The sequence below is a fragment of the Triticum urartu genome, chromosome 6, assembly GCF_003073215.2.
Source record: "Triticum urartu cultivar G1812 chromosome 6, Tu2.1, whole genome shotgun sequence".
Lineage (NCBI taxonomy): Eukaryota > Viridiplantae > Streptophyta > Magnoliopsida > Poales > Poaceae > Triticum > Triticum urartu.
Genome location: NC_053027.1, coordinates 491,137,854 through 491,209,942, shown reverse-complemented (window position 1 = coordinate 491,209,942; position 72,089 = coordinate 491,137,854). Strand labels below are relative to the sequence as shown.

Sequence of the window (72,089 nt, the reverse complement as noted above, 5' to 3'; positions counted from 1 at the left end):
CGGTCTAGCACTTGTGTCAACCAACTCCTACGACATATTTGACTCACCAAATGAAGGAATTGGAAGATGCTTCATGGCCAAAGGTCCTAAGGTAACACACCCCGAGTATGTTGATTTCAATAGTGATGAAGATGACTTGTTAGGTGATGATTTGCTTGTTGACAACTCTAGTGATGAATACTATGATGAAACGTCAATTAATCATGCTAATCAAGATAAAACGAATGACAATGATAAGGAGAAGATTGAGGCTCTAACTAAAGAACTAAACACTCTTAAGTTAGCTCATGAAACTATCCTCGAAGATCATTCAGAACTTTTAAGAGCTCATGAGAAATTACGCTTTGAAAAGCTCAATCTTGAGCAAGAGCATGAGTTCTTAAAAGCAATCAATGATGATCTCCGCAAGAAAAGTTCTTCTTACATTGCCAAGCGTTTACTCTTATCCACTTACATGCCTCAAGTCAAGTCTAGTAACAAGAACAAGAAAGATTCTTCCTCTAGCAGTAGCAATGATCATGCTAAATCCAATATTGTTGCTTCTAGTAGTTCTCTTGATTCCACTAATGATTCTCTTAGCCAAGTTACACTTGAGCAAGAAAATAGCTTATTGAAGGGAATTATAGAGAAAGGAGTGTACAAAAGCCTTGCCGGGAGTAAGCAATTCGAGGAAATTGTGCGCAAGCAAGGAATGCACCGGAAGAATCAAGGTGTTGGTTTTGAACGAAAGTTCAATGCCAATGGAGTTGAGTGGGAAGAAGGTCAATACCCCAAGGCAAAGTTTGTTCCTCAACAAGAGAAGTATGATACTTCTTTCAAGGGGACACAAGCTCAAGATGATCTTCCACCACAAGACTACAAGCAAAAAGGCAAGGACAAGCTTCAAGAGGAAATTGATGCATTTGAAGAAGCTCCTAAGACCTTAGTCAAGTGGATTCCCAAGACTACTTCAAGTTCCACTTCATCAAGTACGACTACAACTCCAAGGATTCCCATCAAGATGGTGTGGATCCAAAAGAAGAAGAACTAGAGAGTTCTTGAGGGTGACTCCGCCAACATACTTCACTCTTATCATTTTGGCAAGAACAAGTGCAATCAACTTCCACATCTTGCACTAGTTCAAGGAGTCACAAACCCTCTTGTTGGTAAGACAAGGGACAAGGTAACCTAAAAAAAATTCATGGACATCATCTTGTGTGTGCATCACTCTATGTCTATGGATATCCTTGTTTGTTCCTTGTGGGACTAACCCATGTAGGTATTGAAAGTGCAATTCACTCAAATGGATAGCTCCAAGTGATCTACATCAACATTGAGCATCCACATCTTCAACATCTACATGAAGTCATCATCGACAAAACCCGAGGTTAGTTCATCCCTCTAAGGGGGATATCACATCTAGGGGGAGCTTTACTCTAAGACTTGAGCTAAAGCAACTCTAAAGATGTGAACACAACAATGCTTTATGTAAAAGTGGTAACCCCACTTGAGCTTAAACGATGAGTATGACCTATGATCAAGTGTTCTCACTTGACTCCTAAGTCAATATACTCATATATAGATGACCTTGTCATCGCAAATTGCTTGATAGATGCTAGAATTGGTTGTGCATGCCTTGTCAGATATTTCATTTGCCATCTTATTGTGTGAGCATGCTGGTTGCATATTTTACTCATTCGAGGACATCCACTTGTTGTTTCGATTGTTTGGTTTTATTTCCTTTTGCCAAGTGGATGGACAAGAATGCCTAAGAACCTCCTCTAGCTATCTATGCTTTTCTCGTCTCAAACTCTATTCATGCTACGTCACAAAATTTGATCAAGTCAGATTCGAACCACTCTGTGTGAGGAGCGCTCGGAGTCCCCGATTCGTCATAGACTTAAACTTCCAAAACCTCTTTATGATTCTCGGTCTGACCGATATCCTACTTTCGGTCCTACCGAGATCATTAACTTGATCTAGGTTTTCGATCTCGGTGCAACCGATTTGAACCATTCGGTCACATCGAGTTGCAACAACTGTATACAGTTTTGCATCTCGGTGCCACCGAGTTGTTCCATTCGGTCACACCGACAGGGTCGGGCTATATATAGTCACGGGCAAAAATTTGGAAATTTCTCCGAACCCCTTCGCCCGCGCGATAGCCTGCTCTGCCAACTTGGTCTCCGGATCGTCTCCTTGCCGCCAGCCGCCTCCAGTCGCTGGTCTCCGTCACCGTCAACGGAAATTCAACCCCGCCGTTGCCGCCGTAGCGAGTCTCCGCCGAACTAGGGTATGGACTCGATCTTTGTGCTATTCCCCAATCCGATTCTTAGCACATTGTGATCATCATGATTCTTGCCGCGTTTGTTAAACTTCTATCTAGTCAATGAACTCGTAGATTAGGTTTAATTCGAAAATTTTAGGGTTAGGTTTCCGTCGAAACCATCTCGGACCCACCGAGTTAAAAAACTCGGTCCCACCGATTTGGCTTATGCCATTGCACAAGTGAGACTCGGTCTGACCGAGAATTACTTATCGGTGTGACCGATTTTGGAACTCTGTGAAACCCTAGCAGTCTCGGTGCCACCGAACTGTGACTCGGTCTGACCGAGTTCACTAGTTTAGGTGCCAAAACTGCTTCGGTATCACCGAGTTTAGAAATCGGTAGATCCGAGATGCTTTCAGTGGGAAACTAAAACTAAGTTTTTGAATTATTCTTTTGCAAAAATCTCTGCATTTTGTGATGCTCATCCACTCTATCTCATCTATAACCTATTCACAGGGTCAGCAGTCAGAGTTTGCATCATGTCAGACCAAAGTGATAGCCAGAACATGTCAGAAGAGCAAGTGCAGATGAGTGAGGGCACTAGTCCCTCAAGTTCTTCAGATGATGGCAGCAGAAGTACTCCTAGCAATCTGCCTAAAGCTGCCACCAAACAGAGGAAGAAGAGAACCTCAGAATCAGAGGATGAGGATTATCTGGCAAAAGAGGAAGCAACTTCAAAGAGAGTAGTGCTTGAGAAGGAACATGGCTCAGCTCAAGGCACAAAGCCAGGGATGAAAGTCAAAAGGCCAGCAGGCAGGCAGCCTATGTCAAAGGCCAGAGCTTCAACTGAGAAACCCACTCCCATAGAGCCAGTTGCTGCTGAGGGAAAGAAAAGGAAGGAAAGGGTCAAGAAGACCGTAGCCAGAGTGCTTGGAAAGGCTTCCATCATGGAAGAAGAGGAAGAAGAAGAGGTTGCTGCACCAGCACCTAAGGCACCCAAGCTAATGGGTGATGCTATCAAATCAGGGGCTACTGCATCTAAGCCAAAGGAAGCACCCAAGGCTGCATCAAAGGTCAAGACAGCTCCAAAGAGAAATACGAGGAGCATACCTGCAACTGAAAAGAACAAGGCCCGGTGCCTGAAGCTGCTGAAGAAGATGATGAAGAGCATGTTCTGAGAAAGCTCAAGCCCAAGATCCCAGACCACAATGATGCTCATCCTGTGGCTGAGGACATGAAGCTCAGAAGAGACTCAGGGCTGAGGAAGTGGAGAGAAGCAGATCCGTATGCTTCAAGGAGAAGAACTGTTGTTGATTACAGGTTTCACACTAAGGAACAGCAGGACTTCTATGAGACAGTTTTGTTGGACAAGAAGCCCATAGTTTGTGACATGAGATGGGTTGATTGGGAGTACATCAAGGACAATGAAGAGCACTATCCTGGAGTGCAAGACAGCTTCAATGCTTGTGGAGTAGCAGACTTTGTTGGGCAAAAGCTCACAAAGTGGAACGAGGAACTTATTATGCAGTTCTACTCCACAGCCCATTTCTATCTAGATGGCAGGATTGTATGGATGTCAGAGGGTACGAGATACCAGTCTACAGTTGCTGAATGGGCTCAGCTAATTAATGCCCCAGAAGAGCATGACGATGACTTGGACATTTATGCCAAGAAGAAGATGGACCACAACTCAATGTCAAACATGTACAAGGAGATTCCAAATGAAGCACTTGATACGTTCAAGTTTGGCTCAGTACACTATCTTCTGCCAGGGCTGCCAACCATCAACTGGATTCTTAGGCACACCCTATTGCCCAAGTCCGGAGATCACAAGATGATCAGGGGCCACGCGATCAACTTGCTTCATATCTTTGACGTGCCACAGAAATTCAAAGTCATGAGCCTTATGATTGAAACAATCAAGAGGACAGCAGCAGACCAGAAGAGGAGCTGTGGATATGCCCCACAGATTCAGGAGCTCATCAACCCTAATATGGGCACGAGCATATACTTATTGGACAAGGAACACCTGCCCATCCGTCCAGATTTTGAAGATAATCAAGTGGTCATGACTGAGAATGAGCCATCATCTACCCAAGCACAAGCCAAGAAGGAGAAGGTGAGGAAGGAGAAAGCTGCCAAGATGCCTACTCAAGAGGAGGCATCTGAATATTTCCTGAAAACCAAACAAGAGCAGCTTGGTTACTTGATTGCATCCACCCTGCAGATTGAGCAAGGACTAGCCACCCTAACTCAGAACCAGGCAAGCTTAGAGAGGATCATGGAACAAAAGTTCTATGACTTGGATGTCAAAGTGACAGAGATTCAGACTGCAGTGGAGCAGCTCCAGGATGACATGCAGGAGAGGAGAGGCAAGACTACAACTGATGCCTTTGCCAGAGTGCCACGAGGTCCGAGGTCGTCTGCAGTGCCAGTTGCTGACCCCAGAGCCACCACTTCTGCACCAGCTACAGCCTCAATTCCACCAGCTCCAGCGTCCACTTCAGCCTCAACTCCGACCACGTCTACAGAAGGCTTCGTCCTTGGAGTGCTCCGGACTCCACCACCACCAGAAGATCAAGCCTGAGCGTCGATCTAGCACTATGCATTCTCTAGGAACTTTTTGGTAACTTGTTGCCAAAGGGGGGAAAAATGTATAGATCATAGGCTTCGAGAGAGAGAGTGTTGCTTTTTTCTCTCTTGCTTTATTTGGTGGTTTTTCGAACTTTGTTTGCTTTTGAGTGCTTGAGATACTATGTCTTTGCTCGTGAGACATTGATGATCATGTGTTTGATCATAAGCTACACTTAATGCTTGGTGAATGCTATTATCTTATCTATCTTATGTGATCATTCACTATTCTTGGTGATGAGTGCATGTATTTCATTCTTATCATTTTAAGCGCTCCACCAAGATGTATGTGACATGGAAGAGTAACCCATGACTCTAACTCTTTGTGCATTTGCAGTCCAAAGCAAATTTTAAATATGCACAAATTTAGGGGGAGCTCTTACTTGTCACATACTTCTCAAAGCGACGATATATTTCATGCTTATTATCATTTGTCGAAGCTTTGATCTATATGTTGTCATCAATTACCAAAAAGGGGGAGATTGAAAGTGCAACTATCCCTAGGTGGTTTTGGTAATTCATAACAACATATAGCTCATTGAGCTAATTCTATTCCAAGATGACTATTTCAGGAAAGCTCAATGATTGGCATGGCATGGATGTGAAAGTGGAACCCTCAAAATGCTAAGGACAAAGGATTGGCTCAAGCTCAAAAGCTCAAGACTCTTCATTTTATATTTTAGTGATCCAAGATCACATTGAGTCTTTAGGAAAAGCCAATACTATCAAGGAGGGATGAGGTGTTGCTTAATGAGCCTCTTGCTTCATGTGCTTAGTGATATGCTCCAAAACCCTCAACTACTTTCCCATATCCACATATGACCTAAACCCTAAGCCAAACTCGGTCCTACCGATTCTTTCTATCCAGCGCCATCGAGTTTCACTTGTCATAAGCCACTGCCAAACCCTAGCAATTCGGTTCTACCGATAGGGATCTCGGTCTCACCGAGATGGGATTACAAACTCTCTGTTTCCCTTTCGTAACTTTTCGGTCTCACCGAAAGAGCGAATCGGTCCCACCGAGATTGCAATGTAAATTAAGTGTTTCCTTTTTGTAACTTTTCGGTCTCACCGAAAGAGCAAATCGGTCCCACCGAGTTTTCCTGACCAACTCTCTGGTTAGCTTATTACCAAACTCAGTCTCACCGAGTTTGTGTAATAGGTCTCACCGAGATTACGTTATGCCCAAACCCTAACCATATCGGTCCTACCGAGTTGCATGTCAGTCCCACCGAAAATCTCTAACGGTCACTAGGTTTACCTTTTCGGTCCGACCGAGTTTGTTGATTCGGTCCCACCGAGATTGGAAAACTTTGTGTAACGGTTGGATTTTGTGTGGAGGCTATATATACCCCTCCACCTCCTCTTCATTCGTGTAGAGAGCCATCAGAACACATACACAATTCCAACTCATATGTTCTGAGAGAGAACCACCTACTCATGTGTTGAGACCAAGATATTCCATTCCTACCATATGAATCTTGATCTCTAGCCTTCCCCAAGTTGCTTTCCACTCAAATCTTCTTTCCACAAAATCCAAATCCTATGAGAGAGAGTTGAGTGTTGGGGAGACTATCATTTGAAGCACAAGAGCAAGGAGTTCATTACCTACACACCATTCGTTACTTCTTGGAGAGTGGTGTCTCCTAGATTGGCTAGGTGTTACTTGGGAACCTCCGACAAGATTGTGGAGTTGAACAAAGGAGTTTGTAAGGGCAAGGAGATCGCCTACTTCGTGAAGATCTACCGCTAGTGAGGCAAGTCCTTCGTGGGTGATGGCCATGGTGGGATAGACAAGGTTGCTTCTTCGTGGACCCTTCGTGGGTGGTTGCTTCTTCGTGGACCCTTCGTGGGTGGAGCCCTCCGTGGACTCACGCAACCATTACCCTTCGTGGGTGGAGCCCTCCGTGGACTCGCGCAACCGTTACCCTTCGTGGGTTGAAGTCTCCATCAACGTGGATGTAGGATAGCACCACCTATTCGAATCATGGGAAAAACATCCGTGTCTCCAATTGCGTTTAAATTCTCCAAACCCTTCCCTTTACATTCTTGCAAGTTGCATGCTTTACTTTCCGCCGCCAATATACTCTTTGCATGCTTTCTTGAATTGTGTGATGATTGCTTGACTTGTCCTATAATAGCTAAAATCTGCCAAGAACTAAAATTGGGAAAAGGTTAAGTTTTTATTTGGTCAAGTAGTCTAATCACCCCCCCCCTCTAGACATACTTTCGATCCTACAATATGCTTGCAGACTGTGCTACTCCCTCCATCCAGGTGAATAAGTCATATTTGGTTGTGCACTGTGACCAAGAACGAGGGAAGACTTATACACCTAGGCGGAGGGAGTACTACTTTTACTTATGTACGTGCAAATGCATGTTTTAACATTACGATGCGGTTTGTAACAGTAGAAAAACAGCACTAGTCAAGCTTTTCAAACGATTCAATGCAAAACAAATGCAAAAATTCTTGTTTGATTGTTTACTTTTAGCTTCCTTCTCTGTGGTTATTTCTCTGCCATACTTTGTACGAAGTATCTCACTGGTCAGAACGGCATGCAAATTCCCAAACCTCTTCCTACACCCTGTATTGAATTTTTTGCCTAACAAGTTGTGACGTGCAATTGGAATTCCAACTTGAGTACTACTACTAGTAGGAGTACCAGGGGCCAGTTCTTTTAGGCTTCTAGATTAGTAATCCCATAACTACTACCTCCGTCCTGGTTTATTGGTCCCCATTGTAATCTGTGTCAATTTTTGATCATAAATTTAACTAATGAAATGTTAGTGCATGTCACATGCACTAACATTTTATCAGTTAAATCTTTGGTCAAAATTTAGCACAAATTACAATGGTGACGAATAAACCAGGACAGAGGTACTAGCAGTACTTCAGAGGCCCAAATAAATGAGTGAGGCGCCTTAATGTTACTCTCCACTGTGACTAGTTTTATGGGAAAAGCTGGGGAAGAGACGGCTTAATTTTTAAGCCGCCAGTAGTACTGACCCTAGGAGTAGTAGCTCGGGATACTAGGAGTAGTAGCTAGGGATCGAGTGTGCAAGATGAACCGGAGAAAGTAAATGCAGAGAGATGAAATGCAAAAAAGATGAAGGGATGTGATGGTTGCTTGTCTGTTTATTTTACTAGGCCACTTATTACTAGGAGTGGTTGGGTTTTTTGATATGACGGCTTTACTGCCACGCCATGAGCGGGGTGAGACTCGCGTGCAGTGCCCCCTCTACACTAGTACTACATCGGTCGTGGTTTATTAGTCCCCCATTGAATTTGACTGAAGATTTAACTGACAAAATGTTAGTGCATGTCAACAAAACTATATCGTTGGATTCGTATTTGAACATAGTTTTCAATGATATAATTTTAGGTGACATGCATCAGCATTTATCGTACTATATATAATGTTAGTTCAATTTTTGGTCGTACTAATCTATAGTAAGGTGCCCGTGCGTTGCACGGAACAGTGAAATGCATTGATCGGGGAGTTGTTTATTTTGACAAAGGATGTGGAGGTCATCTTATGTGTAACAGGTATCAATAGGTTTCTTCGGATATTATTTCATCTCTAGAGCTCACAAACATCTGGGTGAAATAGATAAAAAAAAGTATCTTTTGCAAACAAAATCGTTCAGCTGTTCAACCTGCATCCAAAACTTGTGAAGAAATAACACTTATTGTGCTTTGAAAGAAATGATCTTTAAGAATTAGTTTTTGAGTATCGATTGTTATATATGTTGGCTACAGATGACATGGCACTTTATTATAGTCAACAGTTGGCTATACTATTAAGTATTAACCATGCCCTTATACACCTAGACGGAGGGATTAAATAAGGATGACTTGGAAGGGGGCAGAGGAGATGTAAGAAATGGTTCATCATAAGTCTTTCACCAGTATTGTAGTAAAAATTTCATACATGGAAGATTCTAGACTAAACCATAAATGGATACACTTTTATTCATGCGCGATACTCCAATAGAGCAAGATCATGCATGGAAGTCTCCACATGCTTAGACAACGGATTACATTGAGCGAAGACTAATGATCAACATTTAACTTGGTAATGCATATGTCCATGTGAACCTCCTTGGAGGCCCTGCGCACATTGTTGGGGGTCAAATCATGCCATGCGTCTTCCATGTCCACATCGGCGAGAAGGTCCCAGCTCGGCACAGTCCTAGTCAGCTTGATGTAGCCAGTGTCACCGCCCACGTACCTCCGAGGGGTAGTAATAGTGAGCACACACCCGTACATCGGCCTCATGTCAGTGTCAGCGTTAGCGGCGCCACCCCTGACACACACTACAGAGACGGGGTGGCGGCCTGCGCGGGCCTCGCCGGTGCCCATGATCAAGAGGAAGACGCTGTCGTCCTTGTCGGTGTCAAAACCGGCGGATCTCGGGTAGGGGGTCCCGAACTGTGCGTCTAAGGCGGATGGTAACAGGAGGCAGGGGACATGATGTTTTACCCAGGTTCGGTCCCTCTTGATGGAGGTAAAACCCTACGTCATGCTTGATTTATTCTTGATGATATGAGTATTACAAGAGTTGATCTACCACGAGATCGGAGAGGCTAAACCCTAGAAGGTAGCCTATGGTATGATTGTATGTTGTCCTACGGACTAAAACCCTCTGGTTTATATAGACACCAGAGGGGGCTAGGGTTACACAAGGTCGGTTACAAAGGAGGAGATATACATATCCGTATTGTCTAGCTTGCCTTCCACGCCAAGTAGAGTCCCATCCGGACACGAGACGAAGTCTTCAATCTTGTATCTTCATAGTCCAACAGTCCGGCCAAAGGATATAGTCCGGCTGTCCGGAGACCCCCTAATCCAGGACTCCCTCAGTAGCCCCTGAACCAGGCTTCAATGACGATGAGTCTGGTGCGCAGTATTGTCTTCGGCATTGCAAGGAGGGTTCCTCCTCCGAATACACCACGGAAGAATTTGAATACAAGGATAGTGTCCGACCCTGCAAAATAAGTTCCACATACCACCGTAGAGAGAATAATATTTCCAAAAATCTAATCTGCTGACACGTTTTGGCAACATGACATTATGCCATGGCCCGGTGATTATTCGAACCGTTTCCTTTAACTAGCACCGCACATAACGCGAGGCAGTTTCTTGACACGTCTTGTCAAAGCAGAGATCGTGTCCCCCTTATTACGGGATTCTCATCAATACGGGCATGGGTAACCCAACCGTGCTTAGGACTCCTAGATTTTAGGCAAGTCCCAAATGGCCACGAGGAGGACGCTTGATATTCACCCTCTTTATAAAGGGACAAGGCTTTTACTTTTTTTCCTCCCGTGCTCAATCAAATCCTTCCCCCGCCTCGAGTTCTAACACCCAAAGCCTAGGTCAGGTGCTTCGGACCTTCAATCATGTCCGGATCCAGCCTCCAGGGCCGGTGGATGCCCTCCTCCGTCTCGGAAGAGGATATCAAGAAGTTGAGGGAGGCAAGATACCTGACCGCCGAAGTTTCGCATCGGCTGCCTGCCCGAGGGCAGGTCGTCCCTACTCCTGAACCCAATGAAGACGTCGTGTTCATCTCCCACTTCCTTTGAGGACTAGGCCTCACTCTGGATCCCTTCATTAGGGGTTTGATGTTCTATTACAGGCTTGATTTCCATGACCTAGCCCCGGATTCCTTTCTCCACATCTCGGCATTTATTGTCGTATGTGAGGCCTTCCTCCGCATTACCCCTCACTTCGGCCTGTGGCTCAAGACCTTTGACGTGAAGCCGAAGACGGTCGAGGGGCAGTATGCAGCGTGCGGGGGTGCATTAATAAGCAAGATTGCCGGAGCTCCGTGGCCAAAAGGTTCCTTTCCAGAGGTGTTCGGATTATGGCAACGGGAGTGGTTCTACATCACCGCTCCCAAAAGTGCCAAGTGGGTAGCTTCCCCCGCCTTTCGCTCGGGCCCTCCACCACAACTGATGTCATGGATCAGCAGGGGGCTGAGCTGGGGTCCAGCCAAGGATGTGCCCATACTACAGAGCCGCATCCGGATCTCTTTGAGGGAGATTTTAGTTTAGTTATGGTAGTGCAAGTCATGTTGGTTCATCAAGTCCAGCCTTGCAAACGTCGGCCCCTCCGCCTGTGGGAATTCAACCCAGAAGGACCGCGCGCTATTCAGAATTTCCTCGGCCTGACACACAAGGAGATGTACAAGTCATTCTTCGGACCCCAAATAGAGTGTCCGGACACCTCCGAGGACGTGGGCCTAAGCAGCAACCGCACCGCGGCCCAAGTAAGTAATCCTCTAGCCGAACACACTATCTTTCATTTATCATGACGTCATTCTGAAGAATCGCTTTTTGACCAGGACTGGATAACAAAGGCGAAGATGATCCGGTGTTTGGCCCCCCTTCCTGAAGACTTGGACAATCCGGTGCTGGAAAAGATGCTCGAGCCAGCACCTTGCCTGGTGCCCTCAAAGGAAGATGAAGGGGGGAATAAAGAGGGCGAAAGCGGGCCCCCACCGCTACCTATTCCAACCGAGGGAACGAGCGCCTCCGTGAGGGAGGATAACCAAGGGAAGGAATCTGACATTCCCTCGCCCCGGGGGAGGAAGAGGACTACCTCTGATGACCCAGAAACCAAGGTTTCCAAACGGGAGAAGAAAACTCCACCAGAGGGTCCCGCCTCGGAGGATGCTCTTGCCGCACAAAGTTCGTGTGGGGATCAGCCCTCTAACGAGCTGTAAGTAATCAAAAAGTACTTAATAGTGAAGATATACTACCTTACTTCTGAGGAAGATAACCGAAGCATCTATCTTGCAGTTCGGATCTGAGCCCTTCTCAGCAGAGCTCGTCTTCAGGGGATCTTCTTCCGGAGATGATGGAGAGCGAAACGCCTCCTCTGGACTCCCTGGCTCAAGAAGCGGGCGACCTTGAAGTGTCGTCATGTGGAGTTTCTCCGGATCCGGCAAGGCCAGAAGGTAATCCCATGGTCACCCGAAGCCCTCAGTATCCGGCTCTTGAAGAGAGCAATCAAAAGAGTCCGGCACCACTTGGTATGCGGTCGGACGTACTAAAGGGTCTGCTAGAGCGAGTGACTATCTCAGAAGAGCACCGTACATTAATGTGTATGGTGATTGAAAGGATTTCGTCCACCGAAAACGGGTTGCGTGAAGCCTTTATGAGTCTACTGACGGGCTTTGAGGTACGTGGGATGATATGCGTTTGTGGTAGTACCGCACATTTTTAGGTGCCCCTGTGTAGATAATAGCCCCTAAGACTCTGGTTGTCGTCGAGAACGGCGGCGAATAGAGGATCATAGTCCCAGGTAATGACCAGACTGCCATTAAGTGCAGGTGTCTGAAGCTCCGGTGGCTAGCCGGACAGACGGGGTTGCCGAACTAAAACGGCGACTGGATGCGGCGGATGCCGACATCGAGCTTGTTAACAAGCGGCTTGACGAGGCACAAGGTAGGTGATATTTATAGTGAATGTCACATAGTAAGAGTAGCGTGATGCCAGTATCTTTAATATGTTGTGACTGCAGATGGAGCTGCCACCGTGGAGGCCCTGCGGGCGGAGCTTGCCCGAGCCAAGGAGCAAGCAAGGAGTAGTAATGCGGCCGCTTTGAAGGCGGCCAAAGAGTTGAATGCCGAGAAGGCCGCTCATAGAGAGAGCAAAGAGAAAATGGCCGAAATGGCCGTAAAGTTAAAAGACACTGCCGACCGCTGCCAGTTTCTTGAGGAAGAAAGCCTGGCGAAGGCTACGGACCTTGAAAAGGCCACAATGGCGACCAAAGACACCCGCTCTACAATGAGAGCGAAGAAGGAGGAACTGCGTGAAGCTGGGGACATTGTGGCTGGGAAGCCCTTTATGCTGCGGAGGAAGTTCGGCAATCCGCGATATGCCCCTCTGGATCGACTGTGGAGTTCAGCCGACGCATATTTGGACTTAGCGGCGAGCGCTGTCGATGCGACCGAATACTTCCGAGATCAGACAGATCATGAAGTGGACAAGCTGTTCTGGTCGCAATTTAACGTTCCAGAGCGTCTGCTTCCATTGACTGATCAGCTTGCCGAATGGGCTGAACTCAATAGATTGTCTGGACTCGCCATGAGGTCTGTCGTGGATCATCTGTGGCCGGAAAGGCCAAAGCCGAACAACTATTTTAGCTTGGTGCAGCAGTTCCTTGGTGCGGTGTCGTGCATTAATGCGATGAAGAGGTCGGCGTGCATAGAAGGCTCGCAGATGGCCCTTGCCCGTGTCAAAACATACTGGGCGGAGATGGATTCCACCACTGTCGCGGTGCAGGGTTCGGCCATAGGCCGAGTGGCTGCCGAGCACTATTTTGAAGAAGTTCTTGAGGGCGCTCGTAGGATAGAGGCCCGGTGCTCGAAGAATGTTATGTTTGAGTGACATGTATTCCCATTGTAAAAACAACGTTTTATTGAATTTATCAAGGCTGTATTTATACTTTTGCCCGAAAGTATTGTGATGCCTCATGTGCGGCCGTTTATGTATACATGTATATAACCTGAAAGATTGCAGTCGTCGGCTTCAGCCCCCACGCATATAATGCGGGGGTGTTCGCAGAAGACGCATATTCACACTTAATCCAACGTCTTGGTCCTAATAAGGAGGTGATAGCGCAACGAACTAGGCAACCGGACTATAATGCTTTAACACTTTCACTTAGCCATAGGAGTTTGACAGTGGGGCTACTATATAGCCCCTGGTGGCTCCGCACTCGTCCGGATTCGGGGTCCGTACATGCCTGGCCGGGAAACGGCCCTTCGTTAATGCAGAGGAATCCCAAAGATTCCAATAGGTCATTGAGTGGTTGACCAGTCTCACGCTATATCATGACAGTCAGTTTTCGGCTTTCTCTACTGAGGTGCTCGTCCGGATGAACCAGGGCACAATCGCAGTAGTTCTCCTAGTGCCGCCTTAGCCGATAGAGCGGAACGTAAGGCAGCAAAACACAGGAGCCGGGCAAACCCAACATTTGACCAAAGACATGATTCGGAGCTGATGCATATAAGGCCAAACTCGCGACGCCGAACACTCCCTAAGGTATTCGGTCTTTATGGTGTAAACCGGGTCTAAATAGTACCCTTTGTAATAAGCCCCTGGTGTCCAGGTACGTGCATTATTCTGGCGTGGCCACATGCCAAGACGTCAGCATCCTTCTCGGTTGTACTGAGAATCCGAGGGATGTAAATCAACAAGAGACAGTAAAAAAGGTTTACGCAGGGTCTTAATCTACAAAGAATCCTTGGAACGGGTCCCTGTTGCACGTCTGCACCTGTGTCTCCGTTGTGCCGTATCCTGGACGGGTGTAGCACGATGGTCATCTGAAAAAGAGAGGAACTTAATTGAAATGTTGCCGTGCAAAAGTCAAGTTATACTAAATAAACAATATATAGTTGAAATGAGTAAAGGTGAGCCTTATTGCCACTTTTGCACGCGCGTTGAGCCCCTTGTATTGTAATAGGGGTATAGCCATCAAACCTGTAGTAATTACATATAGCTGAGCCGGACTCATCTAGCCGTGTCCGTGGTCTTAACGACCTATCAAATGCTTGAGTTGGTGAGGCCGTTTAGTGTGCGGCGGCCAAGGCGGCCGCACCGTCTTCGGTGCGCAAGGAGCGCTCAATATTTCCATTTACTGTAATGATGCCGCGTGGACTGGGCATCTTGAGCTTGAGGGAAGTGTAATGCGGTATTGCGTTAAAGCGAGAGAAAGCTTCGCGTCCGAGTAGTGCTTGATAGCCACTTTGGAACGGAGCGACGTGGAAAGTTAAATTTTCGCTGCGGAAGTTATCGGGGAAGCCGAATATAACCTCTAGTAGCAGGGAGCCCCTGCAGTGGGCCTCCGGGCCTGGCGTTACTCCTTTAAAGGTAGCATTGCTGCGGCAAATTTTTGTTGGGTCTATCCCCATTTTGCGGATTGTGTCCTGGTATATCAGATTCAAACTGCTACCGCCGTCCATCAGGACTCGGGTGAAGTGGTATCCATCAACTATTGGATCTAATACCAAGGCAGCACATCCTGCACGCCGGATACTTGCCAAGTAATCCCGATGGTCGAAGGTGATCGGTTGGGACGACCAGTGGCGGAGCTCCGCGGTGATAGGCCCTGGGGCATGTTCCTCTAAAGGTGCCGCTTTGTCTCTCCCTTTTATCACGTGTAACACGTTGACTATTTTGACTTCTGGTGGGAATTTCTTCTGTTCCCTTGTGCTTTGCTTGCGAGGCTCGTCCTCATCTTCACTTGGTGTATCCTGCCCCTTGTGTTCGGCGTTGAGCTTGCCGGACTGTTTGAAGACCCAACATTCTCTGTGGGTATGATTTGCAGGTTTATCAGGGGTGTTATGGATCTGACATATTTGGTCCAGAATCTTGTTTAGGCTGGACAATTCGTCTCTGATGCCTTTGGAGGGCGGCTTCTGCTGCCCTGGCCGAGAGCTTCTAAATCCGGCATTTACCGCCGTGCTCTTCGGGCTGTCTTCTTTATTCCGGCGTTTATTCTTGCTACGTCATGATTTCCCGTTTCCATCCCTGACTTCGGATGTACTTGGGTCGCTGGTGCTGCATAGGGCTAACCAGCTGTCCTCGCCCGCGCAAAAACGGGTCATGAGGCTTGTTAATGCTGCCATTGTTCTTGGCTTTTCTTGACCGAGGTGTCTGGCAAGCCATTTGTCCCGAACGCTATGCTTGAAGGCTGCTAAGGCTTCGGCGTCCGAACAGTCAACTATTTGGTTCTTTTTAGTGAGGAACATGTTCCAAAGTTTTCGGGCTGACTCATCGGGCTGTTGAGTTATATGACTTAAATCGTCTACATCCGGTGGTCGGACATATGTCCCTTGAAAATTTGCCCGAAAGGCGTCTTCGAGCTCTTTCCAGCTTCCGATGGAGTTTTCGGGGAGGCTTTTAAGCCAGTGCCGAGCTGGCCCTTTGAGCTTGAGGGGTAAGTACTTGATAGCGTGGAGATCATCTCCTCGAGCCATATGGATATGGAGGATGTAGTCCTCAATCTAGACCCCAGGGTCTGTTGTTCCGTCGTACGCCTCTATGTTTACGGGTTTGAATCCCTCTGGAAATTCATGATCCAGTACCTCGTCAGTGAAACATAGAGGGTGTGCGGCACCCCTGTATTTGGGTGTACCGTGGTGTTCGGATGTTTGTTGTGTTGCATTGTATGTTGGAGCGCGCCTGCGTGGTCCATAGATGGATCTGGTTGCGCCGTCCTTTTGATGTGAGCCCTTACGCGGATCGCGTACTGGTTTATGTGTGGCGTCGTTTGCCGCTTTATGTTGGCTATGAGGTCATCTATCCGACCGGATGGCCGTTTTATTTTTTAATTGTGGAAGATCTAAGGCCTCCTCATCAAATTCAGGTAGCAACTTTCGCTTCGGATGGCTCTTGGTGTGGCGATTACTGTCATACTTCATTGCAGTGTTGAGTACTTCACTCCATTTGATTTTGAGTGTGTCTTGTGCAGCCTTGAGCCTTTGCTTCTGTTTTTTCAGGCTCCTTGCCGTGGCAACAAGCCTTTGGTGGGCGTTATGTTGCTCCTGGCATCTGTCCGGTGTGATGTCGCCCGGACTGTTATCTTCGACAGGGTTGGGTTGTTCGGCTTGATTTTCCGTGTTGCCGTGGTCGGGCAATGGTTCACCCTGCTCTACCGTTGGGTCTATATGATCGTTATTTCTGCCGAGGCGGGATTTGGAGCGGCGTTTACGCCGCCGCTTTGACTGCTTCTCGAGGGAACCACCCTTCGCTGCGTCCTTCTGTTCCTCGTCATTATTTTCTTTGGGTGTGTCCACCATGTATACGTCATGTGATGAAGTGGGCGTCCAGTGCCCTATGGGAAGTGGTCCCTGCTCGTCTCCTGCATTGTCATCCATATCGTCGATGTCTTCGGAGTCGAAGTCGAGCATGTCAGTTAAGTCCTCGACAGTGGCTACTAAGTGGGTGGTGGGTGGGCGGCGAATTTCTTCATCATCCGCATCCCAATCCTTCCGGACGTAGTTCGGTCAGGACTCTCCTGACAAGGAGAGAGACCCTAATGAGTTCAGTATGTCGCCAAAGGGTGGGTGATGAAAAATATCCGCGGAGGTAAACTCCATGATCGGCGCCCAATCGGATTCGACAGGAACGGGCGCAAGCGGTTCAGAGTCCGTGGCCGGAGAAGGATCCGGCAGTTTGGCAACACGGCTCTTGTGAAGGGTAAAGTCGATATTCGGCTCGATCGCCGCAGAGGATACGGCCTCCATGGCGGGGTCTGTCCACCCGTCCACGGATGGCGCAACTGGCTCCGAATTGAGGCTCGGAGCGGCTGCCGGTGCGATCTCCTGAACACGGTCCGATGGTAGAGCTAAATCGTACTCATCGTGACCGCATGGCGCACAAGGCAGGGGCTCGAATCCGTCGAAGATCAAGTCTCTGCGGATATCGGCCGTGTAGTTTAAGCTTCCAAACCTGACCTGGTGGCCAGGGGCGTAACTTTCGATCTGCTACAGATGGCCAAGCGAGTTGGCCCGCAGTGCGAAGCCGCCGAACTCAAAGATCTGTCCGGGGAGAAAAGTCTCACCCTGGACTGCATCGCTATCTATGATCGTAGGAGCCATCAAGCCTAATGGCAACGACACAGAGGAACTCTCAATGAAAGCACCAATGTCGGTGTCAAAACCGGCGGATCTCGGGTAGGGGGTCTCGAACTGTGCGTCTAAGGCGGATGGTAACAGGAGGCAGGGGACACGATGTTTTACCCAGGTTCGGGCCCTCTTGATGGAGGTAAAACCCTACGTCATGCTTGATTTATTCTTGATGATATGAGTATTACAAGAGTTGATCTACCACGAGATCAGAGAGGCTAAACCCTAGAAGCTAGCCTATGGTATGATTGTATGTTGTCCTACGGACTAAAACCCTCCGGTTTATATAGACACCAGAGGGGGCTAGGGTTACACAAGGTCGGTTACAAAGGAGGAGATATACATATCCGTATTGTCTAGCTTGCCTTCCACGCCAAGTAGAGTCTCATCCGGACACGAGATGAAGTCTTCAATCTTGTATCTTCATAGTCCAACAGTCCGGCCAAAGGATATAGTCTGGCTGTCCAGAGACCCCCTAATCCAGGACTCCCTCAGTCCTCCTCCGAGACTAGCAGGCGGCGGTGATCCTCCAACGACTCCGGCACGGTGAACGGGTAGCACGTCTCGTACTTAATGTTCTTCGCCGCGGGCCAGTAGTGATAGACGGACGCCTACGTGAGGTGATACACGAGGTCCACCGGCGAGCCCCAAAACGGCATCGGGCACTCATAGCAGTAGACGAAGGGCTCCTTGGAGGCATCGACCAGGCCGTCCATGAAACGGGAGTGGCTATAGGGGATGGTGTGCCAGTTGAATATATGAGCAAGTTACTACGAGATTTAGTCTGAATAAGCACCAAATAAATCATGATCGCTATAACAGAGATTAAACTAATCATGTGGAGTAGCATAGTAGATGAACAGATCGAATCTAGGACACAGACTAGAAACATGAATTCTACCACGATTTCAAATAGGAAGGACAGAAACACATACGGTGCAACAGGAGCAGCACCGTTGGCGTTGAGGTTGTCGCACATGTCGTTGAGGAAGAGGTTGCCTAGGTCGAGGAAGAAGTCGTCGTCGGTGAAGTCATCGCTGCCAGCAGTCGCTAGAGTGCGCTCCCCAAATTTCAACAGCGCCCGCCGAATGGAGCGCAGGAGGGAGTTGTTGTAGGGGACATTGCGGTCGCCGAATGGAGCACAGGAGTAGCCCACGAAGCAGTAGATGGTGATCCTCCCTAGTCTCTACAATGCAAGAGATAAACCTTTATAACAATGAGCCCGTCCATTGCAACGGATCCAAAGTTGAATAATACATATTCACAAATTTGAAAGAAAACAGTTTAGTTTTGATATACATATCACTAAAAATATCTTATGTTTCACTCCAAATATATTATTTGGGATGTTTTGATGAAGTAAGGGAGGAATGTGGTTGGTTTCAAGATACTAAGGGGTTTTGTGTAAACTGGAGCAGAGAAGTGGGAATTGTTGCAAAAGGCCATAACTTACATCACAGCCGTTAGATGCAGATCTAATGGTCAGAAATTGCGGATGGCAGACACACCATCATCACCAACTGAGTCTTTTATAGGAGTAGGAGTAGAGAAAAAACCAAGTTGGTGATGATTGTGTGCTTGCCATCTTATAATATAGACCATCCGATCTATATCTGACGGAAAGAAAGCAAACAATGACAATTTTATAAAAGATACCCGCACCTCTCTCCACATTTACAGATAAGGCCTTGCCTCATTCATCCTTATCTCCCACAACCTCATTGCTAAGCAATTAAAAAAGGAAGTCTCTGGAACAATCTAGCATGGTGGCCGCTGCCGGCGCCGTCCATCCCCATGCCTCCGCCTAGTCCGACCACCAGTCACCACCACGCCCCACTCCTCCTCACCTTATCTTTCATCTTTCTTGAGATGTCATTTTTTTGATGAAATGGTAGACATACCATTTTCCGATAAAATTCTCAAGATATCATTAGTTTTTACATATGGGATTACTCCTGCATCGGTCAATCACAACAGGTGTTTTGTAAAAAAAATGCATCTTGATGTTCCGTGCAATGCACGGGCATCTTGCTAATTTTTCTGCATATAATTCCAAACACCACGTAGACATGGTCTTTGACCATTTTACAACTATGTTAGTATCATTGTTAGTGGTCAGCCGGTGCAAGTTATAGCCCCGGGTGTTTTAACCTTTTTTTAGTAATGATATCTGGCGATTGTTCGCCACGAGCTCAATCCTGGCAAATCCCATGTAACCGTCAGATTTCCATCTGATGGTGGCCTATTTTTAAGCCATAGTATTTGATAAAACCGCCACCCTTACACACGTATTGTAACTGCGTCGCAGGCATTTGCAACTGCCATGTCTCCCTGCGAACATTTGCTGGGCATTGGAGTTAGCACCGATGGCGGTTCATAGTCGTTCCATGCTCGGGCATTGAACTTTGTAGCTATTTTAGATTAGAATATACTACTCCTCCAGTCCTACTCCACTACTACTCTACTCAAGCAAGTTAGGGCATAGTAGTAGGTACTGTAGGGAGTACCAGTACTATGATCACTCAAGCAAGTTGTCTGGCATCGATATGACCCTACGCTGCTGGTATGTGTCTCGTAAGTCAAGCGGTGTGATGTAGTCATCATCACCTGTCCACTTCCCGCAACACATATTCGCTTCTCCATCTTTGTCCGCACATAATCTCATCCAATCTTCCATCCCCGCTAAGGCACCTCCCCCCTTGTCCGAAACCCAAGCACTAACAACGGAAGAACTGAGCAGCGTCCGCCAAAAGAGTGGCTGGAATTCACTCCCCACAGAGGTAATCTAGCTCATTGTTTCGCGTGTGGACAATCTCAGTACCATGCCTCTCGCGGCGTGCTCATCGGGGCTGTACCGTTTACTCAAAGCCCTCAGGCCTGAGCTTTTTGAGCCAGCTCCTTGCTTGCTGATGCCGCCTGATCTTCAGAAATGGCGTGTCACGCAGCATAACGATCGTAGGGTGGCGAGCATCAACCCCCTTGACTGCGATCCGATCCCTGTCACGCTCAACTACATTAATGGTATGTATTTGGTCGGCATGAACACGTCTTGGATGATGCTCGTTGACGGTCGCGACAGCTGAATGCTCGTGGAGGTCTACACCCGGCGATTGATCCCCCTTCCTTTGATTAACACTGCACTGCTTTGGCATCGCGGCCCAGAATACTCGGAATCTTACAATAGCCAACATGATACCAAGTTTTATTTGCTCAAGGTTGTAATCTGCCAAGTGCCCACAAGATCTGCAAATTATAAAGACTTCAGGCTAATTGTGTTCTTCAACCGCGGTCTCGCCTATCTGACAGGTCACTTCGGTAAGTGGATAAATCTGCACGTCCATAGTAGGTAAGGATCATACATCCTCCATGGTTCTCTGATGCCATTGAACACAAGGGCTTCATTTACGTTGTCGACTCCTTCTATGGCTGGACGTATTGCTAGCCTACTCCAATCATCGCTACAAACGGCTGTTACAGCAGTATGTTTACTTTCTATGATATCATGATGGCTTGCTTATATTACTGTCAACATTTACTGAAAAAATATTGATGCTCATAACATGTTGTTCTTAAGATTGACTACACTAAGAGCGCTTTTTTATTTGACTCCAACTTGATATGATGTTGTAGGCCGCCTGGTGTCCCTACCCTTCCTAATCCCAAAACCTTTCAAAGAAAAGTGGCATGGTAGTTGCAGGTGGTTCCTGGCTCGATCAGACGATGGCGAACGATTGATGATCGTTCGCATGTACCGGACGTGTTGTTTTGCGGAATAAAATTACAGTCACTACAAGGTCTTTGAACAGGATCCCAACTTCTCTGGGCCTTCAGGAATTTTTGACTGGGGGCTGGTAAGTAGCCTTGGTACACGCTCTCTATTTCTCAGACTAAATTATCCGATTAACCAGGAGATAACCGACGGCAAGGATCATGATGGTAGCGCGGTTTCATTCATCAGGCAAAACTGTGTGTACACAGCGTACCATGCGTCTCTCCATGCATCATACCCTGATATGTGCCGCCATGCTCTGCAGCCCAAAGTAAGAGAGAGGGTCACAAGTATCAGACTTCGACCTACTGGCCGGAGTTTCCCCCGTCAGGCACCCATCTGGTTCAAGCCGTCAGCCAATCTCTACAGCTTGATAAATAGTAAAGTCTAACTTAGCCAGTTAGTTAGATGCGTACACTTGGTGTAGTAGGATCTTCACTTAGTTTGATGCATGCACTTGTTCTTTTTTGGTAGCCCTTTTGTAATGATGGTTGATGTTTGGTTTGGAAGAGAGAGCTGCGTCTTTACTCTTCTGGCCTGCTTACTGCTTCTAATGCACCCCCAGCCCTGGTTGTTGCTGCTGATGTTTTCAATGTGCAATCAGTAGTATATTTCGTCTGTTGGTTGAATAAATATGTTGTTAGAATGACAAACACAATGTTTTGGAAGTCGTTGCACGGTCCAATCCTTCAATGCCCCGTACCGTACGTAGCGCATACTATTTTTGCGATGGAACACATTTTTCACTTGTTGATAACATGCAGCCCACTGATGAAGGCCCAATAGAGGAGCCCATAATTAACTGGAAGGGAGGCTCTCACATGAATCCGACCCAGGTACATGCTCATGTTCCCCTAAACATAAATAAGTAAATAAATAAATAAAGCTAAATGCTCATGCACCAGTTCTTTAAATTCAGGATTTAACAGGAGGATATTATTTCCTACGATACTGTCATTACATTCAGTCGATATTATTCTTAGGCAAAGATAGCGACCAGTCTTCTTTCTCCCACCATTTTCTTCCAGCAACCAGCGGACCCATGCAAATCATAGTCAACGTCGTAAATAGTTTCAGTCCATTTTTATTTTTCAATAAGAATGTCCAACCCAGCCCAACACATTGGCGACAACACTTTATTCTCCGCCTTGGTGTGCTCGCCGCGGCGCCGCTGTCCGGCCCTGTCAACATAGTGAATCGGGAGAGGACTGTAGTTGTGAGTATGACAGTACGGACCCACCAGGTCCACTCCCGAACACAAGCAAGCGCCTCTTTTACTACTCTGATGCACCCCTCATTTTTTTACTCTAATCCACTCTGCTGATATCTGGGACCCACATCATTTTCAACGTATAGTCAATTAACGACAGAATTGCACAACTTTTTTTGTGTAGTAATTCGGAGGAGTAGGCTATAAATTGGATTGTGCGGTCTTTGCGGCCCGTCTAACAACATGACCAGCCCAACAGTTTTTTCTTTGGGAAATAGGTAGCCCAATATTTCTTTTTGAAGAACACCCAAGCTAGGCCTATTTGTTTTCTCCGACTTACTGGGCTGCAAATTTTTCAAGACAAGGAGGTATGCATTCCGGCCTGGCCAAAGAGTATGGTCAGTGTCTGTTAAAAGTAATATCAAAGTGGTTGAAAATTCCAAAAAAATTTATAGCAAATGGGAAATTAGTTTCTTTTTTGTTTTTGTTCTTCACTGATATTTTATATTTTATTGGATTTAACATGACATAGTACTAATTTATTTTCAAATTTATTTTAGTATGGCTACTAATTTTTGGATTAAGAATATTTTGTTCCCCAGCAAAAAATTACGAATTTTCAAAATTTCGCACATATTTAGTTCAATTTTTTTACCCCCGTACTGACCAGAAAATGGGCAGCAATTTTAAAAATGGAAAATGGGCTGCAATAAATTCCATATGAATTAGAAAATGAGTAAAAATTATAAAAATAATAGCAAATGGGCTGTACACGCTACAGATTTCGAGGCTGACTTGTTTACGCAAGATTTTGTTAGTCAACACACGATTCTAGTAGCAGTTGCTGTTGGATGTCCATCCAACGGCCGACATGCTTCTTCAATCTCTGATCTTCCTGCTCCAGCCGCCTAAACTAGTGCCGGCGGGACTGCCTGCTCCCACCTCTTGTGGCCCGTTGTGATACCGCGCAGGCTTCACCGGCCCACCCTACTCCCTTCGCTGGCCTGGCCGCACGCAATCAACTACCTCCTTATTACGCGAAAAAAATGATTCCTCCCACTGACATCTGGGGCGCACCGGTTGGGAGGCTGGCTTGTGGGCCTACTAAGTTGACGCGTACGCAGGGCTTGTTAACTTAGTCAACAAACGATTCTAGAGGCAATGACCGTTGGATTTGAATCGAACGGTCCTGGTGCTTCTTCAATGGCTGCTCTTCTTGCACCAGCCGCCCAAACCAGCGCCGGCGAGACCGCCTGCTCCTGCCTCCCGTGGCCGGCTGTGCTACCGCGAAAGCCTCACCACCCCTACTACTCTCACCGCTGGCCAGGCCCTACGATGATGGCAGCCTCACACCACAGCCAAACCAGTGAACCCTCGTACTCCTCTCCGCATGGGCATCCACTACCGTGTCTTCCCCGGCTCCGTGCCGTCCCCTTCGTAGGCCTCACCGTCGTCCACCACCCTGGTGCTCTCTGCGCGGCGTGGTTAACATGGTTAAGGAACGACTTCCATCGAAAGAGTACTATAAGTGGAGAGGCTGACAGCTGGGGCCACGGCCGCAGCAAGGAAGTGCCTCCTTATTATGCAGAAAATAATGATTCCTCCACCTGACATCGGGGACTCACTGGATGGGCCACCGTATTTCATGAAAAAATGTTTCCTCCCTGACTGCTGGGACCCACCAGCTACATCTTCGCACGCAAGGAAGTACGTCCATATTATGGGCAAAAAAATGATTCACCCCCTGACCGTGGGGACCCACCAGCTACATCTTCGCACGCAAGGAAGTGCCTGACAGTTGGGACCCACCCGGTCAAAGCGTATGTAGCGTTGTCATTCTGGTCGCGAACGTGTATGTACATACTAGTCGATGTAGAGGCGCGCACGTGTGGTAGTAGAGGCGCGTACATAGCATGTACACGTACGTACGGCGGCCATGGTGAAAGAAAGTAAATACGGCCACATACGTACATACCGGCGGAGTCTCGAACACCTACTCGCGCATACGTAGGGCCAGGGCTCATGTATGGCTGGGTCGGAACGGAGAAACTGCGTCATCATCGTGTTCATGGGGAGCCAACCGGCTGGATCGGAACGGAATGTGTCATCGTGTTCATCGGGAGCCAACCGTCTTGGACGGAACATGCGATGGAAATGAGGCCTGGCGTACCACAGAACGGAGGAAATGGCCTTGTGTTCGACCGGCCACAATGGAAACGGGATCCTGTTCATCAAGAGGGGTATGGCGTACCGCAAAACAGAGGAAACAGACCTCCTACAGTAGAAACGAGGTCCTGTTGATCGGGAGGGGTGTGGCGTACCACAAAACAGAGAAAACAGACTTGTGTTGGAGTGCTACGGTCAAAACGGGGGTCTTGTTCATCGGGAGGGGTGTGGCGTACCGCAAAACGGGACTCCACGGGATACTGTTCATCTCCACCGTCGACCTCCTCCAGCCTCCACGGGCTACTGTTCATCCACCGTCGACCTCCTCCAGCCTTCACCTGCGACTGTTCATCCACGAGCTCCTGTTCATTCAGCCTCCACCGGCTACTGTTCAACCAGCCCTCTCCATGGGGTCCTGTTCAACCACCCCTCCACGGGCTACTGTTCATCCAGCCCTCCACCGACTACTGTTCATCCAGCCCTCCACGGGGTCCTGTTCATCCACCGGCTCGATCGATTGGGGTACTGTTCATCCAGCGGCAACGGACTCTACTACCACGGAGTCCTGTTCATCCAACCCCCCACCGGAACTATTCATCCAAACCCCCCAACAACGCTCACTATTCATCCACGGGCAACATTGATTGGCTTCAGTTAGCAGCAGTAGCGAAGGAATCACTCGGCTTCAGTTAACAGCAAGGGATCGATCGATCGCTCGGGTTCAGTGTAACGCGTAGCCTGCAGTGCAATCGCTCGGGTTCAGTTAGAGCCCAATGCCTCGCACCCACGGGCGTACGTGTACGAGAGAAACATGCATCGCTCGGCCCCCGACCACCCACCGTAACCGGAAACTCCCCGATATTTTCTGCGCCCTCGCTTCTACCATGGTTTTTTCCGTCATGGACGGCCCAAAGAATGTCATGCAGCTGCGTCTCCGGCCCGCCCAGGATGAAAAGCCCATTTTCTATCATGATTTTTTGTCATAGAAGTAGGACCCCACCACATCTATGATGATACCGGGTTTTGTCACAATTATCGCCATAGAAGTGTCATAAGTATGACAGAAAAAAATTTTGTTCGGCCCAAAATGTCATGGATGTGTCTTTTTTTTGTAGTGATGATGTGTACATTTACCACGCACACACTTTCTTTGGTTTGTGTCTCTTTCGTGTAGGTACCCATGCATACTCGTCAACCTCGCAATCACATGAGTTGACAAAACGAGCTCTAGAGAGCAATGATGATTTGAGATCCCGTGGATTGTCCTTACCGCCGCTACCTTCGCGCAAAGACTTCACACATTTCTTCTACATGGCTCTCACATGGTTATGGGTTATATACCACTTCTCACGTTATGCCCATATTGCCATGTTCAATTTGCATGATATGCTCATCTTTATGCCTTTGCCATGCGTTTGTGACCCATGCTTTGCATTACATATGATGATTGATTCTAGTACTTGTATGTGTATTTGCAAGCTTGGTGGAGATATTGCTTGTTATTGCCATGTTTGCTTTGTGCCCAATGCCTATGATGATACTTTCATCATATCTTGTTTTTTCATGCTTGTGATATGTCATGTGCATCGTGCATGCCTAATATTTACAAACATGACATGATTGCCATGACTACCTCTAGTATGTTGCATCTTCGCGCTACTAGTTTTCATGCTATGATTGGTATACTTGCCTATGTTGCATCACCGATGATTCATACTTGCTCGTTTCATGCAGTTGATGGCATCCATTTACATGCTTTGAACATGATTATTGTTGCTTCTTGTCATATGTCTCCATATGTTGCCTCTCTCATGCTAGATGACTTGCCTTGTATTGAGTGCAACAATGCTTTTAGCCTTGCTAATGAGATTGCCCCCATAGCTTTCTCTCATATGTTTGGAGCTTTTGACATATTTCTTGTGAAGCATGCTTGCCTTCCTTCTTTGCACCATATGCCTAGTGCCATGAGTATAGCCATTGCATCATATTATTCATGCACTTTTGCTTCTAATGGTTATGTGCAAGAGAAGAGAACGATCATGATGGATGATGTGTTTATCTGCCATGTGCATACATTCTTTGTTTTGTTGTGTGCATGTGTAGGATACTTGAACTTCGTGTCGACGTCCACTTCACGTGAGTTGACAATTCGAGCTCTTGAGAGCGAACCACCTTCTACCACGACGAGTCTACATCGAACTTGCTTGTACTTCAGCATTGTGAAGGACGCACACGGACATGCTTTCTAGGTGATATCCTTCTCTTTTGAGAAACACGAAACCATGAGCATGGATATCGCGGATCGTACTACTTGTGTTGCTTCCACCATTAGACTTGTTGGCCATCTTGGACCACTTGATTGCACACATGTTAGAGATAGTGCTTTCATTCATGATTTCCACATTCCTATGCCTCATGACATATATGCCTTGTGTGTTGCATCCAACTTGTTCATTATTTGCTCCTATCATATGTTTGGTTGCAACAATGTCATTTCTTCACATATGCCATGTCCCATTGCCTCTACATGATTGACTTGATTACCTCAAACATGATGAACAATTGCTCTTTCCATTGTGTTGAGTACCATGATATCTTCACTACACCCTATGCACATTATGCTTAGATTGTCTTGCACTTGCCCCATGTGTTTAGACATATCATTACATTTGGTGTTGTGGATGATTCTTATACCTACCATAGACCTTTTGTTGAGCACTTTGCGCATTCTTGCTATGACCTTGAGGTATATGCTTGTTCACTTGTCACACATATTTGCATCTCTACCTCCCATTTGCCTGCTTGTTTCCATGCTGTCCTTGATTGTGCTCAATTTATATGCTTAAATGCCATGCCACACTTCTTTGTCAAACCATATGCTATGCTTGATGACGGCACTTGTTGGGTGAATCACCTCTTGAATGCTTGGTTTTGCACTAACGCTAACCACATTTGTTTTTCCAAGTGTTTGTTGTCTTTGCTCCTTTTGAAGGAATTACAAGACGGTGCGACATTGGAGAGTGCCCATTTCAAGCTACAAGATGATGAATGCTTGGTGATCGTCAACTTCTACACTGTGACATCATCTCTTTCCCATGGTGATTTGATTTTCGATCCGAGGTCGGATCTTTCCCAAGGGGGAGGGGATGATGCGGAGCATCCTATGGACTCGCCATGTCAAGAGTCCATTTGTCAAGTGACATGTGCGACATCTACTTTATGCATACAAAGGTGAATCATCTCCTTTACGCATCTCCACTTGTACCCTTCAAGGATGGTATACTACTTGACCCCTCTCTCGTGTGCATACATAGGTGTGAGCGGAACTACACATTCATCGAGCAGGAGTCCAAGCATAGGAGAACAACTACACCATCCAAGCTGGAAGCCTGGAAGCGGAGAAGGAACCATCGAAGAACAAGGCAGAAGTTCACAGGCGACCCCGTGCGCACGATCCTTCCCAACCCCATGCCCATGGGCCTCCGAGGCTAGACGGCCGTGAAGACCCCGTGTGCACGGGCATGTACCGTGCCCACGGGACCCCCGTGTCCACGGGCCTCACAGACCCCGTGCGCACAGGCTAAGGCGTCAGGTCTCTGGATACCCCGTGCGCACGGGCTCCACTTACCCCGTGCACACGAGGCCCCCTGAGTGTTGCTGTGGGCTTTGCCCATGTAATCTCCATTTTACCCCTACTTACCCCTTCATCCCTTGGACCTATATATACTCCTTCCCCTCCTCCATTTAGAATTAGCTAAGAATAGATCTAGACATTAGAGCTTAGCTCATGTATCTCCCCTTGTGGGTTTCCTCTTGAGGGAGAAGACTCCATTGGAGTTCAAGGCCTCCATTGGAGAAGATCCTTAGGGATTCAAGACCTAATCTCCCTTTGAGATTTGGGATGAAATTTACCATGTACCCATGTTCCCCTTGTTGTTTATGTACCTTTGTGGATCTTGTGTGGATTTGAGTCTAGTGGATGTGTGATTTGGGCTTGTTCTTGAGTGGTCCTCTTGTGATTCCCCTTTGTGTCCTTCTTGTTCTTGGGGATCTTCCCTCCAATTCGTGAAAGATCCATCTTAGGGTTCCACCCTACAACATAGGGGGTCCCGGGCTATGGATCTCGGACAGATGGTAACAGGAACAAGGAGATGATGTTTACCCAGGTCTGGGCCCTCTTGATGGAGGTAAAACCCTACGTCATGCTCTTGTTTATATTGATGTGGATGTATCGAGTACAAAGTTGATCTACCTCGAGATCGTTAGATGTGGTCTAACTCCATGGCTAGGTGAATGATAGGCTAAACCCTTTGGCTTATATACACGCCAGGTAGGGTATCTAGGGTTACAAGGTCAGTATCTTGGCGTGGTGGCGGTAGGAGAAATCTTGGAGTATACGACAAGTCTTTGGCAGATGCAGTCGTCATAATGCTCCGTCGTGCAGCTTCCGGAGTCCATTTTGAGAAGAATGAGGGCCCCTCAGCCCAATTCGAGGAGCGTGGCCCGACTAGGTTAGTTCCCTAGTCCAAGACACTGTCAGGTGGGTAGTCCCTTTGGCTCCATTGTTCATGCTTGCGTTCTCTTTTGTTTAATGTCTTCTTCCTTTCATCATGGCATCACAAGACACATTTTTTCCTTCGTTTTGGCTTTGGGTTGTGTTTATTATAATGGTTGGTGGGTCGACCTAGCCGAGAGTGGACGTTCAAGTGGCTCACCGATTGAAAACAGGTGAGACGTGCCAGTTTGTCATCGACGGTGGCTACTGTTTGTTCGCTTCCTACATTCATTGTGGGCAAGCTTAGTACAGCTATGCCAGTGCGGACCTATAGCGTCGCATCCCATCATCTACAACATCACATGCAGGTGTAGTTAGACAAACGTCTTGGTCACTAAGCTGCTGAGAATTTGATGAACCATCAGAATCGATCACTACCACTCGGAACCACGTGAGTAGAAGGAAACCAAGCAAACCGACCAGACAATTCATGGGCCACGAAGGTGTGACATTGCTAGTCATGGTTGCTTTTATCGTGTCGGCAGCAGGGCAGCAAGCGGCGTGCCTATGTTGGCGTCGGATGGGGCCTTCACACTTGGATCTAAACATGTGGGTGTCAATGCGCAGAAGCTAGAGCGGTGGCTCCGATGCATTATGGTGTTGGTGGAGTGCTACCGGGAGCGTGTGCGATGGTGCATTGCTAGTGGTGGTCTGTGTGAGGTTGTTGGCTTTCTGGTGGCATCGAAGGTTAATTTGGCAGCCCGTGGGGCTAGCTATCCTTGTGGCAGCATGTTGATGGTTGTGGCGCTCCGGACGAAAGTCTTTCTAGACTATGTCGATGCTCTTCGACGTCGTTCCCATCTCGATGACATCACCATGGAGACCCCAACCACCCTCCAATAGTTGAAGTCTCATCCTTCAGGTGAAAACCTAGATCTAGTTAGCTAGACCAGATGTCAATGGCATCTTTGATGCCCCCTCCTTGTATGCGCTATCTTGGAGGGGTGGCCCAATTGGAGTGCTTGCCTTTGGCGCTACCCAGTAGGATGTTGGAGGATTTTGGTGTAGTCCACATGCGTCACAGGCTAGGTTGGTTCTCACATATAAAGTAAGAGTATCCAAAATTGAAATGCCCAGACCAAGAAGATATGTAATGTGACCGTAGCGAGCTTTATTTAAAAATTGCCCTCTAAGATATATCCAAGGACTCGTAGCACCGAATCCAAGAAGATACGCAACATGATCCCGACGAGCATATACATAAAAATTGCCCTCTAAGATATATCCAAGGGCTCCTTACTATCGAATCCAAGGTAACTCATGATTTTTCTCAAGTAAAACACATCAAATGAAAAGTTTTTGATACAAGCTATTGGATTAGCGTATCTAAAGACACATGTAATGCATATGATACGACTTAAGATGAAATACATCGGACGGCCTTAACCTGCGTTTCCATGAAAGTTGTCTTCCAAGACACAATTATGTGTCAAGGGCTTATACGCATTTTAGTGTGACTGGCACTAAAGGCTTGATTTAACGCTTTGACGCTATCCAGTGGGTTGTTGGCGTGTTTGGGGGTGGCCCACAGGTGGGCGTCACATGCTCAGTGGTATGGTTCTAACAAATAAATTAATAGCATCCAAAATTGCAACACGAAGACCAAGAAGATATGCAGCGTGATCCCGACAAGCGGTTCCGTAAAAGTTACCCTTCAAGATATATCCAAGGCCTCCTAGCACCGAATCCAAGGCAACTCATGATATTTCTCGCGTAAAAAACATTAAATGAGAGATTTTTTGAGATACAAGCCACCGAATAAGCATATATAAATACACATCTAATGCATATGATACGACTCAAGATACAAAATGCATTGAGGAGCCTTAACCTGCGTTTTCATAAAAGTTGCCCTCAAATAGACAGTTGTTTTCCCCTTAAAATGCCCAATAGAGAGTTGGGTGCCGAGGGCATATATGCAATCAAGCATGATTAGCACTCGATTTCTTAAAAAAAAAAGCTTGATCATATTCGGTGGAGATTTAGGAGGTCCCTAAACAAAAAGCTCGTTTCTTTCCCCAGATTCCTCTAGTCCAGTGAAAAGGCGGCGAGGGGTTTTAAAGGGGACGCCGAAATGACGGATGAACACCACCTACATCACCACCCCCTCTGCACGTGAACGCCCCTCTTTCCCTCTCTCGTCGCCGTCACATCCTCCTCACCCCCTCCCTCTCCCCCCAAAACCCCAGCCGAAAATTTCCGTAGAGCGAAGCGCAGCGCAAGAAGGCGACCGGAGAGTGGCAGCCAGCAGCAGCAGCAGCCAGGCGAAACAGCGCCTCTCTTGTCCCTTTCCCCTCCTTTTTAATCCCTCTCTCCTCCGCCCCCTCCCCGCAAGAAAAGCTCGGATTCCTGGGCGTTTCCCCCCATTCCCCTCCTCGATCTGAGACTCTTGTCCTCCCCAAATGGCCGCCTCCCGCTCCCACTGAACCCCCCCGCCGGCACACCCTTCGCTCCCCCGCTCCTTGGCTTCGCGCTGTCGGGGGCTCCTCAGGGACCGTGCGCCGTAGTAGTAGTAGTAGTGGCCGAATGGGTGCTGTAAGGGGTGGCGTCGCGGCGCTGCTCGTGGCCGCGCTCCTGCTCGGCGCCTTCGCCCCTCCGGCCTCCGCGGCGTCGTACCCCGCAAGTGAGCCCGGGTTCTCGCTCTCTCTCTCCCCTTCTGCGTTTCTTGATTTGGTCCGGTCCTGACGAGCTTTCTTGGTTGCCGTCGCAGAGGTGGTCAGCGGCTTCCTCTCCAATGCGGCGTCGGCGGTGCTGAAGCGGCTGTGGTCGCTCAAATCGACGGTCAAGACAGGTGAGTGCTGGAATCCCTCTCTTCGCCTGCTTTCCAGGTTTCTTGAATCCGGGTTTTCCTCAAACAATGTTGGTTTCTCTGTGTGGGAAGCAGCGAGCGGGGCGAAGTCCATGGTCAAGTACGAGGGCGGCTACACCGTGGAGACGGTCTTCGACGGCAGCAAGCTGGGGATCGAGCCGTACTCCGTGGAGGTCACCCAGGGTGGCGAGCTGCTCGTCATGGACTCCATGAACAGCAACATCTACCGGATCGCGCTGCCGCTGTCCCGATGTGAGCCCCCTTCCTTTTCTTTCTAGTGCTCCCTAAATTTGGAGTATCTAGTTAGTGCCTAGTGGGATTCTGCTAATCAGATGTATGCCAAGTGATTGGTCAGGGTTGGTGTTGAACTGCTGATGCTGTGGGTTGGTTGGAGTCATGAATTCTGCTCTGGCCTATCTCTTGATTGCGATGTATTTGTTAGTTAGCCGTGCGAAATTGCGACGTTTTTCATCTGTTCTTATTACCTGGTTTGTTTCATTTGAAGAAGTGATTTGCACATGTAAAAGTGGGCAATTGGGTCTATAATTTGTAAGTTGTTCGATCCACTTGGGGTTATTTTAAAAAGTTTGTGTTAATCTTTTTTTTGTGGGGTTCATGTTCATCTCTTCAAGTTGATGATATAATTTATAGCATTGGCAAGGACAAGTTGGCATGATGATATCTTGACTTCTGTAAGATGATTGTCCTATACACCTTTACCCTGTTTTGTGATCTACTTTTTTTGTTTCTACATTTTCCATAAGGTGATGATGACATGGCTATCCATGTTCAGCGACAGATGATTTTGAGCTATATTGACCCTGGTTTCATCTCGTGGCCCTGATCTGAACAAATGCAGATAGCAGACCAAAGCTTGTTGCTGGTTCACCAGAAGGAATTCCTGGTCATGTTGATGGGAGGCTGCGAGAGGCGAAGATGAACCATCCAAAGGGATTTACGGTGGACGGCAGGGGCAACATATACGTGGCTGATGCTATGAACATGGCTGTTAGAAAGATCAGTGATACAGGTAAGCTAAAATGTCTTGTGGGGTATATGCACATGGTTTTGTCTGTTCCTTGAGCATCCTATGTCTGCCTTTTGGATTTTGTTGGGCTTCTCCAGCATGTATTTAGTAACTGGCACCTACATCCAAAATTGCACTTGGAAGGATGAAAAGTGTAAACTAATATCAAAGCATATATGTACCCAGCTTGAGTAAATCTGCTTAGAGTGATCTCCGAAGTCGTCGTGGTGACCAAAGTACAACATGTTTCTAAAAACTTACTGAAAGCATTCTATGGTCATCACTTGATTTGTAGAAACGGAAGATAATTTTTAGCTTAATTGTTAGCTCAGAAGAGCACAACTGTGAGACAAGAAATGATAGAGAATACTGCTTTTTTGTATGCATACAAAGCTATTCTTGGAACAGTATAATGTTCTAAAGCTGCATATAAGAATCATTAAACGAAACCTCTCTGCTTTTCTAACTTGATTAAGTTGCTATAGCTATTCTATTTCATAACAACAATTGTTCCATGCACAACACTTTTACTTGTCACTGTTAATGCAATAATGCTGTCTTGCAATGTTACTGTGTGCCCCAAATTTACCCATTCATCTAACTTAATGAGAAGTCTGACAGTTGAATTTTCGTAACATGCATAATTATATTATGACCTTCAAATTAACTGAGTTACTTTGCAGTAAAATTGAACCATTCATCTAACTTAATGAGAAGTCTGACAGTTGAATTTTCGTAGCATGCATAATTATATTACGACCTTCAAATTAACTGAGTTACTTTGCAGTAAAATTGAACCAAAATACTGTCCCATCCCTATACACGTTTTTTCTTATCTAATTTATTATAAAAGAAGTGCTTGACATATTGTGTTCTGGCATTTAGGAGTTACAACTATTGCTGGTGGGAAATCAAGCAGAGGAGGGCATGTTGATGGACCAAGTGACGATGCAAAATTTTCTACTGATTTTGAAGTCCGTTACATTGCCAGTAGCTGCTCCCTTTTGGTGATTGACAGAGGAAATCAAGCTATTCGGGAGATTCAGCTCAACTTTGATGACTGTGTGTACCAGTATGAAGCTGGTTTTCCTCTAGGTATATATTCATCATATATTGTGCAATTATTATATGGCCTGAATAACTTGTTGCCAATGCTTACTACCTGAGTTAGCTTTTTAACATTTGTACCGTATAGCTAAACTTCATAAGTTGTATCTTTACAGGAGTAGCACTGCTTCTTGCTGCTGCTTTCTTCGGCTACATGCTTGCATTGCTCCAACGCCGGGTTTTAGGGATGGTATCAACAGAAGATGTAAGTGCTTACTATTTCTTTTCTTTGTTTGTGAGGGAAAAACATCATGTAACTTGACTGCCAGATTGGCAGAGTTAGCAAATAAGGCAAGGGCTACAATGGACCATGGGCCTGCTGTACCCCAGCAGGCCAGCACATGAATATGTTGCCATCAGTCTTTTGTCACTCCTGGTGCTGACGTCCATCATTCATTGGCCCCATCTAACTTCCTTACTATGCCCGCACATAGCCCACAGTTACCAGATTGTTGGATAGCTGTACACCAGTACAGCATTCTAGTTGAAATTGCTGGGTAAAATAACTTATTATCTGGAAGTTGACAGTGCTACCTAGCAGACAAGTTAACGTAATTCGGAATGGAAGCTTGTACATATGTACACTTACACTATTTGAATTGCCCAATCTTAACCAGAAGCTGCTTCTGATTAACTAGGTGGGGCATGTGAAATTTCTGCATAAATGTCCAATTTGTTTATTCTGGAAGGATAATCCAGTATGAAATATTTTCAAAACATAACACTGTAAATATCACACTTGTGTAGGCTCATGCTATCCTTCTCCTAAATTTGAAAATAGGTGTCACGTTATTTGCATTTTCTTTTTGTGCAGTAGTTGGGTTTTGAGTTTTGACAGGGATCTTGTTGCAGTAAATTTGACCACAGCATTGTCTTGAATGTAAATTATCTTGCAGGAACTCCAGACTCCAATGAAAGCCAGCATCGCAAGCATCCCTCCATACCAGATTCAGAAGCCCCTAAAGCCTTCCCTTCGACCCCCGCTAATCCCAAACGAGGACGAATCCGAGAAACAAGAAGTCGAAGAGGGGTTCTTCACCTCACTCGGCAAGCTAATCGGAGGAGCAAAATCATCCGTTGCCGAGATCGTCGGTGCAGCATTTTCCAGGAAGAAGCGCCCAAATGTCCACCATTACCAGCAGGGCAGAGCAAGCCCCTGGCCAGTGCAAGAAAGCTACGCCATCCCGCGCGACGAGACGCCTCCGGTGGTGGACACGAGGACGCCGACCCCTCGCAAGAACTACGCTTTCATGTCCAAGGAGCCGGAGAAGATCCACCACATCCGGCAGGGCCGGGCTCCGTACAACGGCTGGAACAACGGGGAATCGCCCCAGCAGCAACAGCAGCAGCAGCAGGTGCATCACCAGCAGTACCTGCAGCACAACAGGCAGTACTCCCTGGGGCCGCAGACGTTCTACGAGCCGAGCTGCGAGGCGGCGAACGAGATCGTCTTCGGGGCGGTGCAGGAGGTGGACAGCGCGCGCCGCGCCGTGGAGATCAAGCCGGTGAACCACTGCGATGCGGCGGCCTACGAGCAGAGCGGGCTGCGCTACCGCAGCAGCGGCTACATGGGCTGAACAGCTGTTGTTCCTTTCCCAGTTACATGGTTAGATTTCGGTATTTTGCCGCCTCTGTTGTACTACCTGTAAGGCTGTGACAAGGAGAGAAAATGGAGCTGCAGCTCCAGGTTGGATCATGGATGGAAGTCAAGGGAAAGCTGGGTTTTTGCTAGTAGAAGGTGGTGATCTTGGACTAATATATTACCGAGGAATATATGTTATGTGTATGTAGATGAAATGTGTTTTGGTCTGTTGGTCCTGGAATTCATCGTGTGGTGGATGACTTGTCGCACCGGCCGCATGGTCGGGGCACTGTGCTGGAACATGCGTCGTCGCCCATGGGCATGCATGGCAGACAGGCGTGGTGATTTGCTGCTCATGGTCATGGTGGTAGGGCAGGCACGGCTGGCGGTACAAGGATTCAGTGTAAAAATCATTAGAGGTGTGGCGCTCGGACGGATGGCGGCGCTTCTTCTTCGAGTTTGTCTTCCGGATTCCGATCCTTCTCGAGTTTCTCTATCTGGACGTAGTCGACGGAGCTCCGACATAGATTTTCATAGGGTCCGCACGCTTAACGTTACGATGACAGTTTCATTATGAGTTTATATATTTTGATGTACCGAAGTTTGTTCGGAGTCCCGGATGTGATCACGGACATGACGAGGAGTCTCGAAATGGTCGAGACATAAATATTGATATATTAGAAGCCTATGTTTGGAGATCGGAAGTGTTCCGGGTGAAATCGGCATTTTACCGGAGTATCGGGAGGTTACCGGTGTTGGGGAACGTAGTAATTTCAAAAATTTCCTACGCACACGCAAGATCATGGTGATGCATAGCAACGAGAGGGGAGAGTGTTGTCTACATACCCTCGTAGACCGATAGCGGAAGCGTTATGACAACGCGGTTGATGTAGTAGTACGTCTTCGCGACCCGACCGATCAAGCACCGAAACTACGGCACCTCTGAGTTCTAGCACACGTTCAGCTCGATGACGATCCCCGGACTCCGATCCAGCAAAGTGTCGGGAAAGAGTTTCGTCAGCACGACGGCGTGGTGACGATCTTGATGTTCTACCGTCGCAGGGCTTCGCCTAAGCACCGCTATAATATTATCGAGGAGTATGGTGGAGGGGGGCACCGCACACGGCTAAGAGAACGATCACGAAGATCAACTTGTGTGTCTATGGGGTGCACCCTGCCCCCGTATATAAAGGAGTGGAGGAGGGGAGGGCCGGCCCTCTCTATGGGGCGCCCTAGGGGAGTCCTACTCCCACCGGGAGTAGGATTCCCCCTTTCCTAGTCCAACTAGGAGTCCTTCCAAGTAGTAGGAGTAGGAGACAAGGAAGGGGAAGAGGGAAGAGAAGGAAGGAGGGGGCGCCGCCCCTCCCCCTAGTCCAATTCGGACTAGTCAATGGGGGGGGGGGGGCGCGGCCTGCCTCTTCCTCTCCCCTAAAGCCCAATAAGGCCCATATACTTCTTCCCCCGTATTCCCGTAACTCCCCGGTACTCCGAAAAATACCCAAACCACTCGGAACCTTTTCGATGTCCGAATATAGTCGTCCAATATATAGATATTTACGTCTCGACCATTTCGAGACTCCTCGTCATGTCCCCTCCGGGACTCCGAACTCCTTCGGTACATCAAAACTCATAAACTCATAATATAACTGTCATCGAAACCTTAAGCGTGCGGACCCTACGGGTTCGAGAACAATGTAGACATGACCGAGACATGTCTCCGGTCAATAACCAATAGCGGAACCTGGATGCTCATATTGGCTCCTACATATTCTACGAAGATCTTTATCGGTCAGACCGCATAACAACATACGTTGTTCCCTTTGTCATTGGTATGTTACTTGCCCGAGATTCGATCGTCGGTATCTCAATACCTAGTTCAATCTCATTACCGGCAAGTCTCTTTACTCGTTCTGTAATACATCATCTCACAACTAACTCATTAGTTGCAATGCTTGCAAGGCTTATGTGATGTGCATTACCGAGAGGGTCCAGAGAGACCTCTCCGACAATCGGAGTGACAAATCCTGATCTTGAAATACGCCAACCCAACATGTACCTTTGGAGACACCTGTAGAGCTCCTTTATAATCACCCAGTTATGTTGTGACGTTTGGTAGCACACAAAGTGTTCCTCCGGTAAACGGGAGTTGCATAATCTCATAGTCATAGGAACATGTATAAGTCATGAAGAAAGCAATAGCAACATACGAAATGATCGAGTGCTAAGCTAACGGAATGGGTCAAGTCAATCACATCATTCTCCTAATGATGTGATCCCGTTAATCAAATAGCAACTCTTTGTCTATGGTTAGGAAACATAACCATCTTTGATCAACGAGCTAGTCAAGTAGAGGCATACTAGTGACACTCTGTGTGTCTATGTATTCACACATGTATTATGTTTCCGGTTAATACAATTCTAGCATGAATAATAAACATTTATCATGAAATAAGGAAATAAATAATAACTTTATTATTGCCTCTAGGGCATATTTCCTTCAACCGGAACCCCCCGGTAACCTAATGGGCCTTAATGGGCCTAGTGGAGGAAGAGGAGAGGAGGCCTAGGGGCTTCCGCGCGCCCCTTCCCCCCAAGTCCGAATTGGACAAGGAGGGGGGCGGCGCCTCCTCTTTCCTTTCTTCCCTCTCCTCCTTCCCCCCCAAGTCCTAATCCAACTAGGGAAAGGCGATTAAGTTGGGTAACGCCAGGGTTTTCCCAGTCACGACGTTGTAAAACGACGGCCAGTGAATTGTAATACGACTCACTATAGGGCGAATTCGAGCTCGGTACCCGGGGATCTTAAAGATCGTTCTCTTAGCCGTGTGCGGTGCCCCCTCCACCATAGTCCTCGATAATATTATAGTGGTGCTTAGGCGAAGCCCTGCGGCAGTAGAACATCAAGATCGTCACCACGCCGTCGTGCTGACGGAACTCTTCCCCGACACTTTTCTGGATCGGAGTCCGGGGATCGTCATCGAGCTAAACGTGTGCTAGAACTCGGAGGTGCCGTAGTTTCGGTGCTTGATCGGTCGGGCCGTGAAGACGTACGACTACATCAACCGCGTTGTCATAACGCTTCCGCTGTCGGTCTACGAGGGTACATAGACAACACTCTCCCCTCTCGTTGCTATACATCACCATGATCTTGCGTGTGCGTAGGAATTTTTTTGAAATTACTACGTTCCCCAACAGTGGCATCAGAGCCTAGGTTTTATGTGTTGATGTTATATGCACGAGTAGAACACAAGTGAGTTGTGGGTGATATAAGTCATACTGCTTACCAGCATGTCATACTTTGGTTCAGCGGTATTGTTGGATGAAGCGGCCCGGACCGACATTACGCGTGCGCTTACGCGAGACTGGTTCTACCGACGTGCTTTGCACACAGGTGGCTGGCGGGTGTCAGTTTCTCCAACTTTAGTTGAACCAAGTGTGGCTACGCCCGGTCCTTGCGAAGGTTAAAACAACACCAACTTGACAAACTATCGTTGTGGTTTTGATGCGTAGGTAAGATTGGTTCTTGCTTAAGCCCGTAGCAGCCACGTAAAACTTGCAACAACAAAGTAGAGGACGTCTAACTTGTTTTTGCAGGGCATGTTGTGATGTGATATGGTCAAGACATGATGCTAAATTTTATTGTATGAGATGATCATGTTTTGTAACCGAGTTATCGGCAACTGGCAGGAGCCATATGGTTGTCGCTTTATTGTATGCAATGCAATTGCACTGTAATGCTTTACTTTATCACTAAGTGGTAGCGATAGTCGTGGAAGCATAAGATTGGCGAGACGACAACGATGCTACGATGGTGATCAAGGTGTCGCGCCGGTGACGATGGTGATCATGACGGTGCTTCAAAGATGGAGATCACAAGCACAAGATGATGATGGCCATATCATATCACTTATATTGATTGCATGTGATGTTTATCTTTTATGCATCTTATCTTGCTTTGATTGACGGTAGCATTTTAAGATGATCTCTCACTAATTATCAAGAAGTGTTCTCCCTGAGTATGCACTGTTGCGAAAGTTCCTCGTGCTGAGACACCACGTGATGATCGGGTGTGATAGGCTCTACGTTCAAATACAACGGGTGCAAAACAGTTGCACACGCGGAATACTCAGGTTATACTTGACGAGCCAAGCATATACAGATATGGCCTCGGAACACGGAGACGGAAAGGTCGAGCGTGAATCATATAGTAGATATGATCAACATAGTGATGTTCACCAATGAGACTACTCCATCTCACGTGATGATCGGACATGGTTTAGTTGATTTGGATCACGTGATCACTTAGAGGATTAGAGGGATGTCTATCTAAGTGGGAGTTCTTTAGTAATATGATTAACTGAACTTAAATTTATCATGAACTTAGTACCTGATAGTATCTTTCTTGTTTATGTTTGATTGTAGATAGAAGGCCCGTGCTGTTGTTCCGTTGAATTTTAATGCGTTCCTTGAGAAAGCAAAGTTGAAAGATGATGGTAGCAATTACACGGACTGGGTCCGTAACTTGAGGATTATCCTCATTGCTGCACAGAAGAATTATGTCCTGGAAGCACCGCTGGGTGCCAGGCCTGCTACTGGAGCAACACCAGATGTTATGAACGTCTGGCAGAGCAAAGCTGATGACTACTCGATAGTTCAGTGTGCCATGCTTTACGGCTTAGAATCCGGACTTCAACGACGTTTTGAACGTCATGGAGCATATGAGATGTTCCAGGAGTTGAAGTTAATATTTCAAGCAAATGCCCGGATTGAGAGATATGAAGTCTCCAATAAGTTCTATAGCTGCAAGATGCAGGAGAACAGTTTTGTCAGTGAGCATATACTCAAAATGTCTGGGTATAATAATCACTTGATTCAATTGGGAGTTAATCTTCCATATGATTGCGTCATTGACAGAATTCTCCAATCACTTCCACCTAGCTACAAGAGCTTCGTGATGAACTATAATATGCAAGTGATGAATAAGACAATTCCCGAGCTCTTCGCAATGCTGAAAGCTGCGGAGGTAGAAATCAAAAAGGAGCATCAAGTGTTGATGGTCAACAAGACCACTAATTTCAAGAAAAAGGGCAAAGGGAAGAAGAAGGGGAACTTCAAAAAGAACAGCAAGCAAGTTGCTGCTCAGGAGAGGAAACCCAAATATGGACCTAAGCCTGAAACCGAGTGCTTCTACTGCAAGCAGACTGGTCACTGGAAGCGGAACTGCCCCAAGTATTTGGCGGATAAGAAGGATGGCAAGGTGAACAAAGGTATATGTGATATACATGTTATCGATGTGTACCTTACTAATGCTCGCAGTAGCACCTGGGTATTTGATACTGGTTCTGTTGCTAATATTTGCAACTCGAAACAGGGACTACGGATTAAGCGAAGATTGGCTAAGGACGAGGTGACGATGCGCGTGGGAAATGGTTCCAAAGTCGATGTGATCGCGGTCGGCACGCTACCTCTACATCTACCTTCGGGATTAGTATTAGAACTAAATAATTGTTATTTGGTGCCAGCGTTAAGCATGAACAATATATCTGGATCTTGTTTGATGCGAGACGGTTATTCATTTAAATCAGAGAATAATGGTTGTTCTATTTATATGAGTAATATCTTTTATGGTCATGCACCCTTGAAGAGTGGTCTATTCTTATTAAATCTCGATAGTAGTGACACACATATTCATAATGTTGAAGCCAAAAGATGCAGAGTTGATAATGATAGTGCAACTTATTTGTGGCACTGCCGTTTAGGTCATATTGGTGTAAAGCGCATGAAGAAACTCCATACTGATGGACTTTTGGAACCACTTGATTATGAATCACTTGGTACTTGCGAACCGTGCCTTATGGGCAAGATGACCAAAACACCGTTCTCCAGTACTATGGAGAGAGCAACAGATTTGTTGGAAATCATACATACAGATGTATGTGGCCCGATGAATGTTGAGGCTCATGGCGGATATCGTTATTTTCTCACCTTCACATATGACTTAAGCTGATATGGGTATATCTACTTAATGAAACATAAATCTGAAACATTTGAAAAGTTTAAAGAATTTCAGAGTGAAGTTGAAAATCATCGTAACAAGAATATAAAATTCCTACGATCTGATCGTGGAGGAGAATATTTGAGTTACGAGTTTGGTGTACATTTGAAACAATGCGGAATAGTTTCGCAACTCATGCCACCCGGAACACCATAGCGTAATGGTGTGTCCGAACGTCGTAATCGTACTTTACTAGATATGATGCAATCTATGATGTCTCTTACTGATTTACCGCTATCGTTTTGGGGTTATGCTTTAGAGACGGCCGCATTCACGTTAAATAGGGCACCATCAAAATTCGTTGAGACGACGCCTTATGAACTATGGTTTGGCAAGAAACCAAAGTTATCGTTTCTGAAAGTTTGGGGCTGCGATGCTTATGTGAAAAAGCTTCAACCTGATAAGCTCGAACCCAAATCGGAGAAATGTGTCTTCATAGGATATCCAAAGGAAACTATTGGATACACCTTCTATCACAGATCCGAAGGCAAGACTTTTGTTGCTAAATTCGGAAACTTTCTAGAGAAGGAGTTTCTCTCGAAAGAAGTGAGTGGGAGGAAAGTAGAACTTGATGAGGTAACTGTACCTGCTCCCTTATTGGAAAGTAGTACATCACAGAAACCAGTTTCTGTGACACCTACACCAATTAGTGAGGAAGCTAATGATGATGATCATGAAACTTCAGAACAAGATACTACTGAACCTCGTAGATCAACCAGAGTAAGATCCGCACCAAAGTGGTACGGTAATCCTGTTCTGGAAGTCATGCTACTAGATCATGATGAACCTACGAACTATGGAGAAGCGATGGTGAGCCCAGATTCCGCAAAATGGCTTGAAGCCATGAAATCTGAGATGGGATCCATGTATGAGAACAAAGTGTGGACTTTGGTTGACTTGCCCAATGATCGGCAAGCAATTGAGAATAAATGGATCTTCAAGAAAAAGACCGACGCTGACGATAATGTTACTGTCTACAAAGCTCGACTTGTCGCAAAAGGTTTTCGACAAGTTCAAGGGATTGACTACGATGAGACCTTCTCACCCGTAGTGATGCTTAAGTCTGTCCGAATCATGTTAGCAATTGCCGCATTTTATGATTATGAAATTTGGCAAATGGATGTCAAAACTGCATTCCTGAATGGATTTCTGGAAGAAGAGTTGTATATGATGCAACCAGAAGGTTTTGTCGATCCAAAGGGAGCTAACAAAGTGTGCAAGCTCCAGCGATCCATTTATGAACTGGTGCAAGCCTCTCAGAGTTGGAATAAACACTTTGATAATGTGATCAAAGCATTTGGTTTTGTACAGACTTTTGGAGAAGCCTGTATTTACAAGAAAGTGAGTGGGAGCTCTGTAGCATTTCTGATATTATATGTAGATGACATATTCCTAATCGAAAATGATATAGAATTTCTGGATAGCATAAAGGGATACTTGAATAAGAGTTTTTTAATGAAAGACCTCGGTGAAGCTGCTTACATATTGGGCATTAAGATCTATAGAGATAGATCAAGACGCTTAATTGGACTTTCACAAAGCACATACCTTGACAAAGTTTTGAAGAAGTTCAAAATGGATCAAGCAAAGAAAGGATTCTTGCCTGTGTTACAAGGTGTGAAATTGAGTAAGACTCAATGCCCGACCACTGCAGAAGATAGAGAGAAAATGAAAGATGTTCCCTATGCTTCAGCCATAGGCTCTTCATGTATGCAATGCTGTGTACCAGACCTGATGTATGTCTTGCTATAAGTCTAGCAGGGAGGTACCAAAGTAATCCAGGAGTGGATCACTGGACAGCGGTCAAGAACATCCTGAAATACCTGAAAAGGACTAAGGATATATTTCTCGTATATGGAGGTGACAAAGAGCTCATCGTAAATGGTTACGTTGATGCAAGCTTTGACACTGATTCAGACGATTCTAAATCGCAAACCGGATACGTGTTTACATTAAACGGTGGAGCTGTCAGTTGGTGCAGTTCTAAACAAAGCGTTGTGGCGGGATCTACATGTGAAGCAGAGTACATAGCTGCTTCGGAAGCAGCAAACGAAGGAGTCTGGATGAAGGAGTTCATATCCGATCTAGGTGTCATACCTAGTGCATCGGGTCCAATGAAAATCTTTTGTGATAATACTGGTGCAATTGCCTTGGCAAAGGAATCCAGATTTCACAAGAGAACCAAGCACATCAAGAGACGCTTCAATTCCATCCGGGATCTAGTCCAGGTGGGTGACATAGAGATTTGCAAGATACATACGGATCTGAATGTAGCAGACCCGTTGACTAAGCCTCTTCCACGAGCAAAACATGATCAACACCAAAGCTCCATGGCTGTTAGAATCATTACTGTGTAATCTAGATTATTGACTCTAGTGCAAGTGGGAGACTGAAGGAAATGTGCCCTAGAGGCAATAATAAAGTTATTATTTATTTCCTTATATCATGATAAATGTTTATTATTCATGCTAGAATTGTATTATCCGGAAACATAATACTTGTGTGAATACATAGACAAACTAAACGTCACTAGTGTGCCTCTACTTGACTAGCTCGTTAATCAAAGATGGTTATGTTTCCTAACCATAGACATGTGTTGTCATTTCATTAACGGGATCACATCATTAGGAGAATGATGTGATTGACATGACCCATTCCATTAGCTTAGCACCCGATCGTTTAGTATGTTGATATTGCTTTCTTCATGACTTATACATGTTCCTATGACTATGAGATTATGCAACTCCCATTTGCCGGAGGAACACTTTGTGTGCTACCAAACGTCACAACGTAACTGGGTGATTATAAAGGAGCTCTACAGGTGTCTCCAAAGGTACATGTTGGGTTGGCGTATTTCGAGATTAGGATTTGTCACTCCGATTGTCGGAGAGGTATCTCTGGGCCCTCTCGGTAATGCACATCACATAAGCCTTGCAAGCATTGCAACTAATGAGTTAGTTGCAAGATGATGTATTACGAAACAAGTAAAGAGACTTGCCGGTAACAAGATTGAACTAGGTATTGAGATACCGACGATCGAATCTCGGGCAAGTAACATACCGATGACAAAGGGAACAACGTATGTTGTTATGCGGTCTGACCAATAAAGATCTTCGTAGAATATGTAGGAGCCAATATGAGCATCCATGTTCCGCTATTGGTTATTGACCGGAGACGTGTCTCGGTCATGTCTACATTGTTCTCGAACCCGTAGGGTCCGCACGCTTAAGGTTTCGATGACAGTTATATTATGAGTTTATGAGTTTTGATGTACCGAAGTTTGTTCGGAGTCCCGGATGTGATCACGGACATGACTAGGAGTCTCGAAATGGTCGAGACGTAAATATTGATATATTGGAAGCCTATGTTTGGACATCGGAAGTGTTCTGGGTGAAATCGGCATTTTACCGGAGTACCGGGAGGTTACCGGAACCCCCCCGGTAACCTAATGGGCCTTAATGAGCCTAGTGGAGGAAGAGGAGAGGAGGCCTAGGGGCTGCCGCGCGCCCCTTCCCCCCCAAGTCCGAATTGGACGAGGAGGGGGGGCGGCGCCCCCCCTTTCCTTTCTTCCCTCTCCTCCTTCCCCCCAAGTCCTAATCCAACTAGGGAAAGGGGGGAGTCCTACTCCCGGTAGGAGTAGGACTCCTCCTGCGCGCCTCCTCCTAGGGCCGGCCGCACCCCCCTTGCTCCTTTATATACGGGGGCAGGGGGCACCTCTAGACACACAAGTTGATCTTCAAGATCGTTCTTTTAGCCGTGTGCGGTGCCCCCCTCCACCATAGTCATCGATAATATTGTAGTGGTTCTTAGGCGAAGCCCTGCGACAGTAGAACATCAACATCGTCACCACGCCGTCGTGCTGACGAAACTCTTCCCCGACACTTTGCTGGATCGGAGTCCGGGGATCGTCATCGAGCTGAACGTGTGCTAGAACTCGGAGGTGCCGTAGTTTCGGTGCTTGATCGGTCGGGCCGTGAAGACGTACGCCTACATCAACCGCGTTGTCATAACGCTTCCGCTGTCGGTCTACGAGGGTACGTAGACAACACTCTCCCCTCTCGTTGCTATACATCACCATGATCTTGCGTGTGCGTAGGATTTTTTTTGAAATTACTACGTTCCCCAACAACCTTGGCGGTAGGAAACATCCCTACCGCCAAACATACTGGCGGTAGCCTGTACAACCCTACCGCCAACGTGCTTGGCGGTAGGCACGAGCATGCACTATTTTCAACACTTAGGAGAATTTCGCGGTAGGGCATGCAACCCTACCGCCAGAGACCTTGGCGGTAGGCTGTTAGACCCTACCGCCATGGACCTTGGCGGTAGCAAAAGGGTCAGATCTCGAAATTTTATCAGACTAGGGTCAGATCTCGAATAGATATCATAAAAGGGTCAAAACATGAAATTTAGCCCCCAACGGCTATCTCTAGGAAAAAGAGTGAGACTGCCATGCACTATGTTTGGCGATTACCGCCCAAACCCCGTTCACACCTCACTCTCTCACTGCCGCTTCGGTTTCACTGTTAGCCGCTCCACCACCTTGTCGCCCCAATCCTCGGGGTAGGCATGGACTCCGTTCAGTTGGGGCGCCTTTGGCTGACTGCATTGATTTTGACATGTTTGCATAGACTTCTCAGTTGGGCCTGTCTGAAGAAAAAAACAGCCTATAGACCACCAATTGCACATTGTTTGGTTGATCGTATATAGGTTAGATGCATGAGGAAATTAATTTTGACCCGATGTTTGGTTGGCCGCATAGCATTAGGCGCACACAGGACACGTTGTTTGGTTGCAACCTGAATTAGGTGTTGTCACCACTTCTCACTAGTGGTGACCTTATCACACACGATCTTAACAGCTTCACTTCTAGCTACGAAACAAATTACGGTTCATCCGCTGCTATCAAATGACAGTACACATTATTAAGAGCCAAATGGCTGAATGGGGAAAGTTCATCATCCCTCCTCTTCTTCTTCTTGAAGGGTGGAAGAACACCTGACCGACATGCATAGCCAACATCTCCTAGGTAGAACTTGCCATCAGGGATGTTGATGCCATCAGGGCGACTCATGCTATCACTGAGTATGTTAGCATCATGTGCTGACCCTTCCCAGCCAGCCATCACATAAGTGAACTTCAGATCAAAGTCAACATCAGCAAGCACATTCTGCCTTGCGTAGTGCTTCCTCCTCCTGTATGCTGCAGCTTGTGACCTCAGCACTCTGGCAGTGACATGAGTATCATCTATTGCCCCAATGCAGTCCTGAAATGGCAATACAAGATTGTGTTAGTGCTCACCTTGAACAATCCAAGCATATCAAGCAATGAACTACATACTGCAGTGCTCACCTTGAAGTATGGATACCATCTTGGGCTAGTGTGAATCTTGGTAGGAGTCCGTCCAGCTGATGACTTGGTCATCTCTCCTCTGAGCTCCCCAACAGCATACAACACTTGCTTGAAGTACCTTGAGATGGTCGCCATTGATCCCCTGAACATGTTGTGGATAACCCTGAACCTCTGGTTATGGCCAACAACATGAAGGAACATGGCGACTTGCTCTTCCACACTAGTGTGGATGCTATCTTCTAGCAGCCCCCTACCCCTGAAGGTCTGGACAAGTCTCGCAAATGGTGCTCTTTTCATTCTATGTATCCATAGAGCCTTTGTGTTGTTGTAGTTGTATATGTAGTTCAGATTGGTGATCCTCTCCTGCTCCCGCATAAGCATTGGAGCATATCTGATGATAGGTCTCTCATCACGAAAAACAACTCTCTTGTGCATGAACATGACGCATGCCTGAATCACAGCTATCAGTGCTCCTGTCTGAACTACTAGCCGCATCTGTGCGTCCATAACCTAGTCCACATCGAGGGTGCGTTGAGCAATGGGGAAATCGAACGTACACCTTGCCTGACGGCCTAACAACATACCTAACATAGGGGAGAGGGGATGTTGCTTATCAGCATCGGAGACGAGGACGGCGAAGGGTGGGGCATGGCTGAGTCAAGGACGACCAGACGGTGGCCAAATGGAAGAGCAACAGCTCCTACTGCCGGATCTGCCGTCGCCGCCTGCATAGATCTGAGTCGCCGCCGCCGCTGGTGGTGAGGATAGAGGAAGTGGCTGTCCTAGAGGTAGCAGTGACCGAGTAAATGGGTGGTGGTGGTGTTGGGGGGGGTGAGCCTAGATTTGGCTTTGGCACCGTGCCTCCGTGCCTAATTTCGATCTCTCGCCATCCCCACTCACTTTCTCCCTCCCCCCTCTCGCGTGCGAGCTTGCGCCGCCCTCAGCCTGGCTCGCTAGAAACTGTCGAACTGCCGATTCGGTAATTTCTAGCGAAGCGGCCGAGGGTTGCTTTAAGCTTCTTGCATATGCGAGCCATCCCACTGCGTTCGCAACCAAACACACATTTCGTGGACCAACTGGGCCTGGTTGCGATTTTGTGGGCAACCAAACACGCCATTGGCGAGGACTCTGAAGTCCCCTTTCCCCTTCTGTCCAAGGCCACGGTCCTCGGCTATCGATCGCCCATCAACCTTCGTTGCTCCTCCAACGACGACATGTAGTTCGTGTGCTGCGGCAGGGACGATGGCGGCATGGATGGGGTTGCGGGTGCTGGCACATCCGTCACAACAGGAGAGGGGATTTTGACCCGCCTGCGAGGGGTTTCTTCCCTTGCTCAGGCACAATCCGATGCTGCTCCCGTCGCTACATCGGATGCGGCACCGGCAGGGGCAATTTCATCGACTGCGGTTGCCGGCACATCCACCCTTGTTGGTTCGTTGTTCTGGGTTTGCTCTGGCGTTGTCCATGACTGCTCCACCTCCGGTGGCACCAGCTCCAACAGCGGTGAACACTGTATGTACAACACACATCTCTCTTTGTATATTCGATTTTTGGGCTGGTTAGGTTTTTGGGGCGGTTGTTTTGATTTGATTCGATTTAATCCAAGCGGTGAGGACTATGACCCGTTTAGTATTGCTAGTATTTCTAGGCTTACTAGGATTGCTAGGATTCGATTCAACTGATTGCTAGGATTGCTACGAACATAGTATATGTTCATGATTATGATTAGTGTAGGATTGCGTGCCTAGAATGTGCATGTCTATGATCAGTGTAGGCTAGGATTGGTATGTGTGCTTGCTATGTGTCCATGTGTATAATGTGCATGATCAATGCATTGATCAAGGAAACACACATTGCTATGATCAGTGCACTGATCAAGGAAACACACATTGCTATGACCAGTTCATTTGATCATACTAATGCACATTGCCACGATCAGTTCATTGATGTACACTGTAATGGTAGATAGTCCATTTTGCTATGCTACTGACCTGTGTCTTCCTAACTAACAGGGTGATGAAGACCGAGTGGGATGTCATCGGTGGTGGCGCCCTCCACCGAAAGTCTTGGAGGACGTGATCTGCGGATCGAGATGTCGGGGAGGAGGAAGCCGGTAGCGGCGGCGATGTCTCTGCTCATGCTTGGGCGCAGGCTAAAGCTTGAGCACAAGACAATAGAACCAGTGCCACACCAGTTCTACGTGTAGATCAAGAACGATGACGACCTCACCTTCCTGGTTGTCCTAAAGGCTTTTCAGCCTGTCCCGAGGAGGTGGTTCTACATTCGGCTGTCTCGTGGCGTGCCGCTTGCCGCTGGCAAGTGGTGTAACTAATGGGTGCAGGTTCAGCAGTTGTGCAACAAGGTGGTGATGGTGCAGTGCTAGAGCAACTTCTGCTGGAAGGACCTCATGCTTGCCGGCGACATATTCGTAGTCAAGATCGTACCATTCTAATGTAGGTATCTGTGAAATTGCTAATGTGTTGTGTTAATTGTGTGTTTTATGTGATGTTAATGTGTTATGTGCTTGCTAGTGCTAAGATCACCATTTTTGAAAGGGGTGAGCAGAACAACACATTGCACACAACCAAACAATTGTGGTTTGCATTTGCTCACACTTACACTACACATGCCGTCCAAACAACACAACGGACACAAAATTGATCAACAGTGCGATGCAAGGGACCAAACGAAATAAATTGCACAACATGGCCCAGAGGTTGTTTATTCAGCCAAGCTAAGTCAGGCCATAGATGCAAGAGCACAAATTTTGATACAAGCAACCAAACAGGCACATAACGTTCCTCACAATGGAACTATACCAGGATTCAGAATGTTTGCAAATGTTACACACTTCCCCTGCTCTTTTGTTGCAGATCAGTAGATGAACATCCACAAGATCAGTTTTTTTGTTTGTGCGAAAGCATCCTGCCAAACTCAAGTTCAGATACTACAATGCTTTGACCATCATCCCCTCAAACTCTGATCTCATCGCTCTAAGTGCGGGGAGAAAAGTTCCATACGTTCAGTTACATGAATTCACCACATTACACTGGAGTGCACAACCTATAGCCGTGCTCACCCATTTCTCTTTGGCTCCGTTCTTCTGTTCTTCCTTGTTTTACATTGATCCTATTTCCGCCTGTCCTTGGCCCTTTTGAACGTTTGCTTGCCCTTGTTCTTCCACTTCTGGTTGCCTCCGGGTGTCCGGGCCACCTGAATTTCCCTTACCTTACGCATCCTGCAATTTAACGGAGAGCCATGTTGTTCAGTTTCAGGAATTCTTAAATGAAAAAGATGCATTATCTACCAACTTTAGTTATTTAAATCCAGTGTATAAATTCAGTTTTCTTCTTTTCAGAGACTGGAGAACTTCTGATATGCTACAGGTTGAATCTATCCTCTCAAACTTCAAAAGTAGATGGTGATTCATTTGCTCGAATGCTGCGTCACAACCCAGCTCCAAACCAAGGAAAGGCTCTAGTCTATTTTACAGTATGGTTCTGTTGTTGTATAACAACCGATGAACTCTTCGATCTGGAGGCCATATGCAATTAATACACAAAAACTTTTACTGGCAGGTGACAACAAGACTCCAGTATCACTGCATGTGGATAGAAAAGGATGATGGGCTTACCTGTAGTTCTTGAGTTTTTGGTCAGATAACAGCTCATCAACCAAGGTCTGCTTCCTTTCATGCTTTGTTAACCTACTTGAGTAGAACTCAGATGCAGGCTCAATAACCGTTCCAACCTAAACCCATCATCAAAATATTCAGTTTGTTAACTACTGATGAGCATTCACAACTTTTCAATGGTATGGCCAAAATATTTAATAAAGCTCGCAATTAGACCACTTACTTGGAAATACTTCGGAAGAGCCTTGGATTTACCAGACCTCTTGAAGTGCCTTTTAGGGTCCATTACATGCCTCAGCTGCAAAACATATGTCGAGCATATTGTGCTTAAGCCACCAAAACATAAAAACTCAAAGAATAAGTAGATGGCCCTGTCTAACATTGGGTTCAACATTTACATAGTATTTCAACTCACGATATTCGGTTCTTAAAAGTAACACAGTCCAACCAGATTGCAATACTATCAGATAAGCCTCCAAAGATACTGCATGTTGACAAGCAAATGTGGTATGCTAAGTGTTCACTAAACCATACTCCCTCCATTCCGAAATCTAGTGCGCGTAGATTTTATCTCATATACCAATGCATGCGCTGGCAGTGCATTTTGGACGAGAAAGCCCCCAGCCTCCAATGCGAGTACTAGTAGTACTAGTACGTTAGCCTCGACGCTCCAAGGAGTACTAGTACTAGTACGATGGCCGCCTCCGTCTGCCGCTCGCGAGCGCCCACGACCAGCAAGCAAAGCCGGCAAGGGAAGCGGTCAAGCGGGTATACGAGCCAAGGACACGGCGGCGCTAGCCATGCACGCGTTGAGGAGCAGCTGTGAAATCGGCATCTCCATTGGACCCAAGGTGGAACTGCTCACCGGTGCTGGAGAAGAAGACCGAGAAAGGGGCAGCCGGCACCAGAGGAAATCGATTGACGCCGGACGTGGATGCGGGCATGGACGTGGAGAAGCCGGCCGTGGACGCGCGACGTCAGGGTGCCGGTGACGGCCACGCGCGCTGCTCGCGAAACTCGGGGCACGCCTGCTGGGTGCGTTGGAGGCTGGTGGACAAGCTCCACGCGCGCGCCGAGCTCCCGCAGCTGGTGGCCCTGCTCCCCGGCGTCCGTGGGCTCGTGCTGGAGCTCCTTCTCCAGGATGCAGGCCAGGGGCACAGTGGCAATGGAGACACTAGCAGCAGATGTGACGATGCCGGAGGCCGGCCGTCGACGCGGAGGCGCCGGATGCGAACGCGACGACGTCGGATGTGGAGGCGGAGACACCGGTATCAGATTGCGAGGACGCCGGAGGCTGGCCGTGGAAGCGAAGGCGTCGGATACGGACGCGACGACGCCAGATACGGAAGCGACGACACCGGATGTGCCGGCCGTGGACACAGCGACGCTGGAGGCAGACGCGGAGATGCCGGAGACGCCGGCCTCCATCTCCTGAAATCTCCGCCGCCGTGGAGTTGGAACCAGAGGGAGGGGATAAAGGCGAGCGTTGCGTGTGGGAATTCTGTTGCGGGGCTAGTTCCGTCCAAAAGCGTCAAAAGTAGCTAATACGCACTACATATTGGAATATCGACAAAAAAGTTACGCGCACTATATTGAGGAACGGAGGGAGTACATGCTTGCTTAATGATTAAATTTCATTCTATTGAGAGCAGACGAAACGAAAGCAGTAGTACTTTGTTTTAGGAGAAGCCTAGCTATCCTTAATACAGTACTCCCTCTGTAAAGAAATATAATAGCGTTTACATCACTACTTTCACTCAAGCACTACTGCACACTTACAAAATGGCTAATGCTTGCCCGTCAGGAATTCAGGATCACCTTCCTAAACTCTAAATTAAACAGGCGTTTTTTTTCTTCTGTTTTCCGAAGTTACATAACGGAGGCCCACACTGAATTACTACTACTGACAGCACACCTAAGTGTAAGACCATACCTGCAAAATCTCAAGGTCTTTCTTCAACTCGGGAGTGATGCTCGGCGCCGGCATGTCGAACCTGGAAAAAGACGCAGCAAATCATAAGCACCCACCCATCCAAGAACCCAGTAGAAAATTTTCCAATTCATAAGCGGGGCTCAACTCACCAGCCCTTGCCAGTGGTGTCCTTGACGCTCTTCCTCGCCATCTTGTTGACCTTCCTGGGGTCCCTCGGGGGCACGTAGAGCCCGTCCACGAGCTGGTTGCTGGGCTTCCAGAGGGACTCCTGCGCGTCAATGCTCGGGGTCGGCGCCGAGCCCTTCTTGCTGCCGCCGCCGGCCGCCGCCAGGGAAGGCAGCTGGGGCGCCCACGACAGGCCGATCGGCGCTGCCGCCGACGACGACATCGCTCTCTGAGCCTTTGTAAGCTTGGATAGCTGCTCCTTCTCTTGCCCCGGCGTTGTTGGGTTACGCGGCGGCGGCGGGGGCGGGCGGTGGAGGGGGAAGAGGAGGAAAATCAATGAGGCGGCGGGGTAGGAGGGGGGAGGGGACTAGGGCTAGAGACCTCCTATTTCCCGACCTACGCGGGGAACCCCTCGTCGCCCCTGCGCGCGCTTCGGCCCGGCCCATATGCGCGAGACGCGGCCCTTGTTTTTCTTCGTTTTGTTTTTCAAATTTTAAGAAATGTTCATGAACCACAAATTCGACAAAAACTGTTCAGGGTAAAAAAACGAATTTTAAAAAAGTTCAGTCATTTGAAAATATGTTATGAATTTCAAAAACTGTTCTCATATTTCAAAATGTTCACGTTTGAAAAATATTCTCGGATTTAAAAAACAATCATGAATTCAGAAAATGGTCCAAATATCCAAAATATTTTCATGGACACAAAAATGGTTCACGAGTTTGAAAAATATGTTCCGGTATTTCCAAAAGTAACTGTGAATTTGAAAAATCTTTTTTTGATTCCAAAAAAATATTTACAAATTATAAAAAAAATTCTTGGATTTTAAAAAACGTTCATGGATTATAAAAATGTACTAAATTTCAAAAACAATATTAACAGTTCCCAAAAAATGTTAACGAATTGGAGAAGTGTTTCCCGATTTTTCAAAAAATGAAAATTGTTTGAATTTCAAAAATGTTTGTGAATTCAAAAAACATATTTGAAATTTTCATAAACTTTTTAAAAATTCAAAAGAAATGTCTGCTAGTTCCAAAAATTATTCCCAGATTTAAAGTTGGTCTCCGATCCAAAAATTGTTCGTGAATTTCAAAAATTGCTCCAAAATTTCAAAAATGTTCTCAGATTTAAAAAATGTTCATCAATATGAAAAATATTCTCATATTTAGAAATTTTTTCAAGAATTTAAGAAATATCTTGTATTTAAAATAATTCATGAACACTAAATTGTTCATGAATTTGAATTTTATGTGTGACTTTCTAAAAAGGTCATGATATTTAAAATACATTCACGGATTTGGGTAAACTTCACGAATTAAAAAAAACATAAGTTTGAAGAAAATCACGAATCTGAAAAAAATGAAAAATAAAAACCATCAAAGTCAAAGAGAAGACGAAAAAAAGAGAAAACCAAAGGAAAAACAAATATCAAAGAAAATCAAACATGTGGGAAAAAATGGAATGGGCTGGGCCACATAGAGGAAGGGATGCATGGGAGGGGAAACATTGCAAAGAGTCTAAAAGAGGTGAAAGAGCTATAAAGAACTCAGATAGGCTAGGATTCGTCTTTCTTTACCTTCAGAATCATTGGAATTTCCCATCTTTTTTCAGCTCTGCTCCCGAAAAGAGAAAGGAAAGGAGACTAAGAAATATGCTATTTGCTACTATTCCATCTATTTGTGCATCAAGTCCGAAGAAGATGTGGAAAACACGGCACCCTATCCCTTCCCTGAAGTTTGAATTCATGAATCCTGTTTCTAGTGGCGAGTAACTACTACGAAAGGTACGGAAAACGGATCGGTCATCTAGCGTGGACTTCTGGTAGGTCACTATCCAGCAACCTGCACGTGAAATAGGAAGCTCCCAAGGGCTATAGGAGGAGATCCGCGGACGTGGGGTTTTTGGGACATGGCTTCGTAGATCTTCTTGAGGACATGGAATTAAAACTTCACGATTGTGGTGGGCCTATTTTCTGTCATGATCTCTTATTCACAGATGTCAACCTGTTGTTTTTCATGTCAAATGCTAAAATTCCCTAAAAATGTCAAATGCTAAAAAGAGCGGACGAAGTATCAAGCCTCTTGAATATTTACTCTTTGATTCAGAGATATATCTCTGATTTGGAAATTTTGACAAGCGAACAAACCTGCTTGTAACACCCCTATGTAAGGGTGCTACAGTAATCCATCATGATGATGCTAAGCTACTGAGATTTGCAATGATGATTAGGTTGGGATAATATCTCCTTCAAAATTCCTTCTCTGAATTCTATTCAATTTCAAAGTGCAAAATGAACTTGATCAAAACTTGTTGGAAAAATGTTCACCTTTTATCAAATAATCCGAAACTATTTGTTGTTAAGGAACACAACATCACCATCAACTCTAAATGGGCCTAATGCTTTTTTAACAGAGCCAAAACAACATTTTAAAATGCCCTATTCTTTTTGAATAAATCCATAGGGATTCAAAACATTCCCAACATTTTTGTGGCAGTAAGGATCAATGCATACTAACTATTGGGACCAACTACATATTTTACAAAATTCATTAGTGGCTAAAAGAAAATGCAAAAGCTGCAAAAAAAAGAAAAGAAAAAGGAAAATCAGAGGAGAGAGAGAAAGCCCCTGCCCTCTGGGCCTTAGCCCATTGCACTGGCCCAGCCCACCTTACCCCCCTTGTCTTCTTCCCCTCCCCACTGTACGAGCGACCGTGCGCGCGCGTCTCCACCGGACCCCCTCGCCGGCTCTGACGAGGGGATAAGGTCGCCGCCCCCGGACGCCTCGAGTCCTCCCCCTCACCTACCGCCACTCCCGCTTCTCCGTCCCCCTAGCTCTCCCTCACCCACTCTCCCCCTTCTCTCTCTCTCCCTCTCCTTCGTTTTGGAGAGGAGGCCGACGAGGTCGCCACCGTGCCTCACTCGTCTCCGCGGCCACAACCACCGCATCGCTTCGTCGACGCGTCCGTCGTCTTTATCATCGTCTTCCTCAACGTCCAGTGGTCGCAGTTGGAGCCTGGAGGCACTACAGCACTGGGAATCCGCCGTTCCCCATCTCCGATCGCCGCCGCCTCTTTTGTCTCTGATGCCACCTCTGCAGCTCCTAAACCGTCACGTGCCTACGTGTGAGCCGCGCGGTGAGCTTCTCCATCCCTTGCTCCTCTTCATTGACCCCTCACACACCGTAGCTACCTCGTCGCCATTGCCGTGAGCCCGTCACCGCGGATCGCCTCGCCGCCGTGGCCATAGCCCCTGTCGCGCTCACCTGGGCACGACATCAAGCTCCTGGTGCTCCCATGAGCCCAACTAGCTCGAGCCCGTGCCTCCCCGTGCCTCCTAGCATAGTTCCCGTCGAGGACCCGATCGCGCTGCGGCCGTAGGTCCTAGCATAGTTTCCATCCGGTTCCGGCGAAACCACCACCACCACTAGACACGGCACTTGCTGCTCGTTCAAACGCACCCAAGCGCACGTGAAACTACCCACCGTAGATGAAACCCGACGCGTTCCAGCGCCGCGCCGCCGCGTTTTGGGTCACCGGAGCAACTCCGGCGCCGGCCGCCGACGTGGCCGACTGAAGGAAATATGCCCTAGAGGCAATAATAATGTTGTTATTTATATTTCCTTATATCATGATAAATGTTTATTATTCATTCTAGAATTTTATTAACCGAAAACTTAGTACATGTGTGAATACATGACAAACAGAGTGTCACTAGTTTGCCTCTACTTGACTAGCTTGTTGAATCAATGATGGTTATGTTTCCTAACCATAGACATGAGTTGTCATTTTATTAACATGATCACATCATTAGAGAATGATGTGATTGACTTGACCCATCCGTTAGCTTAACACGATGATCGTTTAGTTTGTTGCTATTGCTTTCTCCATAACTATACATGTTCCTATGACTATGAGATCATGCAACTCCCGAATACCGGAGGAACACTTTGTGTGCTACCAAACGTCACAACGTAACCGGGTGATTATAAAGGTGCTCTACAGGTGTCTCCGATGGTGTTTTTTGAGTTGGCATGGATCAAGATTAGGGTTTGTCACTCTGATTGTCGGAGAGGTATCTCTGGGCCCTCTCGGTAATGTACATCACAATAAGCCTTGCAACCAATGTAGCTAATGAGTTAGTTATGGGATGTAGCATTACGGAACGAGTAAAGACACTTGCTGGTAACGAGATTGAACTAGGTATTGAGATATCGACGATCGAATCTCGGGCAAGTAACATACCGATGACAAAGGGAACAACGTATACCGTTATGCGGTTTGACCGATAAAGATCTTCGTAGAATATGTAGGAGCCAATATGTGAAGGAAATATGCCCTAGAGGCAATAATAAAGTTATTATTTATTTCCTCATATCATGATAAATGTTTATTATTCATGCTAGAATTGTATTAACCGGAAACTTAGTGCATGTGTGAATACATAGACAAACAGAGTGTCACTAGTATGCCTCTACTTGACTAGCTCATTAATCAAAGATGGTTAAGTTTCCTAACCATAGACATGAGTTGTCATTTGATTAACGGGATCACATCATTAGGAGAATGATGTGATTTACTTGACCCATTCCGTTAGCTTAGCACTTGATCGTTTAGTTTACTGCTATTGCTTTCTTCATGACTCATACGTGTTCCTATGACTATGAGGTTATGCAACTCCTGATTACCGGAGGAACACTTTGTGTGCTACCAAATGCCACAACGTAACTGGGTGATTATAAAGATGCTCTATAGGTGTCTCCGATGGTAATTGTTGAGTTGGCATATATCAAGATTAGGATTTGTCACTCCGATTGTTGGAAAGGTATCTCTGGGCCCACTCGGTAATGCACATCACTATAAGCCTTGCAAGCATTGTAACTAATGAGTTAGTTGCGAGATGATGTATTACGGAACGGGTAAAGAGACTTGCCGATAACGAGATTGAACTAGGTATTGAGATACCGATGATCGAACCTCAGGCAAGTAACATACCGATGACAAAGGGAACAACGCATGTTGTTATGCGGTTTGACCGATAAAGATCTTCATAGAATATGTGGGAGCCAATATGAGAATCCAGGTTCCGCTATTGGTTATTGACCGGAGACGTGTCTCATTCATGTCTACATAGTTCTCGAACCCGTAGGGTCCGCATGCTTAAAGTTCGGTGACGATCGGTATTATGTGTTTTTGTGTTTTGATATACCGAAGGTAGTCCGGAGTCCCGGATATGATCACGGACATGATGAGGAGTCTCGAAATGGTTAAGACGTAAAGATCGATATATTGGATGACTATATTCGGACATCGGAAGTGTTCCGGGTGGTTTCGGAGAAAACCGGAGTGCCGGAGGGTTACCGTGTAACACCCCGGATATGATTTACCTAATATGTAATCCAACTCTTGCCGTTTCCGGCGTTAAGTTATTTTATTTTCTCAGGTTCGGGTTTTTGTCTATGTGTGTTGTTGTCGTTGTCATGCATCTCATATCATGTCATCATGTGCATTGCATTTGCATACGTGTTCGTCTCATGCATCCGAGCTTTTTCCCCGTTGTCCGTTTTGCATTCTGGCGCTTCGTTCTCCTCCGGTGGTCATTTCTACCTTTCTTTCGTTTGTGGGGATTAAACATTTCCGGATTGGACCGAGACTTGCCAAGCGGCCTTGGTTTACTACCGGTAGACCGCCTGTCAAGTTTCGTACCATTTGGACTTCGTTTGATGCTCCAACGGTTAACCGAGGGACCGAAAAGGCCTCGTGTGTGTTGCAGCCCAACACCCCTCCATTTTGGCCCGAAACCCACCAAAACTCTCTCCATCATCTAGAGCGTTCGATCACGATCGCGTGGCCGAAAACCGCACCTCATTTGGACACTCCTAGCTCCCTCTATGCCTATAAATAGCCCCCTCCGAAATCCATGGGCGCTTCTCCCACGAAACCCTAAAAGATCATCTCCGCCGCCACCGGACACATCCGGACGGCGCCGGACGCGTCCGCCGCCGCCTCCGCGCCAACCCGCACGCGCCACGTGGCCCCAGCCACCGCCTCCCGCCGCCGGCCCGCCAAGCCCGTGCGGGGCCCCCGCGGCCCATCCGCCTCCTCCCGCCGTTCGCCGCCCGCGCGCCCGGGAGCGCCGCCGCCCGAGGCCTCTTCCTCCGCCGCGCCGACGCCCGCGCCGGCCGGAGCTCATCACCGGCCACCGCCTCCTCCACTCCGGCCGCGCCGTTTCCGCCGGGGGACCCCTCGACGCCGGCGAGCGCCCCGGTGCCGGCCGACCTCGCCTTCGCCTCCCGCTCCCACGGATCCGGCCGCCCCCGATGACTCCGGCCATCTCTGGCGACCTCCAGCTACAGTACTCCGGCGGCCTCATTTTCCGTGCGATCTGGATCTCAGATCTAAAACTACCCCTCGGTTGCCCGAAACCCTAATTTTATTGCTATGTTCATCGTGCCGTAACTTTGCATCCGTAAATCCGTTTTGGGCATATAGCATATCAAAATGTTCGTCTCAGAGAGCAAATCATTTCATCTCATTGCATCATTTTCATTTGAGTTCATCTTGATGCCCGAAATGCTGTTGGAAGAGTGCTATTTGAGTTAATTGTCAGATCTGCTGCTCCAAATAGCTATTTGTCATTTTTGCCATGATTAATGTGTGCATGATATGTCCCTGAGCTCTACATGTGTTTTGTTATATGCTTTGCCATCTTTCCATAGGTGCCATCCATGTATTTTTGTGATGTGTGTGGTGACTAGCACAAGCTTGCAAAGTGGAGCATTCGTTAACGCTGATTTCAGGGACTTAGCAATTCCACTAAGTCCTTGATCTGTTTTTATCAATATGCCATATGTTCATGTTGTTTCCTAGTGATCTGTGCCTATTTTGAGGATGATCAGTAAGGATGTTTTGTTAATCTTGTAGTGCTCTATCCATTCATGTCTATTTTTGAAATTATGGAGCAACCTAGCTTGAGTCAATCGAGCTCTACTTTTGCTATTTCGTGAATCTGGGCAGATTGTCTACTTGTTAGCGATTTTGCCGAGGATGTTGTAGTTGATCCGTGCATGCTATGTTGTTGTTCTTGCCATGTCTAGCTTGTATAATGTGTATTCTTGATGGGTGTATGCTTAGATTGTCACGCCTTACTCTGTAGTGAGTGCGTCGAGCTCGTAAACATGCCTACTTGATATCTGATTTGCATGTTCCAGTTTTTCACCAAGTCTGTGATCTGATTATGTTTTTGCCATGTTCACATGCTTGCAATTGTATTTTCTGATCCCTTTTGGCTCAAGGTCACTAAGGGACTTTTGTTAAGCTCTTTGAGTAGCTCCATGCCATGCTTTACTTTGCCATTTTATGTTCCTGTAGCATCTAGTTTTCGTGCTCCAAAGTGTGCTACCTGATCTGAAATTCCAGACAAGTGTTAATTTCACTAAGTCTGAAATCTGTTTACCATTTGCACTTTTGCCATGCTTGTTTGAACCTGTTAATGGATGAATTGGCCGTATCTCAGTGTTCCTCTTTTGTTAAGCTTCATGAATGGATCCCTGCCATGTATTTTGTTTCCATGTTTGGGTGCTGTAGCATGTTTAACTTGTTCCATTTAGATGGCTACTTGCTGTATATCGCAGACCGGTGCCATATTTGAATTGCTTGCCATTTCCAAACCGTGTCTCCGATTCCGGTGATCTTTATATCATTTTCAAGAAAAATCATCCCACCTTTCCAGTGGCACACTTAGATTTCCAAGCTGAGGCCAGGTTCATTCATTCCTTGTCAAATCTTGCATATGCATCACATATCGCATCCCGCATAGCATACCATGTTTGCATCATGTTGTTTGAGCTTTGCACGTGGTTGATTGTGTCCTTTTGCTTGTTTGTCTTGTTTGTGTAGAGCCGGGAGACTAGTTCGCTAACGAGGATCCCGTTGAGTTTGCTTTCGAGGATCCAGTCAACTCTGACAACTTTGCAGGCAAGATGATCACACGCTCGAAATCACTTCTATCTTTGCTTTGCTAGATGCTCGCTCTTTTGCTATGCCTATGCTAAGATACCTACCACTTGCTTATCATGCCTCCCAAATTGCCATGTCAAACCTCTAACCCACCATGTCCTAGCAAACCGTTGATTGGCTATGTTACCGTTTTGCTCAGCCCCTCTTATAGCGTTGCTAGTTGCAGGTGAAGATTGGAGACCGTTCCTTGTTGGAACATTATTTACTTGTTGGGATATCACTATATTACCTTGTTATCTTAATGCATCTATATACTTGGTAAAGGGTGGAAGGCTCGGCCTTTTAGCCTAGTGTTTTGTTCCACTCTTGCCGCCCTAGTTTCCGTCATATCGGTGTTATGTTCCCGGATTTTGCGTTCCTTACGCGGTTGGGTGATAATGGGAACCCCTTGACAGTTCGCCTTGAATAAAGCTCTTCCAGCAATGCCCAACCTTGGTTTTACCATTTGCCACCTAGCCTCTTTTCCCTTGGGTTTCCGGAGCCCGAGGGTCATCTTATTTAAAAACCCCCCGGGCCAGTGCTCCTCTGAGTGTTGGTCCAACCTAGAGCCCCTTGCTGCGCCACCTCGGGGAAACCCGAGGGCTGGTTTTAGTTGTACGGATTGCTTATCCGAGTGTGCCCTGAGAACGAGATATGTGCAGCTCCTATCGGGATTTGTCGGCACATTCGGGTGGTGTTGCTGGATTTGTTTTAACTTGTCGAAGTGTCTTGTAGAACCGGGAAACCGAGTCTGATCGGAATGTCTCGGGAGAAGGTATATTCTTTGTTGACCGTGTGAGCTTGTCATGGGATAAGTTGGGACTCCCCTGCGGGGATTTGAACTTTCGAAAGCCGTGCCCGCGGTTATGGGCAGATGGGAATTTGTTAATATCCGGTTGTAGGTAACTTGAACCTTAACTTAATTAAAATGAATCAACGGTGTGTGTTACCGTGATGGTCTCTTCTCGGCGGAGTCCGGGAGGTGAACACGGTGTTGGAGTAATGTTTGCCACAGGTTGTTCTCTAGTTATTCGATCGCGCTTTGCTTTCTCTTCTCGCTCTCTTTTGCGAATAGGTTAGCCACCATAAATGCTAGTCGCTTGCTGCAGCTCCACTTATTACCTGGCCTTACCTATAAGCTTAAATAGTCTTGATCGCGAGGGTGCGAGATTGCTGAGTCCCTGTGGCTCACAGATTACTTCCAAACCAGATGCAGGGCCAGACGACTCCGTTCCAGATGACGCGCTTGAGCTCAAGTGGGAGTTCGACGAGGACTCACGCCGTTACTATGTGTCTTTCCCTGATGATTAGTAGTGGTGCCCAGTTGGGGCGATCGGGACCGTGTCGCATGTTGGGTTGATCTTTTATTTTGGCACCGTAGTCGGGCCATGAGTGATTGGATGATGTAATGTTATTTATGTATTTTGTTTGACGTGGTGAGTGTAAGCCAACTATGTACCTTCCCCTTCTATTATCTATATTACATGGGATGTTGTGAAGATTGCCTTACTTACGACATTGCTTTCAATGCGGTTATGCCTCTAAGTCGTGCTTCGACACGTAGGAGATATAGCCGCATCGAGGTCATTACATACCGGAACCCCCCGGGAGAAATAGTGGACCTTATGGGCCTTAGTGGAGAGAGAGAGGGCTGGGCTAGGGCAGGCCGCGCGCCCCTCCCCCTCTGGTCCGAATTGGACTAGGAGAGGGGGGGGAGCGCCCCTTCCCTTCTCCCTCTCCCCCTTCCTTTCCCCCTCCTAGTAGGAGTAGGAAAGAGGGGAGTCCTCGTCCTCCTGGCGCGCCTACAGGGGCCGGCCGGCCTCCCCCCTTGCTCCTTTATATACGGGGCCAGTGGGAACCTCTAGACACACAAGTTGATCTATTGATCTCTCCCAGCCGTGTGCGGTGCCCCTTTCACCATAATCCACCTCGATCATATCGTAGCAGTGCTTAGGCAAAGCCCTGCGTCGGTAGCATCATCATCACCGTCATCACGCCGTCGTGCTGACGGAACTCTCCCGTGAAGCTCTGCTGGATCGGAGTTTGTGGGACGTCATCGAGCTGAACGTGTGCTGAACTCGGAGGTGCCGTGCGTTCGGTACCTGGATCGGTCGGATCGTGAAGACGTACGACTACATCAACCGCGTTGTGCTAACGCTTTCGCTTTCGGTCTACGAGGGTACGTGGACACACTCTCCCCTCTCGTTGCTATGCATCACCATGATCCTGTGTGTGCGTAGGATTTTTTTTGAAATTACTACGTTCCCCAACAATAGGATCATCCAGGTTCGGCTATTAGTTATTGACCGGAGGTGAGTCTCGGTCATGTCTACATAGTTCTCGAACCCGTAGGGTCCGCACGCCTAATGTTCGGTGACGATTGGTAATATGCGTTTATGTGTTTTGATGTACCGAAGGTAGTTTGGAGTTCCGGATATGATCATGGACATGACGAGGAGTCTCGAAATGGTCGAGACATAAAGATCGATATATTGGATGACCATGTTTGGACTTCGAAAGGGTTTCGGGCAAGTTCAGATGAATACCGGAGTACCGGGGGGTTACCGGACCCCCCCCCCCCCGGGGAGTGTAATGGGCCTCATGGGCTTTAGTGGAGAAGAGGAGGGACGGCCAGGGCAGGCCGCGCGCCCCCTCCCCCTCTAGTCTGAATTTGACAAGGAAGGGGGAGGCGCCCCCCTTTTTCCTTCCCCTTCTCTCATCCTTCCTTCCCTCCTACTCCTACTCTTGGAAGGGTTGGAGTCCTACTCCCGGTGGGAGTAGGACTCCCCTTGGGGCGCGCCTAGATGGCCGACCTCCTCCCCTTCCTCCACTCCTTTATATAAGGAGGAGGGGGGCACCCCATAGACACACAAGTTGATCATTGATCTTTTAGCCGTGTGCGGTGCCCCCCTCCACCATAATCCACCTCGGTTATATCGTAGCGGTGCTTAGGCGAATCCCTGTTCCGGTAGAAACATCATCACCGTCATCACACCGTCATGCTGACGAAACTCTCCCTGGAAGCTCTACTGGATGTGAGTTCGCGGGACGTCACCAAGCTGAACGTGTGCAGATCATGGAGGTGCCGTACCTTCGATGCTAGATCGGTCGATCGTGAAGACGCACGACTACATCAACCGCATTGTCATAACGCTTCTGCTTACGGTCTACGAGGGTACGTAGATGATACTCTCCCCTCTCGTTGCTATGCATCACCATGATCTTACGTGTGCGTAGGATTTTTTTTTGAAATTACTGTGTTCCCCAATAGTGGCATCTGAGCCAAGTTTATGCGTAGATGTTATATGCACGAGTAGAATACAAAGGAGTTGTGGGCGTGGGTATATACATATTGCTTGCCGTCACTAGTTGATTCTTGATTCGACGGCATTGTTGGATGAAGCGGCCCAAACCGACATTACGCGTACGCTTACGCGAGACTGGTTCTACCGACGTGCTTCACACACAGGTGGCTAGTGGGTGTCTGTTTCTCCAGCTTTAGTTGAATCGAATTCAATGAACAAGGTTCTTTATAAAGATCAAAAAACAATCACTATACCGCGTTGTGGTTTATTGATGCGTAGGTAAGAACGGTTCTTGCTCAGCTCGTAGCAGCCACGTAAAACTTGCAACAACAAAGTAGAGGACGTCTAACTTGTTTTTGCAGGGCATGTTGTGATGTGATATGGTTAAGACATGATGCTAAATTTTATTGTATGAGATGATCATGTTTTGTAACACAGTTGTCAGCAACTGGCAGGAGCCATATGGTTGTCTCTTTATTGTATGAAATGCAATCGCCATGTAATTGCTTTACTTTATCACTAAGCGGTAGCGATAGTCGTAGAGGCAATAATTGGCGAGACGACAATGATGCTTCAATGGAGATCAAGGTTTCAAGCCAGTGACGATGGTGATCATGACGGTGCTTTGGAGATGGAGATCAAAGGCACAAGATGATGATGGCCATATCATATCACTTATATTGATTGCATGTGATGTTTATCCTTTATGCATCTTATTTTTCTTAGTTCGAAGGTAGCATTATAAGATGATCTCTTACTAATTTCAACGTATAAGTGTTCTCCCTGAGTATGCACCGTTGCTACAGTTCGTCGTGCCGAGACACCACGTGATGATCGGGTGTGATAAGCTCTACGTTCACATACAACTGGTGCAAGCTAGTTTTGCACATGCAGAATACTCGGGTTAAACTTGACGAGCCTAGCATATGCACATATGGCCTCGGAACACTAGAGACCGAAAGGTCAAGCATGAATCATATAGTAGATACGATCAACATAGTGATGTTCACCATTGAAAACTACCCCATCTCACGTGATGATCGGACATGGTTTAGTTGATATGGATCACGTGATCACTTAGATGATTAGAGAGATGTCTATCTAAGTGGGAGTTCTTAAGTAATTTGATTAATTGAACTTTAATTTATCATGAACTTAGTACCTGATAGTATTTTGCATGTCTATGTTGTTGTAGATAGATGGCCCATGCTGTTGTTCCGTTGAATTTTAATGCGTTCCTAGAGAAAGCTAAGTTGAAAGATGATGGTAGCAACTACACGGACTGGGTCCGTAACTTGAGGATTATCCTCATTGTTGCATAGAAGAATTACATCCTGGAAGCACCGCTAGGTGACAAACCCGCCGCAGGAGCAACGCCAGATGTTATGAACACCTGGCAGAGCAAAGCTGATGACTACTTGATAGTTCAGTGTGCCATGCTTTACGGCTTATAACCGAGACTTCAACGATGTTTTGAACGTCATGGAGCATATGAAATGTTCCAGGAGTTGAAGTTAATATTTCAAGCAAATGCCCGGATTGAGAGATATGAAGTCTCCAATAAGTTCTACAGCTGCAAGATGGAGGAGAATAGTTTTGTCAGTGAACATATACTCAGAATGTCTGGGTACCACAACCACTTGACTCAACTGGGATTTAATCTTCCTGATGATAGTGTCATTGACAGAGTTCTTCAATCACTGCCACCAAGCTACAAGAGCTTCGTGATGAACTATAATATGCAAGGGATGGATAAGATGATTCCCGAGCTCTTGGCAATGCTAAAGGCTGCAGAGGTAGAAATCAAGAAGGAACATCAAGTGTTGATGGTCAACAAGACCACCAGTTTCAAGAAAAAGGGTAAAGGGAAGAAGGGGAACTTCAAGAAGAACAACAAGCCAGTTGCTGCTCAAGTGAAGAAACCCAAGTCTGGACCTAAGCCTGAGACTGAGTGTTACTACTGCAAAGGAATTGGTCACTGGAAGAGGAACTGCCCCAAGTATTTGGCAGAGAAGAAGGATGGCAAAGTGAAAGGTATATTTGATATACATGTTATTGATGTGTACCTTACTAATGCTCGCAGTAGTGCCCGAGGATTTGATACTGGTTTAGTTGCTAACATTTGCAACTCGAAACAGGGGCTACATATTAAGTGAAGATTGGCTAAGGACGAGGTGACGGTGCGCGTGGGAAATGGTTCCAAAGTCGATGTGATCGCCGTCGGCACGGTACCTCTACATCTACCTTTAGGATTAGTATTAGACCTAAATAATTGTTATTTGGTGCCAGCGTTGAGCATGAACATTATATCTGGATCTTGTTTGATGCGAGACGGTTATTCATTTAAATCAGAGAATAATGGTTGTTCTATTTATATGAGTAATATCTTTTATGGTCATGCACCCCTGATGAGTGGTCTATTTTTACTAAATCTTGATAGTAGTGATACACATGTTCATAGTATTGAAGCCAAAAGATGCAGAGTTGATAATGATAGTGCAACTTATTTGTGGCACTGCTGTTTAGGTCATATTGGTGTAAAGCGCATGAAGAAACTCCATTCTGATGGACTTCTGGAATCACTTGATTATGAATCACTTGGTAATTGCGAACCATGCCTCATGGGCAAGATGACTAAACCTCCGTTCTCCGGAACAATGGAGTGAGCAATAGAGTCATTGGAAATAATACATACTGATGTGTGCGGTCCAATGAACATTGAAGCTCGTGGCGGATATCGTTATTTTCTCACCTTCACAGATGATTTGAGCAGATATGGGTATACCTACTTAATGAAACATAAGTCTGAAACATTTGAAAAGTTCAAAGAATTTCAGAGTGAAGTGGAAAATCATCGTAACAAGAAAATCAAGTTTCTACGATCTGATCGTGGAGGCGAATATTTGAGTTATGAGTTTGGACTTCATTTGAAACAATGCGGAATAGTTTCGCAACTCATGCCACCCGGAACACCACAACGTAATGGTGTGTCCGAATGTCCTAATCGTACTTTGCTAGATATGGTGCGATCTATGATGTCCCTCACTGATTTACCGCTATCGTTCTGGGGTTACGCTTTAGAGACAACTGCATTCACATTAAATAGGGCACCATCTAAATCCGCTGAGACGACACCTTATGAACCGTGGTTTGGCAATAAACCCAAGTTGTCATTTCTTAAAGTTTGGGGTTGCAATGCTTATGTGAAAAAGTTTCAACCTGATAAGCTCGAACCCAAATCGGAGAAATGTATCTTCATAAGATACCCAAAGGAGACTGTTGGGTACACCTTCTACCATAGATCCTAAGGCAAGATATTGGTTGCTAAGAATGGATCCTTTCTAGAGAAGGAGTTTCTCTTGAAAGAAGTGAGTGGGAGGAAAGTAGAACTTGACGAGGTAATTGTACCTTCTCCCTTATTGGAAAGTAGTTCATCACTGAAGTCAGTTCCAGTGATTCCTACCGAACCTCATAGGTCAACCAGAGCAAGATCCGCACTAGAGTGGTACGGTAATCCTGTTCTGGAGTCATGTTACTTGACCATGACGAACCTACGAACTATGAGGAAGCGATGATGAGCCCAGATTCCGCAAAATGGCTTGAAGCCATGAAATCTGAGATGGGATCCATGTATGAGAACAAACTATGGACTTTGGTTGACTTGCCGGATGATCGGCAGGCCATAGAGAATAAATGGATCTTCAATAAGAAGACTGACACTGACGGTAATGTTACTGTCTACAAAGCTCGACTTGTTGCGAAAGGTTTTCGACAAGTTCAAGGAGTTGACTATGATGAGACCTTCTCACCCGTAGCGATGCTTAAGTCCATCCGAATAATGTTAGAAATTGCCGCATTTTATGATTATGAAATTTGGCAAATGGATGTCAAAACTGCATTCCTTAATGGATATCTTAAAGAAGAGTTGTATATGATGCAACCAGAAGGTTTTGGCGATCAAAAAGGTGCTAACAAAGTGTGCAAGCTCCAGTGATCCATTTATGGACTGGTGCAAGCCTCTCGGAGTTGGAATATACGCTTTGATAGTGTGATCATAGCATATGATTTTATACAGACTTTTGGAGAAGCCTGTATTTACAAGAAAGTGAGTGGGAGCTCCGTAGCATTTCTGATATTATATGTAGATGACATATTGTTAATCAAAAATGATACTGAATTTCTGAATAGCATAAAAGGATTTGAATAAGATTTTTTCAATGAAAGACCTCAGTGAAGCTGCTTATATACTGGGCATCAAGATCTATAGAGATAGATCAAGACGCTTAATTGGACTTCCACAAAGCACATACCTTGATAAAGTTTTGAATAAGTTCAAAATGGACTAGGCAAAGAAAGGGTTCTTGCCTGTATTACAAGGTGTGAAGTTGAGTTAGACTCAATGCCCGACCACTGCAGAAGATAGAGAGAAAATGAAAGGTGTTCCCTATGCTTCAGCAATAGGCTCTATCATGTATGTAATGATGTGTACCAGACCTGATGTGTGCCTTGCTATTAGTTTAGCAGGGAAGTACCAAAGTAATCCAGGAGTGGATCACTGGACAGCGGTCAAGAACTTCCTGAAATACCTGAAAAGGACTAAGGATATGTTTGTCGTATATGGAGGTGACAAAGAGCTCGTCGTAAACGGTTATGTTAATGCAAGCTTTGACACTGATCCAGATGAATCTAAGTCACAGACTGGATACATGTTTTTATTAAATGGAGGAGCTGTTAGTTGGTGCAGTTCCAAGCAGAGCGTCGTGGCGGGATCTACGTGTGAAGCGGAGTACATAGCTGCTTCGGAAGCAACAAATGAAGGAGTCTGGATGAAGGAGTTCATATCCGATCTAGGTGTCATACCTAGTGCATCGGGTCCAATGAAAATCTTTTATGACAATGCTGGAGCAATTGCCTTGGCAAAGGAATCCAGATTTCACAAGAGAACCAAGCACATCAAGAGACACTTCAATTCCATCCGCGATTAAGTCAAGGAGGGAGACATAGAGATTTGCAAGACACATACGGATCTGAATGTTGCAGATCCGTTGACTAAGCCTCTCTCACGAGCAAAACATGATCAGCACCAAGACTCCATGGGTGTTAGAATCATTACAATGTAATCTAGATGATTGACTCTAGTGCAAGTGGGAGACTGAAGGAAATATGCCCTAGAGGCAATAATAAAGTTGTTATTTATATTTCCTTATATCATGATAAATTTTTATTATTCATGCTAGAATTGTATTAACCGGAAACTTAGTACATGTGTGAATACATAGACAAACAGAGTGTCACTAGTTTGCCTCTACTTGACTAGCTCGTTGAATCAATGATGATTATGTGTCCTAAACATAGACATGAGTTGTCATTTGATTAACGGGATCACATCATTAGAGAATGATGTGATTGACTTGACCCATCTGTTAGCTTAGCATGATGATCGTTTAGTTTGTTGCTATTACTTTCTCCATAACTATACATGTTCCTATGACTATGAGATCATGCAACTCCCGAATACCGGAGGAACACTTTGTGTGCTACCAAACATCACAACATAACTGGGTGATTATAAAGGTGCTCTACAGGTGTCTCCCATGGTGTTTGTTGAGTTGGCATGGATCAAGATTAGGATTTGTCACTTCGATTGTCAGAGAGGTATCTCTGGGCCCTCTCGGTAATGTACATCACAATAAGCCTTGCAAGCAATTTAGCTAATGAGTTAGTTATGGGATGTAGCATTACGGAACGAGTAAAGAGACTTGCCGGTAACAAGATTGAACTAGTTATTGAGATACCGACGATCGAATCTCGGGCAAGTAACATACCGATGACAAAGGGAACAACGTATACCGTTATGCGGTTTGACCGATAAAGATATTCGTAGAATATGTAGGAGCCAATATGAGCATCCAGGTTCCTCTATTGGTTTTTGACCGGAGATGAGTCTCGGTCATGTCTACATAGTTCTCGAACCCGTAGGGTCCGCACGTTTAACGTTCGATGACGATCGGTAATATGAGTTTATGTGTTTTGATGTACCGAAGGTAGTTCGGACTCCCGGATATGATCATGGACATGATGAGGAGTCTCGAAATGGTCGATACATAAAGATCGATATATTGGATGACTATGTTTGGACTTTGGAAGGGTTCCGGGCAAGCTCGGATGAATACCGGAGTACCGGGGGGTTACCGGAACCCCCCGGGGAGTGTAATGGGCCTCATGGGCTTTAGAGGAGAAGAGGAGGGGTGGCCAGAGCAGGCCGCATGCCTGAGGGAGTCCTGGACTAAGGGGTCCTCGAGCGTCTGGCCTGTTAGCCATGGGCCGGACTGATGGGCTGTGAAGATACGAAGACCGAAGACTGCACCCGTGTCCGGATAGGACTCTCCTTGGCGTGGAAGGCAAGCTTGGCGACCGAATATGTAGATTCCTTTCTTTGTAACCAACCTTGTGTAACCCTAGATCCTCCCGGTGTCTATATAAACCGGAGGACTTAGTCCGGAGGGAGAGAGACTCATTATCATAACCATACAAGCTAGGCCTCTAGGGTTTTAGCCATTACGATCTCGTGGTAGATCAACTCTTGTAATACTCATATTCATCAAGATCAATCAAGTAGGACGTAGGGTATTACCTCCATAGAGAGGGCCCGAACCTGGGTAAAACATCGTGTTCCCTGTCTCCTATTACCATCGACCTCAGACGCACAGTTCGGGACCCCCTACCCGAGATCCGCCGGTTTTGACAACGACATTGGTGCTTTCATTGAGAGTTCCACTATGCCGTCGCCAAAAGGTTTGATGGCCGCTTCAATCGTCAATAATGATGCTGTCCAAGGAGAAACTTTCCTCCCCGGACAAATCTTTCTGTTCGGTGGCTTCGCACTGCAGGCCAATTCGTATGGCCATCTGGAGCAGATCGAAAGCTACGCCCCTGACCATCAGGTTAGATTTGGGAGCTTGAACTACGTTGCGGACATCCGTGGAGACTTGATCTTCGCCGGATTCGAGACCGCGGCTACCACTCCTAGTCACCCCGAGAGACATGGCCTAAATCTGTCATCGGACTGCATCTAGGAGACAGCTCCCGTAACCGCTCTGGCCTTAGATCCGGAGCAGACTCCGCCATCCAAGGATGGGAGGCTCAACCCGCCATGGAGGCCACAGATTCCCCGGCGTTAGAGCCGCACATAGACTTGATCTCATATGATACCTGTGCCACCGGACCACCGGACTCGTCTCTGGCCGTAAGTTCCGAATCATGTGAGCCCGCGGACGCTGAACTAGATCGTTTATCGATCTTCGAATTCAGCGCCGCACACATCTTCCAGCACTCGCCTTTTGGGCGACATGCTAAACTCATTAAAAAAACTGTCCTTGATGAAGGACTCATAGCCGAACTATATCCGGGCCGAACTAGGGGCTGATGGTGGAGAATTTTTCTTCCCACCCGACACCCACTTCATAGCCACGGTCGAGGATTTGACCGACACACTTGATTACGACTCCGAGGACATCGACGGTATGGACGACAATGCCAGAGAAGAAGAGGCCCAGAACCCTTCGTTCACCGGATGCTGGACGACCACTTCTTCGTATGATGTATACATGGTGGATGCACCAAAGGAGAACAGCGACGATGACAAGGAAGATCCAGCTGAGGATAAACCTTCCGAAATACAATCCAAGCGCCAGTGTCAGCGGCGCCGCTCTAAGTCACGTCGCAGTAAAGACAACAACACTGACACAGGAGAAGATAACACTCCAGAAGGTGCCGAAGACAACGAAGACCCTGTTGAAACATCTAATGAACAAGATGAACGGGAAGATGGGCAGGCTAGCCCTAGTAAACATGCCACACACAAAGACTCAGAGGACGGAAGTTATCTTCCGCTCTCCGAGGATGAGGT

General features: G+C 46.7%; 2 protein-coding genes across 2 annotated transcripts; one reads left to right on the top strand and one right to left on the bottom strand.

The window, feature by feature from the left end:
* Window positions 1-31,345: 31,345 nt before the first annotated feature.
* On the top strand, window positions 31,346-35,960 carry LOC125514496. The gene is made up of 7 exons (XM_048679838.1): window positions 31,346-31,843; window positions 31,931-32,011; window positions 32,105-32,281; window positions 32,889-33,059; window positions 33,942-34,151; window positions 34,280-34,368; window positions 35,060-35,960. The coding sequence occupies exons 1-7, from the start codon at window positions 31,747-31,749 to the stop codon at window positions 35,738-35,740; spliced, it is 1,506 nt and encodes a 501-aa protein (XP_048535795.1). The 5' UTR covers window positions 31,346-31,746; the 3' UTR covers window positions 35,741-35,960.
* A 13,954-nt stretch (window positions 35,961-49,914) lies between these two features.
* LOC125514495 (rRNA-processing protein fcf2-like) lies at window positions 49,915-53,248 on the bottom strand. Its single transcript, XM_048679837.1, has 5 exons — window positions 52,866-53,248; window positions 52,717-52,777; window positions 51,007-51,081; window positions 50,784-50,899; window positions 49,915-50,387 (listed from the first exon to the last, which is right to left on the bottom strand). The coding sequence occupies exons 1-5, from the start codon at window positions 53,102-53,104 to the stop codon at window positions 50,279-50,281; spliced, it is 600 nt and encodes a 199-aa protein (XP_048535794.1). The 5' UTR covers window positions 53,105-53,248; the 3' UTR covers window positions 49,915-50,278.
* Window positions 53,249-72,089: the final 18,841 nt, after the last annotated feature.

Bases quoted from the DNA above. Each gene is read 5' to 3' on its own strand.
- LOC125514495 (XM_048679837.1), bottom strand. From the start codon at position 53,104: ATGTCGTCGTCGGCGGCAGCGCCGATCGGCCTGTCGTGGGCGCCCCAG. The intron at 52,778-52,865 runs GTGAGTTGAGCC...GTCTTTTTCCAG, and splicing joins GACACCACTGGCAAGGGCTG to GTTCGACATGCCGGCGCCGA. The intron at 51,082-52,716 runs GTATGGTCTTAC...TATGTTTTGCAG, and splicing joins AAGACCTTGAGATTTTGCAG to CTGAGGCATGTAATGGACCC.
- LOC125514496 (XM_048679838.1), top strand. From the start codon at position 31,747: ATGGGTGCTGTAAGGGGTGGCGTCGCGGCGCTGCTCGTGGCCGCGCTC. The intron at 31,844-31,930 runs GTGAGCCCGGGT...TTGCCGTCGCAG, and splicing joins CGCGGCGTCGTACCCCGCAA to AGGTGGTCAGCGGCTTCCTC. The intron at 33,060-33,941 runs GTAAGCTAAAAT...TCTGGCATTTAG, and splicing joins TAGAAAGATCAGTGATACAG to GAGTTACAACTATTGCTGGT.